Source organism: Erythranthe guttata, chromosome 8, assembly GCF_056151865.1.
Source record: "Erythranthe guttata isolate IM_541 chromosome 8, IM_541, whole genome shotgun sequence".
Lineage (NCBI taxonomy): Eukaryota > Viridiplantae > Streptophyta > Magnoliopsida > Lamiales > Phrymaceae > Erythranthe > Erythranthe guttata.
Window position 1 is genome coordinate 23478830 of NC_142540.1, and position 71838 is coordinate 23550667.

The following is a 71838-nucleotide window of genomic DNA, read 5'->3' on the forward strand; positions in this document are numbered from 1 at the left end:
TGGTATCCGTATTGGTATCAGCATTGGTATCAATAATGACGTATACATCGTATCTCTTTTGTAATATTTATAAGTTGTATTGTTGTTTGAGTAATGTGCATCACTAATTTAACGTCATTTGTAATAAACTTGCAGGTTATTTAATTTGAATATCTATTGTGTTACTTCTCTGCTACCGTGTTTGTTGTTAAGTTAGTTATTTTGTAGAAGATTGACATGGTGTAGTAGATTGCATTCCACGAAATAGATTTATACCATCTGTTTAAAATAATTTCACTTAATCTTCATATCGTGTTTTGCGCGCTCCGCGTTTTCTTCTTTGTAATATTTAATTAAATTTCACATGTTACAACTCAAAATTAAGGGATAAAGTTTATGTTTTTTTTATTTCCTTCCATTTTGTTTTACTTGCATTCGTGTTTTATAAAGAGATAGTTGTTTTCGTATTATTATTATTGTCTCAATTCAAAACTGACATCCGTGCAACGCACGGGTGAAATACTAGTTTATTCACTAATTTTCGGCAGTTTACTGATAATTTGAAATCAATTAACATGAGTTCACTCTTCCTTTCTAGAGTAGAGTGTGACTAACAACAGCCAATAAAAATAATGCTAAAATAAAACTTATATGAAATTATGTATATTTTAGGGTAACTTGCAAAGAGTGCATTGACAAGAGCACTTAATTGAAAAATGGACATTCCATTTACAAATAAGAAAAATTCTTTTATATATATTCAAATTATTCCTAACTTATTGAAACTCTAATTCAGTTCCAATTTTATGATTTATATGTCGATTTAGCCCAATTAACTTATTTTTGACCCATATTCCAATTTTGACCGCTGGTCTTCGGTGTGTTGATTTTTTTTATTTTTTATTTTCTTTTAAATTTTAAAAAAGAAAATAATAAATTATTTTCATTGGCCGGCAATATTACCGTCTCAAACAGTAATATTGTTGTAATAGACAACAATATTACTCTCTGAGACAGTTCGATACAATAATTTTACTGCATTAATTAATTTTATTGTCGTGGCCTGTAATTTTGTTGTCTCCGACCGTAATATAACTTATTGTCTCTGGCAGTAATATTACTGTTTGGGACAATAATATTAGTTATATTATTGTTTTGCATTCAATATTACTGTCTCACAATAATTTTGCTGTTAACACAATAGTTTAGACAGAAAAAAATGTTTCAAAAGAAAAAAAAGTCAACAATAGAGACCAGAGGTCAATAGCGGTTAACCGGTTGAAAAAAAATTCAGAAAAAAAAAACGCCAAAGACGTGCGCGATCATTGCCAGAAGATATTTATTCAAAAAACTATGAAAACAGAGGTTAATATGATATATTTGGTCAACTCCATGGTTAATATGCAATATTAATGAAGTTATATTGTAGAGCATTTTATGAATATTAGAAAAAATACATATTAAGTTTATCTATAATCATATATGAATATATCAACGCCTAATAAAATTATAATCAATTATATTTCATATGATAATCAATCTTAAAAAAAATCGTTAAAGTTGATAATCAGTTTTAACAGTTCTACCGATCAATATTTTCATTCAATCTCATAACAATATCATCAATTAATTGGTAAATTAAAGTGATATGCTTAATTGGGTCAACTCAATGAGCCTACAGTTTTTTAATCTATTGGACCACAAATTCACTTTTGAATACCACTATAATGGAGGCAATCATCTTTAAATAAAGTTTGGGCTCAATTTCAGCCCGAACTGAGCGTCGGAGCAGTTTCCGCCGGATCAACTCCCGACTTAGTTTACATATTCTCTGATCGACAGATATGTCGCGACAATCAAGCTCGTGAGCCAGTGATCCACTTTACTCTTTCAGCTCATCCTACCTCAACTATATCAGATGATCTATCTCTAGTATCATCACAAGGGAAGAACGACGTCTTACAATCAGAGTTTGATTCCCCTTTACAACCATTTTTAGATGGGATTCCTCATATAAAGTTTGTCATTTGCAGTTTACACCTCTTATACAGTTTGAATTATTGCACAAGTATAAAGTTTACCCAACGATCTAAGTTAATGCAATGAGTGACCTAGTTGATGGAACAAGAGTGTGCAAATTATTTGACATGAGTTCGAATCATCCTATCAACACTTGGTAGGTCAAGCTCGTGAACATTGTAAACCAAATATGGATTTACATATTTCATATAAGTTACAAGCTAATATACTAGTTGTAGTTTATTCAGTGCACTTAATTAGAGCGACAACTAATTATATTGTCAATAAAAAAGAAGACTAAATAGCACATAATCCCCCTGTGGTTACAAGCTTTTGCAGATGATCCGCCATGTGCTCGCAATATCAGCACATAACCCCCTCTGTGGTTTATGTGGGTAGCTTCCGTTAGTTTTCTCGTCAAACTTAACAGCATGTGTCAAACTTCAAGGGATTCATCTGCAAAAATAAAAGCACAAGGGGGTCATCTACAAAACTAACGGAAGCTAACCTCCATCAACCACGATGGGTTTATGTGCTGATATTACGAGCACATGGATATCATCTGCAAAAAACTTGTAACGAAAGGTGGTTTAAGTGCTAATTACCCTACAAAAGAACGTTTACAATTATTTGGTTAAATCATAAATATAAACTCCTTATTTAACAACACATGATAATGTAGGTTGAATTAAATAATAATAATAATAATAAAAGAAAGAGAGCAAAATTGGCACGTGATAGGCCACACCAACAAATGTTACTCGTAAAAAAAGTGTGTTAAGATAACTGTAGTAGAAGCTAAGTAGCTTATTGGTGTTTATTAGATTCAACCATTCCAAATTATGACGAACCTGAAAAAACCGCGTTCTTCCCTTTTTAACACCCCCACCCCATTCTTCTTCTTCTTCATTCTCTCTCTCTCTCTCATCACTCTCTCTCTCTAAAACTTCCATTCTTCAAGAAAATGGCGTCCTGCAGCTGCAATTCCATCTTTCTTCTTCTTTTCATGCTATTCATCAACTCTTCTTCTTCAGTTGAAGGAAAAACATTTTCTCTCTCCTTCCCTCTAACCTCGGCGGTTCTGTCCGAAGCATCCAGGGCGAATATTCTTTCTTCTCTAGCCGTATCGCCGCCTTCTAACCAGACGGCGGCGCCGCCGCCGTTTGGTTACAACTACAGGTCACCTTTCAGGTACTCGATGGCCCTGATAGTCTCTCTCCCCATCGGAACCCCGCCGCAGTCTCAGCAGATGGTTCTCGACACCGGCAGCCAGCTGTCGTGGATTCAGTGCCACCGGAAATCACCCCGACCGCCGCCGCCGCCGCCGGCGTCGTCGTTCGACCCCTCCCTCTCCTCCTCCTTCTCCACACTCCCTTGCAGCCACCCCATCTGCAAGCCGCGAATTCCCGATTTTACCCTCCCGACAACCTGCGACCAGAACCGCCTCTGCCACTACTCCTACTTCTACGCCGACGGGACCCTCGCCGAGGGCAATCTCGTCAGAGAAAAAATCACTTTCCCGAATTCCCGAACTACCCCTCCCCTGATCCTCGGCTGCGCCGCCGAGCCGGGCGAGGCCGAGGGTATTTTGGGAATGAACCTCGGCCGGCTGTCGTTCATTTCACAGGCCAAGGTGCCGAGATTCTCCTACTGCGTACCGACCAGACAACGCCGGGGCAATAAGGTAATTAACCCCACCGGCACGTTTTACTTGGGTCAAAACCCACATTCTCGTACCTTCCGGTACATCAACCTGTTGACTTTCCCAAAAAGTCAACGCAGCCCCAATTTCGACCCCCTCGCCTACACCGTGGGGTTGACTGGCGTCAAAATCGGAGGGGCGAGGCTGAACATATCTCAGGCGGTTTTCCGGCCGGACGCCGGCGGCTCTGGCCAGACGATGATAGATTCCGGCACGCAGTACACGTTTCTGGTGGACGCCGCCTACGCTAAGGTGAGGGAAGAAGTCGTGAGGAAAGTAGGTAAAAGAATGAAGAAGGGGTACGCCTACGGCGGCGCGTTGGATATGTGCTTCGACGGCGGCGCCGCCGCGATCGAGATCGGACGGTCGATCGGCGATATGGCGTTTGAGTTCGAAAAGCGCGTGGAGATATTGATCAGCAAGGAGAGGGTTTTGGACCACGTGGGAGGTGGGATCCACTGCGTCGCGATCGGACGGTCGGAAGCGCTCGGTGTATCGAGTAATATAATTGGGAACTTTCATCAGAAAAATCATTGGGTGGAATTTGATTTGACCAATCGGAGAGTGGGATTCGGAGTGGCGGATTGTAGTAGATCTATGTAATAATCTTTTTTTTTTTTTTTTTTTTTTTTTTAAACTAGTTTTTAAGTTAGTTTATAGAATATAATTAAGAGATTTTGGTGTATAATATATTGAGATAAATATTATTCTTTTCAAATAAATTGGAACTAAATTTTCGATTTAGTACGAAAATTCCAATTTCCATTATTTCCGAGCTTTCTGGATCTAAATTGGAGTATTTGTATGAAATTATGAGTTTCGATTAAATTTTAATTTCCAAAAATAATTTTGAAAATTCTATTTTTTTTTTTCAAAAACTACACTTTATAATATGAACGTTATTATTTATTTTATATTGTAGATGAGCAAAGAAATGAAATTCCTCGTTTTTGTTTATTTTAGTTAGGAAATAATCAATCTTGGAACAAGTATTTTTTTTATTTTCGATTTTTTTCCATTTTTTTGGATCGAAAATAGAATTAGTATTTTACTTTTGATTTTTCTTCTTTCACAAATGTGTCAAATTTCAATTTATTCGGTCTGAAATTTTCACCCAGATGTTATGTTATATTCGATGAAATACATAGAATTAATACTTTTAATTATATATTTTGCACATGTTTGTTATGCATTTTACATTGCATAAATCTAGATACATGTGTAAGAATATGTTTATAAATACTAATCATTGTAATTTGCATGATCTAAAATTTTAATATATATTTATATGTTAATACCAATATCATTTAAATAATTTAAAAAAATATCATTTATATTCACTAATTAAACTTATGTGCCTAAGTGCATAAAAAGAAATTATATACATATTTTCAAAGAAAAAAAACAATATTTTTTCATTGTAATTTAGCAAACTCAAAATTGAATCTTATCTCTTTGTGTACTTATACCAACAATTCAATGGCCTTAATATTGAGTCCCCAACTTTTTGTAGTTGATATGAGACCATACCTAACAATTTTAAATGACTTCTTATGCATGAACAATTATTAAATATAGGGAGACCTTTTCAATAAATTAATGTACGTTTTTGTGTGTGTGAGTGGTCAATAAATATTTATGACATGACCAATTTAACTTGGTATGAAATAAAGTACAATTCACCATGGTTGAAATTGTATACTTATATATTATCCTACAATATTTTTTTTTAATTTTCTTTTCTATTATATATCATACAGTATTCGAATTCTAAGGATCTTTATAAAGTTTATTTTAGATTACATCCGATGAACTTTACCAATTGTTATCTTAATCACCATTCGCGTGTATTGTTAACCGTCCACTTTTATAAACACTTACAACGTACGTATGTGTGTAATGTTATTTTGAGAAATTTAAGTGATTGCCTCCTTTTTCGTGTTAGGTTAACGTCGTAATCTTGCCTTGCTTATGCTATATCACGCCCTTTGATAAATTAAAGTGCAATTTATTTATTTATATTTTCTGTTCCGCGGCTAATTAAGATTGCATAGATTAAGCCTATGTAAAACCATGTAAAATTAAAACGAATCTGAAAATGAGCACGAGTGTAACAAAGAGGAGAGAGAGAGAAGCGGGGGAGGAAAAGTCATTGAGAAGATCCGCAAATTTTACTCACGATTTTCTCTTTTTTGTTTTTTCCCGAGAAAACTCATTTTCTTCGTTTTAGTGTTATTTGTTTTCCTATTTTTCCTCTAAATTGTTTTACCTAATATTTTACTTTTCTACCAAACATGAAAATCTATTTACCTTGTATTTTCACTTTTTTCATGAACCAAACAAAGCCTAAGCATATTGACAACTATATGGATCACTCTTGCATCCTATTATAGTAGGTTCATTCTCCTTTCATGAATCTTTTCGTACGATTACTTTAAAAGAAACAAATTATTCTAATTTACTTTACTGTTAGAGATGCTATGCCTGGTGTATTTTCTCAATTTTGAACCGTAAATTTATATAATATTTACTTACTACGCACACAAACACATAAGTGTGTATATTATTATGTGTCAATCAAAGTTTAAGATCATTCAGTGTATTTCATTCGGTGTATCATCTACAAAACCGAACCAATTCTAATAAATAAAGGCCAATTTGAGAGACTCCACTGGACCAAAGTTTTTTTTCAAACCCATTATTTTCATTTAAACTAAACCAACCCGTTTTAACCATGGTCAACATTCTTGTTCCAAACTGGTCAAGGTCAACCTCATTTCCGAAAAGTCTTCTTTAATGTGGGCCCTACAGTTGGCCCTTGCTTGCAATCAGGAGGACAAAGTTGTCCGTGCACATATATGTTTAAATACTTAGCTTCTGTGACCTACATTTTCATATGCACCTCATGTTTTTAATAAATTAATAATTTTGCTTAAATAATATTTTTTTCCCGATCTCAACTCGAGAATAGGATGCTAAATTAATAATTCGCTAAATTTATAAAATAATACACATTCGAAAATTTTAATAAGCCCCATATAATATATAAATTAATGACGCAAAAAAATAATTCTGAAATTACATAGTATAATACATATTTTATAGATTTAGGAATGCTTAATAAAATATAATTTATTGTCGCTTGTTTATTGTTGAAGTTCCCATCACCATCAAGTTTGTCTCTCACTTTTCTTATCATGGTTAGAGAACTTTTGGTATAACTTTCTCATAACTCAAAAGAAAAATATTCAATATCATTGTTACTTTAAGAACTTCTGTTTGAGAAATGGGATATATAGTACATTGAACTAATGGTACAATGAATAATAAAATATACGTAGAAAATTAAACATAAAATGTACTTGTTGAAAATAACAATAAAAATAATTTCATAAATTAATAAGTTATTAATTAATGTATAAATTAATAATTATTAATTTATCAATAAGTTAATAGTTTACTAAATTAATATAATTTTAATGGTCTTAAGTGTATTAATTTATAAAGATTTAACAGTATTTTGTATCTTTGATATACCACTCAAACTTGCACAATATTTTCTCTCCTTTTTCATAAAGAAGTATACATCAATTCACTTACATGTAATTGCATAAACGAAAACGAAAACGAAAATATAGATTTGACTGAGGCATTACATCATGGCATGCTTTAATAAGACTACATTTTTGGATTTCTATGATGGAAGTCGGATACATGCTGTTGGTGTAAATTTTACACTCAAATTTACATTTAATATGTTTACTTTATGTAGATTTTTTGTTTAGATTTAATTATATTTATGCTTTAATTGATTGATTTTGTGTTATATAGGTCAAAAACGAGAATTGGGTGTCCATGAAGGAAAAAAAGATCAAAAAGAAAGTAAAAAATTGCAAATAAGGAAATAAATCAAATTGGAAGAAAGAATCTCGCCACACATTTGGCAGTGTTCATTTCTTGCATATCTCTCTCATACGAGCTGCAAATCAGCTGATTTCGGCGACATTGGAAAGCTATTTCAAGGGCTATAACTCTTATTCACGCAACATTCCAAAATTTGGACTCCAACACGGCAAAAATCGAAGAACAAATCCTGATGGGGGAAAGTGGCGGAAATTGATTCCTATTAAGTTTCCACTACTTTCTTATCAAGGAAAGGCTATAAAAGCAACAAGTCTCAACACCATAAGCACGAAATTTAACACCACAAAACGCGAAGAACGAAGATCGAAAACTCAAACATAGTTTTTCTTGTTTCTTTTATTAATTCTATTTTGTTTATCATAAGAACTACGAGTAGCTAGCTAAGTCTTTATTTCTATGATTTTATTTTGAACCCTATGTGGGATTTAATTCTATGATTTTATGCAAGTTTTAATTTCAGATTATTTCTTCTACTAGTTTTATTAAGTTCATGAAACTGGTCACTTTATATGCTTTTATGTTATTGTTAGTCGCATGAATCGAAAGATCGGGTTAATGATTAGAACTCTGATAGAAGAGCCTTTGTGATATTAACATAAGAATATAGTTAATCTCTTAGGTAGCCATTATTGAGATTTATGCTTAATGATGTGTTCTAGAATTAATTGCATAGGAATACAATGATTGAATCTAGAGTATTAGAATCGTAATACACGCGGAAGCGGGTTATGATTAATTTAGCATCTCAGAGTAATAATCCGAGTTAATTACTTGCATAACTGAAGCAGTTGGGGGAATAACTCACATAGGGGGGAGAATAAAATCCTAGGCTTGCATCATCTGATTTAATCTTCATTTTAAATTGCTTTTGTGCTCTTGTTCTCTCAATTTGCTTAATTCATTTTAATTTAATTTAGTTAATTTTCTCTAAAGTCGATTGTGTAGGGTGGGCTTGATAACAAATTAACAATTGGTAGGATTTAGCGTCTAGGATTAGATAATTAAATATTCTCTGTGGGATCGATATCCGGACTTAATTGTCCATTATATTACTTGTACGATACGTGCACTTGCGTGTATGTATTACCACCAACAAATTTTTGTTGTAGTATAGTGGTAAGTATTCTCGCCTGTCACACGGGTGACCTGAGTTCGATCCCCGGCAAGGACGCCAAAAACTTGTTGGTTGTAATACCCAAAAACTTGTTGGTGGTAATACTACACGCAAGTCTCTTCGATTCAATTGGCGCAGCCTCACACATTTGTTTATTTTCAAGGAGTTTCTACATTTTTTATTAAAATCCAATCATTTTACCCAAAAAATGTTTCAAAGTTACCTTTGTCCGAGTTAGGCAAATTTCTATATGATATGAAACATGCACCTAAATTAAATTTCACAAAAAAAAAAAAAAAAAATGCAAAATGCCCCCAAATTGAATGAATTATGATTTTTTTCCAAAATATAAAAATAAAATAATAGTACTTCATTGTCTCGAGGATTCTGATATGAATTAATTGAACTCATTTATGTTGATTAATAGTGTAATATTGTAAGATATGAATATGTTAAGACTTGAGAGATATTTTGATAACAATATAAAGAGAGAGAGAGATCATCAACGATTGAGAGAATTTTAGTATAATATGCTTTTATGTATGAAAGTCGGTCATCAAAAGTAGGGCTAGGCATAGGTCGGTTCGAATCGGATAATTATTGACCAATTATCTACTTGATCCGATCAGCTGATTTTGTTGAAAATTAAAAATCATTATCGGTCCGGCCATTGTCGGTCCAATAATGATTGTCAACCGACTTTATTAGATAAACAATGGCTCGGTTGGTTGGTATTATCGGCCATTTGATTATTGATTTTTTTACTTTTCATTTACGATAATAATATGTTATCCTATCAACTTTTTAAAAGTTTTTTCAAAAGATATTTAAAATTTTGATAAAACTTATATTTGAAAATTTCTAACCTTAAAATTAAGAGTTTTATTTACTAAATATCTACAAGAAAAAAAATATATAAAGAAGAATAGAAAATTATAATTATAAAATAAAAATAGTACTTACAGGCTTATAAATTTATATTTTAAGTTTTAGTTTTTCTTTAAATGTTATTTTAAATCTTAAAACTAAGATTTAAAATTAGATATTTAAAATAATAATAATAAAAATCAGTTAGTCAGGTTATTATTGGCCAACCAATTTTTGATTAACTAAAAATCAGCGACGCATTTATACATGCGTCGGTTAAAATTACCAACCCGACTATATAGGTCGGTTAATTACCTATTATTTGCCATTAAAAACGGACTGGAAGTGAATCGATTGGCCGATAAAACCATCCATGCTCAGCCCTACTAAAAAATTAGTGACTTGAGGAAAAGCTGCTTAATGTGCTTATTTGCCAGCTTTTTTTAAAAGTGGGAGCAAATGCAATCACCCAAAATTGGACTCGTAACGAACACACATTATACAAAATTCCCCCAAATTAACTTATAGCTTTTTTTAAGTAAGTTGCGCACAACTTTTTCAGTCATAATCGTTGCCAGCTTGAAAAAATATCTAAGTTTTAAGCCCCCCAAATAAGTGGGGGCCTACCATTTGTGCTTATTCATGCAGTTTTAGTATGAACATTGGTCAACATCTATGAAAGTTCAATTTGCTTTTTTCCTATTCCGTATTTATAGAGTTAAATCTTTATAAATTAATACAGATAGAATTAACAAAATTCTATTATTTTAGTGAAATATTAAATTATTGTTTACTGAGTCGGGATCAGAAGAAACTATTATTTAAGTGAGATTATTAATTTATCGAGGTTCTGATGTATTTATTTATAAACAGTTTCAGAATGCGATTCTTGAATTATTGTAATGAATTGGGCATCCATATTAAAGTTGTGGGGATTATTTTCCAAAATCAACTACTCAAAATCTAAATAATGATTTGTGTAGAAAAAAAGTTTTAAATTCTTGCATAAGTGATTATGGGTTGTTTGGAGGGATGAATTGCATTGCACATGGTATGTTGAGGGAATATCTATGTATAACTCAATAAAGATATAATGAAAGTGAAACGTGGGATTTCGATCACACGTTATATGTTGGCCATGTTTAGTCAATTTATTTGGGATAATTAGATATAAATCATAACTAATTTCAAGCAACCCCAAAACCAGCACTCCAATTTAGAGCGAAGATTTTGATGGAATGGATCGAAAATTATTTTTTTCGATATTTTTTTTTCAGAAGTAAAAAATGGGTTCTAATTTATGTTCTGAAAAAAAATTTGAATGTGAAAATTCATTCCGATTTTGGAATCGGCGGAATTTCGAAAACTACATTAGTTTATAATATGATATTCAAAATTCGGATATAATGGAATGTTCACAATATTTTTCTATATTTCTTTTGAAATTTTGCAGGAAAATGCAAGAAAATCTAAAAGAGAGTTCGACAAAACGCAATAAATAAAAATTTTAAATATGTAGAGGAACAACAAATTGATACATAGATTTTCATATAAGGAAATACGCAACATAAAATTTCTTATACAAATTAATCTTTTCTAAGGTTTTAATTTACTTGAACCTTCGATATTTATATTTCTTATATAAAATATAAGATAAGTTACGTTATGGAATTACAAAATATAACATAAAATTATATTATATATTTTGAAATATCATAGAAATATTAAGAACTAAAATTTGATAGAAAATCCGAATATATCCGGTAATTTAATATACTATTCCGATTATGTTCCAAATAAATTTGAAAATCATAATGAAAAATACGGTTCCCAATGCAGATATTTTGCAACTGAAAATAACAGAATTCGAAAATTCTATTCCAATTTCCCCACTAACCCAAGTGTAAAATGAGTACCAATTTAGACTAAAAAACATACATTATTTTTGTTTTTGATTATTTTTCGAGATTGTAATAATTTTCGGTTAAAAAGTTGGATTTTAATTCCGTAAATTAAGTATTCTTTTGCCATTTATGGCAATGTTTCGTATTTTACTAATTTATTTCAGTTTTAATAGACTTTACGTTTATTTTTATTCTGATAATGTTTAAGTATTTTCTTTTCCTTTTTTTTTTTCTTTTTGCATTTTAACCAAACCATGTTATAGTGTACTTGGAAATTGATCGTTTTAACATTATTTTCTTTTTTACTTAGATCATTTTAACATAATATGAAAGTATATCTATGAAAGTGGCAATGGACGTTTGAAATTTGTCTAATAAACTTATGAAAATTGGCGGTGAGCTACTAAAAATTGGAAGTTAACTTTTGAAAATCAATATATTAACAAAATATGATTATAGACTTACGAATATTGAGTAAGTTGTTATAAAAAGTGAGTAATTTAACATATTATGTCGTAAAGTTATAAATTTGGTGGTAAACTTCTGAAAATTGACACCAACTTTTAAATGACAGTGATCATATGTAAATTGAACATTTTAACAAAATATAGCAGTGACTTCTGAAATCGGGTGAAAGTTGATGGTAAATTTATTTGCAGTGAACGTCAACAATAAACTTATGGCATAGGGGTGCATCCCACACTATTCACATAATGTGCAAGCAATACTCATCGGGCAACGATAAAAATACAGTTTGTTCTATGTTACACCTAATGAACTTTACGGAGTTATTGTTGGAGTTTGAATACGAGGAGTCAACAATAAGTTTGTATGAGGTTTATTTACCGATTAAAATTTCAAATCACAACAAAGTCCTAGATGATTGCAAAATTGAATTTGTATTAGAACTTACAAATAAGTCGGATTTCGACCCTAAATGTCTTCTTCAATTTCAACACGGCAATAAAAAGTGTTTTTAGTACTCCATATGTTCCACAATAACTGTTTCTTTTTAAAAATATTTTTGTTCCATATTATCTGTCACTTTAGATTTTCATTACTGCATTAAATGTATTTCTCCTGCTTTAACCTTATTAATGAAACTCTATTCATTAATTTTCTCTTATAAATCATTAAATATTAAAGGTTGTTTTAGTCATTTTTATATGATTTTTCTAAAATCAAGATACATTTATTGAGTTTCTTAATATTTGTGAAAAGTGACAATTATTTAGGAATGGATGGAGTATATATATACAACTGGCTATTGATAAAAAAAAATTCACTCGGGGCAATTTAGATATTTCATTATATTTGTTACGATTTTTGATATACTGTTAGTTGAAGGGGACAACTGTAATTCGCAACGCAAATATGAAGGGATATCTGTAATTTAAAGATGCAAGAAGGGTTATTTGTCATTATTTAATTAATAAATTGAAATCTGCTTCTTTAAGATAAAAAAGAAAAAAAAAAAAAAAAAAAAAAAAAAAAAAAAAAAAAACCATACCGAGCATAAATTTGTTTTGTTTTATTACATTACATTACACACGTGTGAGCGGCAACCTTGTACTCAACTTTCTCATCTCAAAGCAGTTTTAAGGCTATTTCTGATCCAGATCAATTTTGCCCCTTTACAAGGTATCTCAATTTCATCTCTCTTTGATATTAATCTTGATAATTTCTATTATTTTTTTTTAATGACTGAATTAATATATAGTTATTCTTAACCCAAAACCTTAGAAATTAATCTGAGTTTAATCCTGCTGTTTATTAATTATTAATAATTTGGTAGATGCACAGTTTCAGTTTCAGCTACTTAATTGAGCTTAATTAATGTGTGAGCTATGTTGCACATACACAAGTCAACTGCTGGAAATTTGTTTGGGGCCATTTTGTAATTTCCGGAAAGGTAGAAATGTGCTTCAATTGCAAATCCCAGAATTTTTCTTTAGCTTCCTCAATTTCTTTACATGATTTAGTAATCAATTTCATGTCATTGATAATGATAGTCATATTTTCTTGAACAAATTTATACGAAAATATATTATAGAAATTTAGTATTTTTAACTCGTACCCATTTTCGGAAGCATAGTATGTAAAAGAGAGTTCTATCATTCGGCAAGATAACATTTTTTCTTCAATAGCTTATAGTTAGATAAAGAGTGTTCTTTCTTGAAAACGAGCCGTACATGTTTTTCATTACTAGTTGTTGATTTCACAATATTTGGTAGAGCTATGTGAAACGATTAGTAATCCCAAATCGATGTTCGATAACGAACTCAAAATAGGAGAAAAATTAGTTTTTGCAGCTATTCCTTTTTAATGGCATTTCTCTAAAATTACCGAAAAATTGCAATAATCGTATTCTTGTAAACCATTTTAGTACATAGTTTTTGTAGCTTACTATAATATTATACTTTGCATGTTTCTATTCATTTGCTCTAAAAGATGTTCGATTATACTTTAATGCGGAATTGCTAAATCGTGTTATAGTCGATTAATATAATCGTGCGCAGATATTATAAGGTTTGTCAAATTATGGGGTCTGAGGCAATCATGCACAATGGTGGATGTCACTGCAAAAGGGTGAGATGGAAAGTACGAGCACCGCCAAGTGTGGTGACGTGGCAATGTAACTGCTCGGATTGTTCAATGAGGGGGAACATTCACTTTGTGGTCCCGTCTTCCGATTTCGAGCTCGATGAAGATTCCCGAAAGTTCTTGACCACTTATACGTTCGGCACTCACACGGCCAAGCACATTTTCTGCAATGTTTGTGGCATAACTTCGTTCTATATTCCAAGGTCGAACCCCGATGGTGTAGCGGTTACTTTTAGGTGCGTCGATCGTGGGACGTTGAAACATGTTGAGATTAGGCAATTCGACGGTCAGGATTGGGAGAGTGAGTTTGATCGGACTGGCATCTCTGCGTTTTCGAAGGTTGATCCGAAAAAGTCGGGATGAGATACAATCATTGTGTATTTTTTTTAAATTCGACATTGTCGTCTATTAATAAACACGAAAATCATTTTAAATTACAACTGACCCCATTTATTTTAAGGCAAATTACAGCCACCCCCAAGATATGACCAAATTCCAAAAAGCCCCTCCTTTTAAATATTTTTACATTAATTACAGCCATCCCCCTCCTTTTAAATATTTTTACATAAATTTATGTAATTCGATTATTTACTATTGTATATTCAGTTCGGTAAAAAGTATGAAATGTTAGCGTATCGAAATTTCGGTTCGGTTTTATCGAATTAACATCCCTAAATTTACATCTTGAGGGGTCTTTCCGTAAAATAATACATAGCTGAGGGGGGTCATTGTAATTACCCAAACAAGAGAGGGGTTTTCATAATTTGATGATAACTCAGGGGTGGTCGTAATTTGCCCTTTATTTTATTTGACAAACTGCACAAAATGAAATGCAAAGTTCAAAAAGTTCAATATAAACAAAATAGCAGTGAAGCTGTTGAACTCACAACAGCAGAAAAGTGTGTTAAATTACAATAAAAAAAAGGTACAAATTACTCCAGCCATTTATGAGCACAATACTATCTGTGCACTGCAATTACAAAAAGGTACATTCATTTAAATCCCCTTTTCATTTCAGCCCCCCAATACATCAAATCCAAGAAACTGCACCCCCTAAATAGAAAGAGAGAGAAAAAAAATGGCAATGGCATCCCTTTTTTATTCAAAGTTATCCCGAAAAATAAAAAGAAAATAAAAATCAACTTCGCTCACTTCTTCAACAACAAAGCACTGCACTGTGCCATGATCTTGGACGCCCTAGTAATCGCGTCAGTCATATAGAAATTCTCGACAGCAACTCCGAACGGCGTCTCTTCATCCATCTTCTCCTTAACCTCCGGCCTCAACAAAGAACTCGAAAAAGTGGAACCCACTCTCTCGTCCGCCTGCAAAAGATTTGGCGCCACAGTCCCGATTCTTGATCTGACACCACTAAGGTTATCGTACGGCAATCCAACCCCTGCCACCTCAGCCAGCGCTCGAATTATCTTCCAGTCATCTCGAGAATCACCAACTGTAGGAACTGCAGGGACAGTAGTCTGAGCACACCCTTCCGTATTCTCGTAAGTCCCTTCCTTCTCACTAAATGCCGAAGCAGGCAATATCACGTTCGCACGGTAGACCCCACGGTCGCCATGGTGGCCTTGGTAGACGACAAAGGAATCTTCCGGAAGCTTCTCCAAGTCCACGTCATCGGCCCCCATCAGGTACACGAACTTGGCGGATTCGATGCTCTTGCCGGAAGATTCTGGAACCAGGCCTAGGTCTAGGGCGGCTGCTTGGGCGGCGTTGACCAGGAGGGTGTTGACCGAAGCATTCGATTTTTTGGCGATTTTGTCGATTGTTGAGAAGATTGCGTCCTTGTCGTTTCTATTGAAGATGTTGGAACCGAGGATAATGACTGGGTTTTTGGCGGTTGATAGGGCTGCAGAGAAAGGGTGGGTCCCGTTTTCTAGTTGGGTGAGTGTTGCGGGGCCAGTGCCGAGGTGCTCGTGGTCGTAGTTGAAGTCGGCGGTGGGGCCCACGTAGCCGACCTTGGCGTTGTTGGCTCGGACTGTTTTGCAGATTCTGGCGTTCACCATTGCAGCTTCTACTCTTGGCTGAAAATTTCATAGTAAAGTAATTGGTCCATTAGAAAGAAAACATAAAAGCAGTTGAACGTACGTAGCTGTTTGCCGTTTTTAACATAGAGAGAAGGGAAGGAAGCAAAAAATTTACCTGTGTACCAACTAAAAGGAAGAGATCTGCTTTCTCCAATCCACTGATGCCAGTGTTCATAATATATCCGGAACGTAGATCGGCATTTGGATTAGGGCCGTTTCCTTCACACCAAATGTTATTCGAACCCATCCTGTTTAAGAAATCCTTTAGTGCAATCATGGATTCTGCATCAGACAGCTTGCCAGCGACACCAACAATTTCCTCCGGATTAACTTTGTGGATGACCTCAGCAACCACAGCAAGTGCATCACGCCAGCTCACAACCTTAAAGCGCCCATCTGCACCTCGAATCATGGGATCGTTTAGCCTTTGCCTCTTCAGACCGTCGTAGCAAAAACGTGTCTTGTCTGATATCCATTCTTCATTGATGTCCTGCACGAGCCCCAACCAAGCACAATCATGTTTTAGAAAGATGAACAAAAGGGCAAACAGAGCTCTATATAGTCGAGCCATAAAGTAAATGTTTCATCAGAATAATTAAAAACAAATTTCACCAGCAACATGAATCGATATACATGTACTTCTTAAAAAACGAGCAAATATTGCAAATTGAACATCTCAAAGTTATGATAACATTTGATTACTACGTCGAACACAGATTCAATTTCTATATGTGGAGCACGTATCCAACAAACTTTCTGACGAGTCAGTCATTACCTTTATTAACAAAAAATACGAGGAACAAAATCTAGAGAAGCTGAAACGAAAACAATGCTATATCTTCTAATATGCAAGCAAAAGACAACAATGATGTTCTGAGGATAGGGTAAAAATTAAAATAATATTATTCATCACACACGAGAGCAAAGAATACCTCATTCAATCGTGGCAGAATGCGCATGACTTCAGGACCTCTACTATCAATGCGGATATTCGAACCAACTGCATCTGTGACATCAATGCTCTCAGTACCCTTGAGCTCCCAATTACGGGCTTTAAAGGCAAAAGGTTTTGAGGTTAGAGCTCCTACAGGACAAATATCAATGACATTCCCCGACAATTCACTTGTCATAAGTCTCTCAACATAAGTTCCAATTTCTTCTCCGCTGCCACGACCCAAAACCCCAAGATCTTGAACACCGGCAATTTCTGACGCAAACCGTACACACCTATTTGATGGCCAATTCCATATCAAAATATGGTCCAATCTAAAGATACTAATTCTAAGTCCATACATATTATTTGTTCGAAGTTACTCCAAAATCACGACGCACCAGCTAATAGAGCAGGAAGAAGCCAAAGATGATAATACATAAAACAGCAAGGACACTACTTTCACTACACTTGGTAATCTGAGAACTATTTGATTATAAATATAGTCCTTTTATTTTCTCGACCGGAGACATTGCCAGTCAACCAATTAATGTATAAGAGATATTTCCCACATATGAGATATCAAGTATAAATAGAAGAATTATTCTTTAAAATTAGAGCTGTGAGAACAATATTTTGAACAACTATTTCCCGGACCCTCATGACAAGATCTTCAATTCAAAATTACTTATGGGCAGTTATGCCTTTATTTAAACAGATGTACAAAGTAGCTACAGACACAAAGATATCAGGAATCACAACCCTAATAGCCAACAGTTCCATCGCAAAATTTGACCAGAAAAAACACGGATCAGCTATGTGTCTTGCAGGATCCTACATTTTACTAATAAATATGATAAGAGGAAAAGCACTCAAGAACTTGCACCTATATGGAAACTTGAAAGTAATAGTCGTCACAAAGATAACAGCTATAGTAAGGTAACATGACACACTGATAGCCAAGATTTTAATTGAGAAACTTAACCAGAACATGCAAAATTGACGAAAGGAACATCAACTAAGCACTTGCATGTACATCTTTAGCCTGGTTAGAATGAGGTGTTACTCTTGCCAATATTTAGGTATAATTTTTTTAGGTGATGATAAAATATACAATTCTCACACCATACTTATAAACTGCACGCCGACATTTTGCAACCAGTTCATATAGAAATCTGCATCTTAAATTTTTAATCTAAAATAAATTGCAAGCACAAAATAATAGATTTGTACCTTGTGCACTGAATACATCGAGTCATTACCGTCTTGACCAAAGGTCCAAGGTTCTTATCAACCACTGATCGCTTCATCTCAGTAAAACGACCTCGATCAGAACCAAAAGCCATAGATTGATCCTGGAGATCACACTCTCCCCCCTGATCACAAATTGGGCAGTCGAGTGGATGATTCATCAAAAGAAATTCCATAACCCCTTCTCTTGCCTTCTTTGCAATAGGTGTATCAGTTTTAATTTTCATTCCTACAGTCGGGTTAAGGAGAAATTCAGCAAGAGTCAAAAGAAAGAATAACCTTGGAAAAATGTGCATACAGCAATTAGGTAAACTTTGTTAATGGTTATATCCAAATTTATGAGGAGAACCAACAAAATAAAACAGAAATTCCAAACAGAAAACATATCACTTTTCTTGCGACACCATGGGAGATAAAAAAATAAATCACACGAAAAACTGAATTCCATGAAAAACAGAGGCTCAGAGCACATAAAGCACACACTAAATTGAGCACTTGAAACTAATGTCATATATCAGGAAAATGCTGCAGTCTATAGTTTCACACATTAGCTAATGGATAGAGCTCTTAGCTTACAGAATGCTTCTATGGAATACATGATATAGATACGATAAATCTAGCCCGAAAAAATAAAACTTACAAAAGAAACAGCAGAACCCTGAAATTTAAATGATTTGCGATTAGTGCTACAAAGAACTTGAACTGCCAAGCACCCTTATTTTCAGTTAACTTGCATGCATACCACCACAATTGGGAGATACAACAAGCAATAAGTACCTTAAGGTCAAGTCTAGAACTAAAGGTATAGTCAACGAACAAATCATAGTTACCACGGAACAGAACTGACGCAATTCACAATCCAGCTCCATGAAATTTCTTCAGTGCAACCTAAATATATTTTTGCACAACCCCAAAAGAAACATATTCCCACCAACAAGGGGGTGTACGTAATTCTTGGATACCTACAATGCCAGGGCATATAGTGATAACAAGAAACCACACAGAAAAGTCACTTTTCATCGGTGATTTCAAAATGGATTAAGATCCTAACTCTTGGAAGTTCCTACTCCAGTAATCTGTGAAAAAAACTTGATTGATAGAAGAACACAAATCCTAAGCCGTATATATTTCTCTACAAAAGTTCAACACGCATTTGATCATTGCTATGGATAACAACCAAATTTACTTAAATTCAGAAACTGGAGATATCAAAATAAGGAAGAATGCTGGAACTGTAACATATAATATATCTACCTTTTCCCTCCTCGTCGAAACAAATTATCACCTATCCTAACTACAAAAAAGTAATAAAATAACCTTACTCCAAATATATCTCAGTTAAAAATGGCTTACCAAGACCAATCACTTCATAAAAAAACAGTCTTTCCTCGTAAAAGTAACAGAAAGCACTAAACCTAAGCACTCAGTATCCACATAAATCTACAAAAATTAAAACCTGATCAATCACAAAAACATCGACATTAGCTAGCTTATGATTCCTTCACATAATAAAAAACTAATCAAAGCTTAATCTTATTGCGTCATATTCACGCCACAAAGCTTTAAAGTTTAAACCCTTAATTTGATCACAAGCAGTTCCAATTATATAGAACAAACAAAAAAAATCCCCAAATCCAATACCACCAATCAAGCAAATGTAAAAAAAATCCTACAATCCCAAACTAAACCTAAGAATAAGAAGCCTACCAGGTAGTGCAGGCATGGCGCAGGAGGCCACCGGCTTGGGCGATTTCTCGACCTCCACGAGGCACATGCGGCAGTTTCCGGCGATGGAAAGGCGGTCATGATAACAGAATCTCGGGATATCGACGCCGGCGATCTCGCAAGCCTGCAGCACCGTCATTCCCTTGGGGATTTTGACCGGATACCCATCGACAAACACCTCGATGGCGTCGTCCGGGTTGGGGAAGTGGACCCGGGCACCGGCGACGGGGTTCCTCTTTGGAAGATCTACTTCCGGTTGTGCCGCCGCGGCAGCGGCTTCGGCGTTGTGGAGCTCCGGCGTGGAAACGATGGTCCGGCGGAGGAGGTGGGAGGGTTTGGCGGTGGCGAGCCGGGCGGATCGGATGAGGGCTCGTGAAGCGAGTTGACCCAGTCCCATTTTACTGTGTTCACCGTCTTTGCTTTCGGAGTTGTGTGGATTTATCCGAGTTTCTCTTTAATGGAGGAAAAAGGAAAGGTCGGTCGATTTGCAAGTGGATACGGGTTGTCGGGTTAACCCGATACCGACTTAGACCCTTTTTTCAAATTAAGTGAACATAACCCGTTAAGCCATAAATTTAATTAAATTTTATGTTTTCCGAAATTACAATAAATGAGTTTCATTTTTTTGAGTGGTGCTATTTCCACATCAAATTATCTCAATTCACCACCAAAGATTATAAAATATCATAAATACCCCTCAAATTTATAATTCACCACCCTTGCTTATATTCACATAATCCTCATGTGTTCTACGTTATTTCTATTTTATTTATGTTTTATTAATTTTTTAATTACTTTTTTCAATGAAATATTTATTACAAGATATTTAAACTTCCATATCAGATGACCAACATATTATGTAATTTTTTTTAAGGAAACGAAATTATATTAATCCAAATTGGACAATTCTGGAAGAAGTTCAGCACCTTCCATACAAGCAATCTTAATTTATTTCTCAAAAAACGTGAATTCCCACTCTTTTTGACCTTCGGAAATGTTTTTCTCTCACAAAAGTATTATTCACTTAAGCTGGATAGGGCAAGATTTCCAGTGAAAAATGTGGGATTTTTTTTATAAATATTTTAATTAGTTTAGTGGTAGATGCATGGTTTATAAATTTGTAAAGAATATAGGTGAAAGAAGAAGAAAAGGGTAAAATTGAAAATATATTTAATTTGGTGGTGAAATAAGATATTTTGAGGGTGAAAATAGCACTTCTCATTTTTTTTAAGGCAGTTTTGTATTTTATTCAAAATTACTAAAACTATAATTGTATATGCATATTTGAATATGAAATAAGTTATAACCAATGTTGTTAGAACCGGACCGAACCGGCCGGCCGGACCGGTTCGACCATGACCCGGTCTGACATCTGAAACCGGAAAAATTGAAAACCGGGTCAAATGACCAAAATCCGGTTCGACCGGTAAAATCCGAGAACCGACGAGTCAGTCAAGGAACCCCATTTTCGGCCAAAACGTCTCGAATCACCGTTGGGTTGGTTATTTGTGGCTAGATTGAGCGAACATTCATGGACTTAGTAGTGGGTGGCCGGATCTAGTCATGATTCGTCGAAGAATTGTCGGATATGATCATGGGAAATCGAATAGGGGTGGCCGATTGCCGGATTTGAAGAATAACAAATGGAAAAATATAGAGTATAAGCAATAAAATATAGTAAAAAGTGAGGTGAAGTAGATAAAGTGAAAATAATAAGTGGGAGATTAAAAATATAAAGAAAATAATATTTTTAAAATATTAAAATTAATAAAATAATGGCATATTACAAAAAATCAAAAACCCAGTTGAACCAGTTCGACCCTATAAACCCATGACTCAAATAATCGTCCGGTTCTATAGTCGGTCCGGTTCTGACAACATTGGTTATAACACTTGAATAAACAGTGAGTAGAGCCGGTCTAGAGTTCGAGAAACCCGAAACGAGAAAGAAAAATGAGATTTTTTTATACTATATATATAATACTTGATAAGTTAATTAATTAAACATCAAATAAAGTATTATAATCTGAATTATTTTAAATTGGTATAAATTAATTGGTTGTTTTAACGATTTTTGGATAAATACAATCAAACAAATAAACATATGAGTGTGTTAAAACGTGTACAGGAGTTTCATAATGGTCGAAAACTACAAGGTGTATTTTTTTTTCAGATATATAATTTGTGGGTGGATTTCGCAAATTCTAAAATTTTAGGTTGCAGATCGTCAATATATGCTTTTCACTCAGTGTTCTTGTGTGTGTGTGTGTGTGTGTGTGGAGGTTGGAGGTGCAAAATTCAATTAGCCCAAAATTTAATTAAATCAATTATGAGAAACATATCTCCACATAAAAATAATATAATATTTATTATCTTTAATTTGGAGTTATATTGATACTTTTTAAGTAATACAAATAAAATTCTATCATTATTTTTTCAAACACAAATGATTTTAGAAATTTCCAAAAATATTAGTTCCTGAATGAGAATTTATGCGACATAAATTGAAATTAGAAACGGTAGTTTTCGCGACATTTTTTGTTTGTTACTCAAAAAATTCATAATAAAAAGAAATGGTGATGGGAAAATTTGTCCTATATGTGCAAAACTGCAAATTAAAATCGAGTGGATCTTTACTCGGAGTAGAGTAAAAACCTAAAGAGATGAAAAAGATAACACATAAACAATAAAATACCATATGTTTTTTTTTTTTCTTTCTATTGTAAGGAAGAAAAAAATAAGTGAAAAGTTTTCTTAATTGAAATATCAAAGAAATAATTATTTTCCTTGAAAGTTAGAAATATCTTGCTGTGAAAAAATCCGGCAAAACACCAAGAGAAAATTAACAAGACCCACCTAAAAAACTGGTTTTGTAGTTGTTACATCTAGTGAATTACCCGGTGATTTCGAAAAATTGATCTACACATAATAATGCATACCCTCATGTATATGTGTACCTAGTTGGTAGTTAGTTATATAGATATATGTAGGGGGCATGAATCGGTTTTATCGGCTAACCGATCCACTTTCGATCCGCTTTTTTCGGCTGATAATTTTAACCGATCCATATATAAATGGGTCAATCGGTGGTTTTCAGTTTACTCAAAAGTCGGTTGGTCCGGTAATATTGGTCAACCAACTTTTTAAATAATTTTTCTATTATAAATATTAAATTGTAATTCTTATTTTTTTAATGTTAAAATAATATATAAAAGAGGTAAAAACTCAAAAACACAAATTTATAAATTTCCCCGTACTATTTCTAATTTATAATTCTTATTTCAAACTTTTTATTATATTTTTTGCTTATCGTAGAAATTTAATAATAATAATAATAAACAAAAAAAAAAAAAAAAACTCTTAATTTTAAAGTTAAGATTTTTAGTAACATGAGTTTTTCCAAAATATTTAATATCTTTTGAAAAAAACCTTTAAAAATATCTTATTATTCTAAAAAAAACAATAAATAGATGGTCGATAATAATAACCAACCACCTATTGTTTATCCAACAAAGTCGGTTGCAACCATTACCCAACCCATAATGGTCGGATCGGAAATGATTTTAAATTTTCAGCAAAATCGAGTGGTCGGGTCGGGCAGGTAATTGATCGATAATTACTCGACCCGACCCATACCCAACCCTTGAGATATAATTCAAAATCACCCATGTGTACACCATGTGTAGCCTCTCATAGACCAGCAAAACTGCATAACAAAATATAGAAACAGATCCAACAGATCCATAATCCGACCACTTGTGACTAATATGAACTAAATACAACATAAATATTATTCTCAACCATATATATAGTAGGCTTATAAGTCACAAGTTAACTTTACTTCTTGACCTCATAATAAAAAAACAAAGAAAGGAAAAGAACTCTAAAACTTGTCAAGCTCCCTTAACATGTTGAGGTTGCTTGAAATGCTTTTGAGCGGCAACGTTACTAGCAACTGCAGTGTCGTTTTTCTCCTTGTCGCCCAACGCACTTTCGTCTCCACCCGAAAATATATGTGCTAGAGTCTCCCAAATGCAACCTAATAACGGAATTGAAGAAACACTAAATCGAGATTGTTTTTCAATATTCATGGCTCTAAAATTGTGCTTATACTAGTAACACATATGAATGGAGAAGAGAGGATGAACTTGCATATATAGTGATCCAAACACTTGTAAAATTTGTATACTTGCTCACCAAGATTTTGAAAAAGAAAAATATGGTCTACTTTTCATTTTGTCTTATGAGTGTCCATTGGGCTACCAAAATTTGACTTTAGGAGGGAAAAAAAGGGTCGAAATAAAGACCACATTGTTAGTGGAGCTTAGAGATGAGAATTTTCTTGGTCACCACTTATAAAGTATATAGCACTAATAATTGTATTATTATTTTGGGGGGGTTTGATGTTTCAATCTTGCATTCGAGGAAGGAAGGGGGAGGCAAGATAATCCTATCGGATTATTACCTTTTTAATTTATGCATTTTTTTTCGGTGTTGTTTGTGTTTTTATGAGTGTTTTAATTTCTTTGTTTGTGTGACGAGGTTGTACTAATTTTTGATTATATAAAGAGCCAATAGCATAGACCCATGTGTGTTATTTTTAATAGCTGAAAAATTCCTTGTGTAAAAAGAATTAGCAAGAAGTTGCGCCCTCTGTGTGTTGTGCTTTAAAAGCACACTGGTCCTTATTTCGAAATTTATTGTTGACTAATGTTAAATGACCAGATTACCCTTAGAATATAAATATTAATATAAGAACAACAAAGGAAAAAAGATTCAGGGGGCATTCTTCACTTTTCAAGTCAAAACACGCACTTTTACCTTCATAATTCGCGAGTACATTACGCAATAAGTTAGGTTTTTTTTTTTGGCTTTGACTATTCATAGGGGCGATCTTGCTAATTTTTCTAAAACAATAATATTTTTAGCAATTAGAGATTACATATGGGTAGTTTTTGCAAAACACACTTATATAAATGATGCAGTACAAAAACGTGAAAGCAAAGTGAAATACCAACACCCCCAGTGTTAACAAAGTCAAGGCATCGAGAACGCTCGAGGCAAATTATGTCACTCACTCGCGGGTTGTGCGATTTTTTATGGTATTTTATGGTGAAATGTCATAAATACCCCTTTATGAATTAAAAAAAAAATCTGACTGATTAAATTATGAATAACCTACATTTTAAGGACCAAATTGTAATTTCAAGTTGTAATTTCTAAATTTGCAGAAAAATTATAAACAGAGAAGGAGAAAAGAAGAGTTATCACGTCCTCTTCCTCGTTCTAGTTCGCTGGCCATCGTCGACGTCTCGCACCACCGCCACCCACTCCTTCAAATTTCTCTCCCACGACACCGCCGTCGCCAGGGCCGGTCCGGCGTATTCGGGGGCCCGAGGTGAGAATATAATTGTTCGATAGTTCGGGGGCGACGTCCGAATTTTTTTCCACATCTTAAGCTTAATAAAATAATATAATTAAATCATTTATTAATACAAACCTCGTAAATAGAAGTTTGAAATTATTAATGTCTAGATAAAACACTTCTATGTAAAGCAAATGATAGAATAAAAAAAACATTAAATTTCAAATTTATTTTTAAAATAAATTTATAAAAAAATAAAAAATAAATAAAAAGGAATAAAAGTGTAGAATTCTTTTTATTAAAAAAACTAGAAAAATAATTTTTTTAAACTATAAAATGATTTTTGCACATAAAAATAAATAATATATATATTAAAAAATTGAAAATTTGGGCCCTAATGAAATTGGGCCCTGCTCGCCCCATCCCAGGGCCGGCCATGCCCGTCGTTAGGAACCACCAATTTTTAGTGACATAGAGAGTTGTGTATGGGTGAAGATGGTTAAAAAACTTTTATCCTGCTTTGCATTGTCGTTGTCGCCGCCACCTTCCTTCTTTATGTAATTTAAATGTAAAAAAAATAAAATTAAAAATATATAAAAACTTTTAATATCACAAATTAAATAAAAAATAATGCTTATAAAATTAAAATTAAAATTAAAATTAAAATTAAAATTAATTATGTTATAAAATTTTGCGTAATTAAATTAATTACAAAGTTTAAAAAAATTAAAAATAGGAATACATACAATATTTGTAAATCAAATATACTTTACTAATTGGTGAAAAAAATCCTAAGGTATCTTTGTCATTTCACTTGCAGTCAACCCCTAAAAGCACGGTGGGTGCAGTGAGCTTCGAATTTGTTAACACCGGGGGGGGGGGGGGGGGGGGGTGGTGTTGGTGATTTTTTTGACGGGGTATTTAACAATTAGAGATAACACAGGAGTGGTATCTGCAATTAACCCAAATCATGACTATACGAAGCTATCTATACTGCTGAAAGTGAAAACTGAAAAGTAATATTGTCCTATTTAACATGAAAAAATCTAATTAAACCATGATTATACGATTTTTTCTTGACAATTAGTCAACGTTTATTTGATATTTAATATTTTATTTAATATGACTAAATGTATTTGCTCTAACATAGGTATCAAATGGTTCTTAATTAAAAATAATTAAATTAGTTTACATATCTAATTGCCACATGTTAGTTTTTAAATGGACAATGAGATAGTTAAATTCGTAACTCACATTTGACAATTTTTTTATGCATGATATAATTTTACATCCTGAAAATATCAAAATACAACCCGTTATTATTAATAACTCTGTTGGAGTTAAACTTGCTATTTTTTTTAATATGTAAGTGGTAGTTAAAGGTTTTGATACTACGTCTAATAACTCCATTGGAGTTACTCTTATCGATCCTTAATTTCACAAATTGGTGCGTTGTGTATTGCACTTCCCCATCTATTTATACAATTGTTGGACCTAATAAAATTGGGAATATCTTGCTTACTTTTAGTTCTAGCCACAATGTCTTGCTCCGATTTATATTCCGATCCTATGTGAAAGGCTTGGGTTGTATTTGGATTGGACAATATTTGACTACTGGTTTGGTCGTATGGAAGTTCGTCGTCTATGAATCGATTCAAATAGAAAGGGGGAAAGAGATAAAATGTAAAATAGCTCAAGCAAACAGCTGCATGTATCATAATACGGCTCAGTTCCCTTTTCCAGTATTCAATCTAGAAGATCCAAGTTTTGGTGGCAACTCCAAAACGGAAACAAACACCAAGCTACAACCACCCAAAACCCTAGATCTACCCAGAACTCTCACTGAGTTGACTCACTAACACATGCACAGTCAACTCTGTCACAACTCACCCTCTCCACTCAGCACAAACCCCAGTTTTCCTCACCCAGAGATCTTCAATCACTCACAGAAGAGTATTGAAAGTGAAAACACTCGGTCGGAATAAAAGCTAAAGTCACATATCTCTCTCTCTCTCTCTCTCTCTCTCTCTCTCTCTCTCTCTCTCTCTCTCTCTCTCTCTCTCTCTCTCTCTCTCTCTCTCTCTCTCTCTCTCTCTCTCTCTCTCTCTCTCTCTCTCTCTCTCTCTCTCTCTCTCTCTCTCACTGTAATATTTATACACGAATTTTCAACGTCTGCAACATTAAATGTGCAGCGACCGACAAGGACACCCAATGGCCGGCAAGACCTGCGACGGTGTCGCCGGAAAACGACAATGGGTGACGAAATATTATAGAGAGAGAAGGGGACAATAGGAGAGAGAAATGGCGCAACTGAAATGAGTTACTAGGGTTTGAGAGAGAATAAAAACAGAAGAAATGAACGTCCATGATCACTCACACAAAATGGACGGTCAAGATAGGGTTTAACCTCGATAGTTGGCTTAAGTTGCTTTGTGCTCGATTCCTTGAATTGGGCTGCCAATTTATAAAGACTGGTCCAAACCACTAAAGATCATTTTATTGAGCTCGTAGCTTAACGGTAATCCGAACACATCTTGATTTCCGATTCAATTTTCATTTTCGAATACCTCCTCGTAAATGCCAATTCTTTTTCTAAAACTACATTAATAGTATGAATATTATTATTTATTTTATGTTATAGATGATTAAAAAAATAGTTTTTTCTAAGTTCAGATAGTTTTGACCTAGAAAAAAGTCGTACGATTTTTGAACAGATTTTTTCGTTAAAATTTTTTATTTCTGATTCTTTCCTACTTTTGTTGAAATGGAATCGGAAATTTTTTTTCGCTTTCGAAATACTTTTAGATTTTCTTAGAAATTATTAATTACGATCCAATATGTCTGATGAAGTTATTTTATATGTGATTATATGTCTTGGTCTTTCTTGTTAGCACTTTTTTTTTCTTTTTTGAACAGAAAAACATAACATATAGATTACATAGTCAAAATGATAGTACGGTTATAGGGTTTTGTAGTACAACGGAAAAACACAGAGGATAAGTCTTTATACAAAATATCCTGAATAAATTCAGGGCAAGTTTCAAAATGCAACAATTCATTCGGTTGCATGGTATTTCCTCGTTTGGCCAAAAGATCCGCCACACTATTCAATTCCCTGTAGGAAAACACCATACGAGCATGGTCGAACCTAGTCAACGTCCCCCATGAGTCCTCGAGAAGGGTTTGGGGGGAGTTGGGAGGAGCTTCCTTCCTGTTAATACAAGACATAAGAAAACACGAGTTAGTTTCGATAATAAGGTTTCTTATATCAATATCCACAGCAATCCTTAAACCCATGCAAAGAGCCCATGCTTCGGCTTTGTTATTAGATGCAATTCCAATATTTTTCGAAAAAGCTCAAATAAAATTACCCAAATGGTCACGAATAACTCCACCAATTCCTGCAATACCCGGATTCGATAAGGCTGATCCGTCAATGTTTAGTTTAAACCATCCTTTTGGTGGGGTAGTCCATTTAAGGGTTAGGGTTTGGGTGTCCTTGGCATTCTTTTTATTATTGTGTATATATTGATTGACGTTTTTCCATATTGTATGTTGATTTATATTAGTATTTTTAAATATGAAGTTATTCCTAGCCGTCCACATTAATCAAAAAATCGTTGCTAGGAAGTTTGATGTTAAGGAATTTTTATTAGCTTGGTTGAGTAAAATACAAAAAATTATATCCTCATTAACGGTTCCGATCGGAAGCCGATTAATGATGAATCGAAAGGCCGAGCATTTTAGGAAAAGGTGGGAGTTGGTTTCCGGGCTTTCTTTACAAAGAGGGCATGCATTCGAAGCAATAACTTTTCGTTGGAATAGGAAATTCGCATTAGGTAAGCAATTATGCGCGAGTTGCCAGGTGAATAATTTAACTCGATGGGGAGTATTGAGATTCCAAATGCATTTCCAAGGGAGAGATGGCTCGGTTAAGACACCATTTATATCATGGGCCCATCTAAACGAGTCCCTTTTCGGATAAAGTGGGATCGGAATGGCATATATCTTGTTAAGGATAAATGAGGGTAGATTATTCGCAATTGGTTGGAGGTTCCATGTATTGGTGTGAGGGTTGGTTAGCTCGGATATATACTTTCATATGGTATAGTTCCCTGGGAATATCTGTGATATATTCTGCAATAGTAAAATTGTCAATCCATTTGTCGAACCACACATTTACATTTTTTCCGTTGTTTGTGATCCAAAAGCAACATTTTTTAAGAAAAGGGATTGTTTTATAGATATTTTTCCATAAAATGCTATGGAGAATATATGTATTCGGGTAATATTTTCCTTTCATAAGTTTTGCCCATATAGAAGATGATTCAGTCATTAATCTCCAGCTTAATTTAAGGTTATAAGCCACCTTTATTTTTTGGTTGACAGATTGTCTGCGCCATTTGATGGGGCTTTTTTTGTTTGAGTTAGGACCGGCATTCCACAAAAATCTTTTGTTTATGGAGTTTATTTTGTTAATGGTTATAGTAGGAATTTTGAAGGTTTGCATATGGTAAGTGGGCAGCGTGTTGAGCACATGATTAATAAGGGTCCTTCGGCCGGCATAAGAGAGAAAGTTTAAGCACAGAATAAAAATGTATGGGGAGATCGGGTCTCCTTGTCGAATACCTCTTTGGGGTTTCCATATAGTAGAATTATGGCCGTTAATATTAATGGAAAAAGATACAGATTCAATACATAGCATAATCCATTTAATCATTAGAGGGGGCGGGGGGGAAATTATCGTTTGCAAGAGCCATACGAATAAAGTTCCATTCCAGTTTGTCGTAAGCTTTTTCTAAATCAATTTTTAAAGCCATAAGCCCATGTTTTGATTTATTTCTTTTCATATTGTGGAGAATCTCGTGAGCCATCACAATGTTATCACTAATCATTCTCTTGGGGATGAAGGCATTTTGGAAAGGAGTGATGAGATTATTAAGGAGGGGCCTAATACGATTTGCAAGGATATTAGAGATGATTTTATAAACAACATTGCATAAGCTTATGGGCCGAAAGTGGTTAATTAAGATTTTTTGGGATGAGAATAATTCTTGTCTCATTGATGAAGTTAGGGAGACAATGTTCCAATAATTCTGGAAAAAATGGGCATTGAGCGCATCGGGTTCAGGGGCTTTATCGGGGCCAATTCATTTGAGAGCGTGCCAAATTTCGGAGGGAGTGATCCCCTCAGTTAAGGTTTGATTTTCGTTTGTTGAATTTTTGACACAATCCATGTTAGCAAAATGGGTTATATTGGTATTATTTGATTTATAAAAATTAACCAAGTAATAAAATTCCCCGTGCAATGAATGGTATCGCATTTTAAAATTAAAAAAATAAACTAATTTAATACATGGCTACAACAAATAATAATGAAATATATTACATATTGTAATAAAATTTATTAGTGATATTTACATTAACAACATCATATAAATCTGATAATGCAAACTCAATCGACAACAAGATGTATAAACTTAATTGTCATAATATGAAATTAATCGTTAAGTAAATAAAAAAAATTAATAAGTAAAGATTATATTTTTTTTTTATAAAGATGCCATTAACAAATAAAATGGATTTATAAAGAAAGTGAAAAACCATTGAGATAAGCAATAATTAAAAATAATTAGAATATTAGTAGGGAAAAAAAAGAAACACAATTAGTATAGAAAAAAACTAAAATTAAAATAATTACAAAAATAATATTAGGGTTATTCTAGATGCGAAAATTTTATTCATTTTATATATAAGATTTTCAGAACTATTTAGTTTCTTATTATTCAAAATGATCCAAAACAAAATATATTGAAATAATAATTATCAAAAACCATTTACAATAGACCTTTGATAAATTAATAACCTCGTTTAAATAATAATTAATTCTGATCCCGATTCCCGACTCACTAAAAACACATTAGTTTATTAATTCGATAATTTACTATCTTTGTCAAAGTAATAAAATTTTGTTAGCCACGACTGTATTAATTTAAACATGTTTAACTGTAATTTGGGTATAAAAAATTATATTGTCGATCACAGACGGCCCAGATTTCATCTTCCAAATTAGGGTAAATTACAACCACCCCCTAAGGTATGGTCAAATTACGAACCTCTTGTTTGGATAATTACAACCACCCCCTCAACTCATCAAATTTAGTGGAATCTTCGAGATTATATAGAATATTATCACTTTAATTTGTACCCGTTTTATCTTATTGGAACTCTACGTTTTGAAGCAAGATGATCATAATATGTGTTTTTTGGCTTGTATATATCAGATTGTGGTGCATCAGAAACTGTAGTTTTACACAAAACGAGTACAACTAAAGCACATTTTACATCATCTAGATGATTATGTTGAATTTGGCACCATAAGGGTGGAGGTGTAAGAAAAAATGAGTTAATTGCAAATACCACCCCTGTGTAATCTATAATTGCCAAATACCCCCTGTAAAAAAAACTCTCTTATACCCCCTTGTGTTAACATTTTCGAAGCACACTGCACCTTTTTTAATTTTAGACTTTGACTAAATGTAAAAAGACTGAAATGTCCTAGGATTTTTTCAGCAATTAGTCCATGATAATTGATTCTAATTACACCAAATTTTATATTATATAATTATCTAATTTTATATAAAATAAAATTATTTTGTAATTACAAAAAGTAAAAATTATATAAACAAGAATTAAAATATATTGTAATATTAAAAGTTTTTATATGTGTTGCAATGTTGTATTTTACATTTTATATTAAAATAATTATATGAACAAAATTAATCAAAAGAAAAAAAAAAAATCACGGCTCCTTCCTGCACCACCACAACCTTCTTCTTCAATCTCCGGTGAGGTAGAGTCGCTGCTCGGAGTAGCCTATGATGATTGGCCGATGATGGAAGGGGGAGTGTGCTGCCATGGAGGTGACATCCATGGCAGACGCAACAAAGTTGCAGGGGGTTGGGGTAAGGTGTGGCGGAGGAACTAGGCGGTGTCGAGGAAGAGGAATTTGAAGGAGGGGTGGGCGGCGGTGATGCAAGACGGTGGCGGTGTTGAAGGAGTGGGTGGGTGTCGGTGGGGCCAGACGGCGGCGGTGAACTTTGGGGAAGAAGGTGTGAACTTTGAAAATTACAATTTAGTCCTATAAATTTAGGTTATTTATAATTACACCAATCTGTTTTTTTCTTTCTTTATGAAGGGGTATTTATGCCATTTCCTTCCAAAAAATAGCGTGAATAATCGCACAACCGGCGAGTGAGGCACACGATTTGCCTCCAGGGGTCTTAATGCATTGACTTTGTTAACACAGGGGCATGAGTGAATTGTTTTTTGACAGGGGTATTTGGCAATTAGAGATTACACAGGGTGGTATTTGCAATTAACCCAAGAAAAAATAGTTGAGGGAGTGAATGTAATTATCCAAACAAGAGGGGAGTTTTTGTAATTTAACCATACCTCAGGGGTGTTTGTAATTTACCCTCCAAATTATAAAGATGAAAATCAATGAGGAATGGCAATTTCGTCAAAAGCCAAACAGCCCCCACCATGGAAATCAAGCGCGCGATGCAGTTAAATCCAACTGATATTTGAAATTGCGAGAAGGTTTTATTTTTGCACCCAAATTCCAACTTAATAACTGTAAAACCCTAAAAAAACCATAAATCCATCTTCTAATCTCAGATGATTAAATCTTGAATCGAAATAAACAGATACGAAAATGGCGAATTCAATTCCAGAATCTCACTCGAAGAGGAACGGAACTAGGTTTTACGGATTCCACACGTTCGCCGAGCCCGGATTCCCCGTCACATTCGCCGGCGCGTTTCGGGACAACGTGCGGCAGTTTATTCAGCAGTGCGCCGAGCCCGAGGGTTACGATCTGGTGGGCATGCCGATTTGGTGCACTTTTCTGGTGTACGAGGATAGAGGAACCGTGCTCCCGCTGTACACCATTGAAGAAAACGTCAAGCATTCCGCCACCCCCTTCTGCGATTACTGCCGCTGCGCTGGTGAGTTTTTTTGTAATGAAAATTACGATCACCCGTTTCTTTTGGTTTGTTTTGTTGAGAATTGAACTGGGTTTTGGGGGAATTTCGATTTGGAATTTTTTTTTTTGAGATTTTTGTCAATTTTTTTTGTGTGGTCTTTTTTTTCGATTTTGGGTGATTAGGGTTTTTTTACTTGTGGATATTTGAAATTTGAACCGGGTTTGGGGGGGATTTTGAATTGGAATTTTTTTGAGATTTTTGTTAATTTTTTTTTTGTGGGTGTTTTTTCGATTTTGGGTGATTAGGGTTTTTTTTACTTCTGGATATTTGAAATTTGAACAGGGTTTTGGGGGGATTTCGATTTGGAATTTTTGAGATTTTGTGGTGTTTTCGGTTTTGGGTAATTAGGGTTTTTACTTATGGATATTTGAAATTTGAACCGGGTTTTGGGGGAATTTCAATTCGGAATTTTTGAGATTTTTGTCAATTTTTTTGTGGTGTTTTCGATTTTGGGTAATTAGGGTTTTCTACTTATGGATATTTGAAATTTGTACCGGGTTTTAGGGGAATTTCGATCTGGGATTCCGATTTTTTTGTGAATATTCTTATTTTTTTTGTTTTCTCGATTTTGGGTAGTTGAGGGTTTTTCTTCTTATGGGAACATTTGTTTTCTGATATGGGTACAGGGTGGAGCCACCGTTTTGTGTCGAAAAGGAAGTATCATTTCATAATACCGGCAAACGAGGAATGGAATATTCCTCTCGAAGAAGGTGCTTTGGATATGCAAACGCATCTCTTGCACGGTTTGATTCACTGCAATGGATTAGGGCATCTGATCTGCATTAACGGGATTCAAGGCGGTTCTAATTTCATCCGTGGTCGAGAGATCATGGATCTGTGGGACCGTATCTGCACGGCTCTTCATGCCAGGTATGTGAAAAATAAATGACACGATACAATGCCCTTTTTATTTCGATTTTGCGATAAACTGCACGTTGATATCGAATCTGTTGTAATGAATATGTTTTGAGGAGTCTTTGAATTTATTTTACGGTCAATTTGTATCCTTATTAAACTTTAGTAACTTCGTCTGACTTGCTGTATTATCCAATAATAAAAACATAAAAAAAATTAGGGGTGAGTTTCGAAGTGATGTACGGATATTTTGAGCATCGATTTCGCAGAATTCGTGTCATTCTTCTCTAGTTATATAATGCTGAATTCAATGTCGAACGGGCTGTGAAATCATACTAAATTGTCTGGAATCTTGAAATCTAATTTCTGCATTATTATTCGGATTGATTTGTGTATTACAAGATATATGTTGAGTGTGATCAATATATTGTGATGATTAGTAATATTTAATTGATTGTCAAAATGTTTCGGTTTTGACTAATTATTGGGTCTTGTAGGCAAATTACAGTGGAAGATTTGTCGAGAAAGAATGCAACGGACCTCCGTTTGCTTTACGGAGTTGCTTATGGACACTCGTGGTTCGGTAAATGGGGATATCGATTCTGCCGGGGTAGCTTTGGAGTGAAAGAGCATAATTACGAAAGGGCAGTGGATATTCTCAGCTCCCTTGTTCTCGATCAAGTAGTTGAAGATTTCCACGTCGCAAATACCGGAAGCAAATACATCAAACAGCTGATCCACCATTACAGAGGTTTGAGCGACACAAATCTCGTTACGATTCGAGACTTACTCAGATTTATGCTCACCTTAAAACCCAAAGCCCCGACTGCAAAGACGGCTTCTTGCACTAACGGTTCTGCCGCATATTTTCCTTCGTGGCCAAGAAAAGAATCGGTAGCCTTTAGTAATAATACCCCTATCAAAAGATGCTCGTCGAAATTCCCGACGAGGCTCGGATTGAGAAAGTGCCCGCTTTCCTCAAAGGAGAAATCTTCGGCAAAGTGCAGAAAGTTCTCGAACCTGGTTGCTAATTTGGACAGTAGGTGGCCTGTAAGAAGACTCGAGCAAGTTGCTGAGGTCATCGTCGATGCCTTGCTGGAGAAGAAAGCTGGGATGACGAGGCAGGAGGCTCGTGACGCGGCTCGGGTTCACATTGGAGATACTGGGCTGATAGATCATGTCTTGAAAGTGATGGACAATGTGGTTGTCGGTAATTTCGTTGTTCGTCGGTCGGTGAATCGGTCCACCAAGATTCTGGAATATACCATTCAAGATTCGGAGGGTGGAAGAGACGTTTACGAGCCCCGCTCGAGTTTCTTTAAAGAAAAGCTGTTTAATCAGGTGATTGCTACTGCGCCTGTTCCTGGGAGATGCGTTTTCGTCGATGTGAACATTTTGTACAAGAACGTGCTTTTGGGATATCCGATTCAAGATTCCGATTTTTCTTCGGTGAATCTGGCTGTTCAAACGGTTCTTCACAGCAAGCATTTTGTGAAGGAGTGGCCTTTTCGAGATGAGGATGACGACTCGTTTAGGTTCATTTGTAGACTGACGATGAGTTCGTTCGATGAAAACGATAGCGATCTTTGTTGTGATTTGCTGCATAGAGAGTATGTGGTGGTGCCGCTGTACGCGACACTGGGCGACCTGCGATTGGCTGTGGAGAATGCAATGAGGGATACTTATTGTGTGATGGAGGATTTGAAGGTGACCGAGATTTTGGAGATGGAAGGGGTTCAAGAAGATGAGGTTCTTTTCGGGGTGATTGAATCGGGGGGTGAGATTAGGGTGAGGGGGGGTGGATTGGATTTGGAGACGGAGTTGAGGTACGAAGGTGGGAATGAGAATTGGACGGTGAGGTGTAGGTGTGGGGCCCACGATGATGACGGGGAGAGAATGGTGGCGTGTGATATTTGTGAGATTTGGCAGCACACTAGGTGCGGTGGGATTGAGGATTCCGATGCGGTGCCGAGGTTGTTTGTTTGTGATGCTTGCTGCACTGCCCTTGCTCCGGCGCAAACGAGGTGTGGGGATGGTTTTAGTGAGGCGGCGGATGGTGGTGGTGGTGGTGGTGGTTCTGTTAGGCTGCCGGATTTTGTGGCGGAGGTTGATATGGGGATGATGTATTAATTGTGAGTAGTGGTGGTGGTTTTTTTGGAGGCAGTAATTGTAGAGTTTCTTTCTTTCTTTTTTACCATATACAAGAAAAAAATAGCATGTGCAGAGTTGTAAATTTTCACCTTTACCACAAAAGTATTAGTGTGTGATAAAATTTGTTCTTGTAATCAATAAATAGTTTTGTTTGGCTGAGGATGTAAAAAATGGAAATTATAGGATGTTTTACCAAATCATTGTTAATATTTCATTTTAATAAATGTCATTTAAGTAATTCAAGATATGTAACTTCAAGACTTGTCACCTATGTAGCACAAAAACTTCAACTTCTTAATGTTTCAACATCCGACACCCGAGGACAGTGGCGGATCCAGGATTTTTGCCAAGGGGGTTCGAAATTATAGAATAAAAAATTTCAATATTACTTTATAAAGATAGTGGACCAAAAATTTACAATTTACAAATTTTAGGTGAATTGTGGAAATATTTAAAGAGAAAAAAGTTGAAAAATGTTAATATTTAAAAAAAAATCAAATTTTGAGAAGGTTGGGTATCGAACCCGCGACCTATTATTCAACAAAACCATCTTTACCACCTCAACCAATTACCTTTGATGTAAACTTATGTATAATAGTACTACTTGTCTAAAATCAAGGGTGTGCAACTGCACACCCTAGACCATAGCTACATCCGCCACTGCCCGAGGACACCTGTTGAATACCTTATGCGTTATTTTGCAAATTCTGAAAAGTAAGAAATAGCAAATTTTTAAATATTTTTGTTATGTTCCTAGTTATTTACATGATTTAGTGATCAATTGCAAATTAATAGTTGATAATAATATTTATTTTGAATATATTTGCATGGAAATATATAAAATGAATTTATATATAAATAAGAACTTAAACATATTATATAAAATATTTATATACTTTTAATATTAACATATTTCTCCCAAATTCATGTATCCCCATTTTTGTGACATACTGTTTCTCCGTGTCTGATTTACCATATTGCCATTTTTGTGTCTGTGCTATATAGCTCGTCTCTATTTATTCAAATATTAAAAGATGAGCTCTCAGAACAATTTTTTGGACTTGTAAATTTTGCTTTTTGATTGGGAGTCCAGTTTATTAGCTCATATATTTTGACAAACACATCATATTCACATGTGGTCCTAACTTATAATGATGCATACAAAACTTCCTCAAAGTCAAAAGTGACAGCCTTGTCACATAATTTCAACAAAAAAACATAAACTATTACAACATTTTTAATCTAAACAAAATATATTATTTTCACAATCAATATAAAGAATACCACAAAATTCTTATAATTCAATAAATATATTGATTGCTCTCTGTATTTTCTATATTTCTGTACTGCACCCACAAAAATAAAAAAAATGAAATTAATTCCTCTCCTAAATTGATACAAAATCAAATTGACCTTTTAACATACTTGAATCCCATGGATGAATCAAAGCAATCTAACTTATCTCTATACAAATTCATTAATTTCAATAAATCAGTCACTTTCTCCTTAGTTCTTTCACCACCACCAATTTGTAGAACAACCAATAGCTTTTGGAAAGCCCCAAGTTGAACCGCCTCCACAAGTGCATTCTCATTTTCTCCCAAACATAGCTTCCAAAGGCTCGTGATCGCGAAATCCGTCGCACTATCCGACACTCGCAAGATCTTTTTCACTAGTAGAGGGATCGTGAGCGCGTTTTCGTACGCGCTTTCTCTCCCTTCTTTCGTACTGCAGATATTGTCGATCACGCCTAAAGCCTTCTCGCACGCGCTTTTATCGCCGTCGACTAGAATTTCGAGAACCAGAGGAAGTAGGCCCATTTGGACAAATTTTGATGAGGTTGTGGTACTATTGTAATTTGTAGATGACGACGTCATCAAATGGTGAATCACCACTAGGGTTGCCTTGGTGGCTCTAGGGCAAATAGGGTTTTTCACAATTTGGAGCAAGGTTTCTTCTATGCCCTCGATTCTCGTTAGTGCATCGACACAATCTTGATCCGATAAGACCAGCTCTTTCAACACGCAAATCGCGTTTTGCCTCGACGAGAGATCGTTGTCGCTCTTCAGGAACCAAACCATGCAACGTAGAGAAACCTCGGATTTCAACTTGGAAAACCCTAATTCTTGTCCGTGATGTTGGAATAACGTCCACGTCAACGCAGACAAGATTTCTTTCAGAACATCATTCGCATTGTCGTCGCCCGAAAAACGAGCAAACCACTCGAAAGAATCGGCCAATGCAGAGCCAATCCCATTTCCCACAATGCACCGCTTATTACGCTCGCTCTCCTTAGCCAAATTCCTGATCTTTATTAGAATTTCTTGGATCTTTCTAGAATCCCCGCACCGTGTGGCGGCCTCGATCCTAGTACAAATCGAAGAAACCTCATAAGGTGCGATCGGAATACGAGGAGTTGGAATCCTCTCGACCCCACAAGACTTGTTCTCCACGCACCAATCTTGGATCATCTTCCTTATGGAGTGATTTGGGATTTGATCCAAATTCCTCAAGACTTGGTTCGTGACGGGGCACGTTTTAATTACCCTTCCACCCTCGATCCACTTCTCGATGCTCTCGCGGTCGTAGGTTATTCCGGTCGATAAAGTCACCGGATCTTTCATCAAATCGAGAGATATCGGGCACTTGAAATGAACCGGAATCGTTAGCTCCATATTATCTTGATTGATCCCTTTAGAAGCCTCGTCTTTTCCGGCTCCACCACGGCCGCCTATTCTCCGCCTCCACGAGAAAGTCATGATCAGAAAGTATCTAGTAATTAAGTATGTCTTGGAGAGAGATTATTTTTTTATGGGGTTTTCTTTTTTACTAGGTAGAAGTTGTATTGTAGTATGATATTAAAAATCTTGGACTATATATATATATATATATATATATATATAGATATATGCATGGAATAATATATATATAAATGTGTGTTGTGTGTGTATGTGTGGAATTAGGGGGAAAAGAGAGTTATGGAATGAAGAAGCGTTCAAAATGGTAGGAATGGGGGTTTGAAGTTTGAATTGAATATTTGACCGTTGAAAATTTGATAAAAATGGAAGTCCATTTGTTTTGTTGGCTGAGGTTTGACCCGCTGACCGGGTAACGAACGGGTCAGCGTGGGGTAGTCGGTGGCCGACTCCACCGTTGGATCTGACCTGGTTGTTAGGAACGGTTCAGATCACACGTTTTCCCGACGCGTTGGGTTGGGTTTTAATATCTGTTATATATTATATATTTACGATTCATGACCACGCGCTTTTTATAACTTGGTTTACACGTTTTATATTTATATCAAACGGGAAAAAAAGTTTCTGGAACAATATTAAATTATTTACAAGTAGTTCCATAAAATAGAATTTTAAGACATAATTCATTATATAAATTATTTAAAAAGTTGTTTGTTGCAATGTGATAATTAACTGGAGTCATTTAAAAATAGGAAAAATTAGAGAACACCATATGTAGGAAATATAGTTAAGGAAACACTCCTCCAAAAAATAATTAGAAAAAACCCCATAGCTAATATTTTACTCATGTGATATTTTCATAGTTTCAAAACTATTCTTAATTGTCTATTATACTTTTTCAAAACTCTAATCTTATCTTTATTTTTCATTCCGCCGTTTTCACGTTTCCAGCTTTTCTCTCTTCTTTGTTTTCTCTCATCTTTTTTCTTCTTCTTTTCTCTGTTTTCTACGGCAAATCTTCTCCATGTTGTTGCCGCCGCCGTGGCCGGAAGATGAAGAAAGAAAGAAGATGAAGCACTCGTCGTCGGCGTGTGGAGGACAAACACTCTTCTTTCTCAACAGCCCGTTCCACCCCGACGTCGTGTAGAGGAAGAAGAAGAGGAACAGGCTGTTGAGAAAGAAGAGGAAACACTCGTCGTTGGAGGAGAATCAACGGAAATTGTTAATGAAGGTATTTTTTTTCGTGGACATTGAAATGCTAATTTGTGTTTTTTTGTATGAATTATTTATTTTATTCTTGTTAAGGATTGGTTGAATTGTGAGGTGCGACGGTGTGGTGACGATGGGGAGGCAGATTTACGGTTTTTTGATGGATCGGGCGGAGGACGGCGCGTGTAGAGAAATTTCCGCAGACTGGAATCTTAATCGACTATGTCCATGTTCAATAGTCGATTAAGCTAATCGACTATGCTCTGGTAGTCGATTAAGGTTGATCGACTCCAATTTTTTATTTTTTTTGGATTTTTTGTTTATTGATTCCAATTGTATAAATCAATTATAATATTTATATATTTTTTCTTTTTGTAATATATAGTTGATTTTGCATTTTTTTCGCAGTTGTGATTTGTTATTTTTAGTAGCAGATTCTTAATCGACTATGTTTCACATCATAATCGATTAATATGCTTCATTAGCTCCAATTTTTTAATTTTTTTTGGATTTTTTGTTTATTGATTCTGTATAAATCAATTATAATATTTGTATAATATTGTTTGTTTTCGTAAAATATATTTGAGTTTGCATTTTTTTAGTTGTGATTTGTTATTTTTAGTAGTCGGTTCCTTAATCGACTATAGTTCATCATTGTCGATTTAATATGATTCATAGTCGATTAATATACCTGCTAGAGAAAAAAAGTTAAAAAAACGATTTTTTTTGAATTAAAATAATAATAATAATAATAATAATAATAATAATAATAATAATAATAATAATAATAATAATAATAATAATAATAATAATAATAATAATAATAATAATAATAATAATAATAATAATAATAATAATAATAATAATAATAATAATAATAATAATAATAATAATAATAATAATAATTATTATTACAAAAATAAAAAGACACGGCTGGGTCATGGGCGGATAGTGCTGATTAAGTGGAAAAAAATGACATAATTGAAAAAATGAGTGATTGAAATTAGGAGTGAGTTTTTCTCAAGTGATGCAAAATAGTTTGGGTCTCTCCCTATTAAAAGAAGTATTGAGGGGGTTATATCAAAGAGCTCCTGAAAAATATTATTGAAGAGGAAATCTAATAAGCCATGAAATCGCTTCGAACTCGATTAGTAGAAAGGGGGAATTTGCTAGACACCCCTTATTCTGAACTTATATAGGTGGTGACCCTAGTCACGGTTATTAAAATCATACGATTTACAATTCAAATCGTACGGTTCGATTCGATTTGAATCTTTCTCGATTTAAATCGTTGCATAAATCGTAAATTTTAAAAAATCGTACGATCTGCATTCGATTTGTACGATTTACGATTCGATTCGTACGATTTGTACGATTTTAAGAAAATATATATATATTTTCAAATTAAAAATTAAAAATTGTGCTAAAATATTTGGTTTTAAGTACAAACACAAGTTAATCAAAAATTCTTTCTTAATCCCACCACAAGTTAAAGTTTAACCTAATAATAACAAGTAAAAACAACAATAAAAATTTGATTTTCAGAATAAATTATAAATATATTTTAACAATACAAGAAATAATTTATCTCCAAATAATTGATAATTTACTAGATCAAAAATTCCATTAATCCACCACTAATAAAAATCTAACAAAATAATATTAATAATTAAAATTGTATTTAACTATAATAATAATTGAAAGAGTGAAAAATTTACCTCAACAAGTATTCTGATGGAATTAATGAAAATTACCTACAACAATTAAAATATAAATTAGCAAAATACAAATTAAAACAATAATAATTACCAAAAAAAAGAAGACGAGAAAACTTACGGTTGGGAAGAAGGGAGCAAGTGTGAAATGTGAAATGTGTTAAGAGATAAATATATTTATTTTCGGCCCAAATTACAGCCGTTGGATTGAGAAGGGTCGAACGGTCTTTAAAAGGCGCGACTTGAATTGTCGCGTCTGACAGGTCAAAGCGCGCCATTCAAAACGACGCCTTTTAAGGGCCGTTCGATCTTTTGATCTGTTCCGGACCGTCCGATTGAGATTGAGAATACAACATTGGAGAGATGGGCCGTTGATCCAAACCCAATCTAACGGTGCTTATAAAACGTCATTTGAAATGACACTTTATTGTAGTTCTGAAATCAATCTAAAAAACACCCCAATTTTCAAAAAAATTGACCGAAGTATAGTAGAAAAAAAAATGCCCCCAATTCCTGTTCTTTTTGACATTTGGGTATTTTTCTCTGACGATAACGAAGGTATCGTTCACTTAAAGTGGAAAGGGTGGGACTATGTGGTAAAGATTATTGTGGAAAATGGTAGGGTTTTTTTTTCTTTTTTTAATATTCTAATTAGTTTGGTGGTGGACAATTTATAAATTTATACAGAATATATATGAATAAAAGAAAAAAAAATGGATAAGTTAGGAAGATATTTAATTTGGTGGTAAATTAAGATAATTTGAAGGTAGAAAGAAATAGCATTTTTTTTAGGGGTTATTTTACATACCCCCTAGCCACCAAATAAAATAGGAATAAACTCAAGCCCAAATCATCCTTTGACATACCCCCTAGAGAATCGAAAGTACTATACTACCCTTACATGCAATTTTCGGCCAAACTGCATTCAGCATTTATGGTCCTGCATTTATCATTTTCGCTGATTTTTTTTATAAACCTGTTTGTTAAATATATATATATATATATATATATATTTAATTTTTTAATTTTTTTAGTTTTTTAATTTTTTTTAAAAAGTAAAAAAAAAAAAGTTTCTTTAATTTTTTTTTAATTCTTCTTTTTTAATTTTCAAAACAATATGTTAACAGTACTGAAAATAACTACATGTAACTATAGTACCTATAGTAATTCATAGTTATGTTCGTTTTTTCCCCATACTTTTAGTCGATCAATTGTATACACACACGAATATTGGCTTATACAAAATAAACTCATAAAACCCCAACAAAAATTTAAAATTTTCAATATTGTTATTATAAATCACATCAGAACCAATAAAATACAAATCGAAAATACACAAATATACGCATATGTAACTACATGTTACTATAGTAATGTATAGTAATGTACAGTAATGTATACAGTCTGTTGAACAAATCAGATGTAACTTCAAAAAAAATTGACACCTTCAAGGAAAGGATCAATGGTCTTCATTAAGCTGCAATTGCAAAATCAAAACAAAAAGAAATTACTTTAGTGCAAATCAACAAAATTTGAAGAAAACATCAAAACACTCAAAAATCAACAAACACTAGGAGATCGAGAGATAGAGAGAGGTTATTGCTGGGAAATGCTACAGATTTTAAATCAAACAGACAGTGACTCCTCACCCCCCTCGCCTCCTACCAAAACCCTAGACGCCGCTAATAACCACTCACGGTTCCGCGCTCCCACAAATGAAAAAAAATATAGAAATAAATCTGAAAACATAAAAATAAACGAAATTATTATCAAAATATAGATCCCGGCGAGAGGAATCCAACGGTGGGTGCCCGTTAAATTTCGACGGGTGGAACACAAAAAAAAGCTCCGGCAAGACCACCGTACTCGAACGAAAAAAAATTGCAGAAACAGATCAGCGCTCGAAACTGAATGAAATCACCACCAAAAGAAAGAGCTCGACGAGAGGAATCCAACGGTAGTTAAACCATCGAATTCCGACCACCGGAGAGAGAGTTATGGCTCCGAGAAGCAATTTCGCTGGTAGGAGGTTTGTGGAGGCGGGATTTTGAATCTGGGAGAAGAAGAGAGAGACCGTGAATGGCTAGGGTTTAAAACTGAGTTTAGAAGGGTATTATAGGCACTTCAGGTTGGCCCAGGGGGGTATGTCAAAATATTTTCGAAATAAGGGGGTTTCCCCTAGAGTGTAATCCACTTGGTAGCTAGTTCTATATAATTTGAAAATTAGGGGGGTCTACAAAATAATTCCCTTTTTTTAATCTAAGTTGACCTACCGACACAATAATATTCACCAATCATAAATCATACGTGGTTTCAAAATTTAAGATTTATTCCACGACTCAAATCGACAAGGGTTTGAATCAAAACGATTCGCACGATTTGAATCGTAAAACTTACGATTTTAACAACCATGAATTGCCAACATTTTCAAATGAACCTTTCCATGTAACTAATGATAATTTTATAATGAGTTTGGGAGTTCCTAAACTCAAATCTCAAACTTATTGACTTTAAAGTTGGGAATATAATTCTCTTTCCCCAATCACAACAAAGGGCAACAATATATCTTAGCACTTACTCTAATGTTTGAAGAGTATTGAAAACGCAATATTATATATATATATATATATATATATATATATATATATATATATATATATATATATATATATATATATATATATATATATATATATATATATATATATATATATAATTAAACTTCTATAATACACTCGGGATGACAAAATTCTATTAATTTAGCGAAATGTTAAATTATTGAGCTAATAATTTAGTGTGTTTTTATTGAGTCTAGACGGTAAGAAATTATTATTTAAACAAGATTATTAATTTAGTATATGCACACATACACACACTACAAACAAACAAACTAGAACGGCAGAGAAACCTTGGTAAATTTCTGAATCTTCAATACTAAAAAAAATAAAAAATAGGCTCCACATCCAACAAAAAATAAAAAATAAATCCCCAAAAAAAAGGACTAAGGCAAAAATCAAAGACCAACCAATTGAACTAAGTTACATTGAAGGGAAGAGATATAAGTGCACAAGAATATGAACATGTAACAAAAATTAAATTAGTCCAAAAAAAATCAAAAAAAAAATAAAACACCACGTATAAAAAACATCTTAACACCTTCTTCACCTCCCATCGGCCGAACTGAACGACTCAGCGAAACCGAACGGCCTAGTGGGTATACTCGTCTGAGTATTATCCAAACTCGGCAGATAAGACGAAGAAGAAGAATCCATGTGGGACCTACCTTCAAACGCCTGCCACTTCTTAAGCGCCTGCGGCAAAGACATCTCAAGGTCAATCCCGTAAATATCGTCCGAGCTCTGGTCAACCGGTTTCCACTGCTCCACGAGTGAGGAGAGCACGTTGACCGCATGGCCCATGTCGGGCCTCTGGTAGGGCTCCCTAGCGGAGCAGTGGCCCGCCAGCTCAGCGACTGTGGTTATGCTTGCTAGGGTTTCTTCGGTTAGGTCTAGGGTTGGGTCTATTGCCTTCCGGAAGGTTTCTTTGTTGAGGTGCATTCTTCGGAACCATGTGACGAGGTGCATGCTCTCTTCGGGTTGGCTTTCGTCGAGTGCTTTTCTTCCGGTTATTAATTCCATTAGGATTACTCCGAAGCTGAATACGTCGACTTTTGTCGTCACTCGCCCCGTCACTGTTTCAAGCGTAAAAGAAAATCAGAGGCTCGTACGAAAATGTACGTATGTGTAACTCAAAAGAATTTCATTTTTTAAGAGTTACACTAGAATCTCGATAAATTAATAACCTCAATGAAATAATAGTTTCTCTCGGTCCCAACTCGTTGAAAACGTGTTAAATTATTAACTCGATAATTTAATAATTCGCTAAATTAATAGAATTTTCCTAGTCCCCGACTGTATTAATTTATAAAGGTTTACCTGTAATTGCATTTTAGCACCCCTATGTTATATCAAATTGCTAAAACACCCCCGTGAAATAAATATTAGCAAAAACCCCCCTACGATGCATTTTTTATAGCAAACAACCCCCTAAACAATGCCTTTTCGGGCAAAACGACGAAATAATTAATCAAAATTACCTGCGTATTCGGGCGCAAGGTACCCAAAAGTGCCAGCTATTCTCGTCTCGATCGAGCCCTTCCCTTCGGGCGCGAGCCTCACAAGACCGAAATCGGCAACCTTAGCTCTCATATCATCGCCTAATAAAATATTCGACGGCTTGAGATCTCTATGTATAAAGCTCTGGTGCGCCAACCCGTGCAAATACTCGACACCCCTCGCAACATCCAACGCCAAAGTCAACCTCGTCTTCCACTCCAAAGGCTTCAACCCTTCTTCCGCCCAATTAAATATATGCTGACTCAGCGTCCCCTGCGGCATATACTCGTACACGAGCAGCTTCTCGTTCCCATCAAGACAGTACCCTAAAAGAGCAACGAGATGCCTGTGTCGAACTTTCGTCAAGACGGCGATCTCGGATTGGAACTCTGCAGTTCCTTTCCCTGCAATTACGCCGCATTCCATTCTCTTCACGGCGATTTTCGTCCCGTCGTGCAGCTCGCCTTTGTACACCGTGCCGAACCCTCCCCGCCCGAGAATATTCTCCTCGCTGAAATTGTTGGTCACGCTTTTCAAGACTTGGATCGATATGACCATGTTTCCAGCTTCGACCATTTGGATGTCGTTCGCTTCATTGTTGGCTGTGACGGTGTGGGTTTCGCTGACGCCGCCTACAGTGACGCTGGGCCCCGCGACTGTGACCTTCACCCCCTCGTTATCCGATCCTGAATGACGTGGATGGATCACCATGGCGTTGGGGCTTTGAACTCTGCTGAATCGATTCTGTTTCTTTTTGTAAACACAAAAGGCAGCCACACCGATTAATGACAGCACAAACACACCGCCCACTACACAAAACATGATTATCCCGATCCAATTTCGATTCTTTTTACGGTTATTATCCCTTTGCGTGTCCGAAGCGGGACCCACTGCTGACGTGCCTGTCGAGTTCGAATCGGGTTTCTCCTTTCCGATATCCGGATTTCCGTTTGTTTTAACGATTGTATTACTTCTGAAAGAAGGTATTTTTCCGTGGAGTTTGTTGTTGGATACATCGAGCTCCATAAGCCCGAGTAACGAAGTGAGCTCGTTCGGAATAGTGCCGGTGAGATTGTTGTTAGCAAGAACCAATCTTTGAAGGGATTTAAGCGAAGCGAAGTCGGGCGAAATGGGGCCCACGAGACCCATGTTTTCGAAGTTGACAATTGTTATATTCCCATTGTTGCAAGTGATACCGAACCAATCCGCACAAGGGTCGTTCCCCTTCCAATTCTCCGCGAATTTTCTCGGATAATCCATCGATTTTATAATCGAGAGCAATGTATTAACTCTCGGATCACAATCGCCCGGTTGTGGTAAGCAGAAACTATTCGTGTCCTTTGTCATGTCGACTGAAACGGATTCGTTGAACTTCGGCATTGGCCCTTGGAATAAGTTGTTAGTCAAGTTAACAACTTTCAAAGACTCCAAATTTGTCAAAGAAACCGGAACGGGCCCCGTGAACGAATTGTCCCTTAAACTCAAACTCTCCAAATTCTTCAACCCGGAGAAATCGGGCAACGGGCCCGAAAACCCGTTCGAGTGCAACCAAACCTCCTTCAAGAATGTCATATTCTGCAGAACATCGATTCCCCCGCTAAGCTTCTGCCCGTTAACCCACAAAGACTCGATTTGTGACCCGGAAAACGACAACGGAAGCCCGCCCTCTAAATTGTTCAAAGCTAAATGCAAACTAGTGAGGCCCGGAAATTCATCCGGGCCGAAGAAATTCGGGAATGCCCCGGTGACATTCGCCGAATTCGCCGAGAAATTCTGCAGGGTGGAGGCGTTTCGAAGGGATTCGGGTACCGCCCACGCGGAAAACGGGTTGTTATCGAATTCGACGGATTGTAGAGAAGACATGCCGATGAAGAAATCATCGGGAATAAATGTGAAGCGATTGTTACTGAGAATTAGGTACTGTAATGAAGTGAAACCCTTGAGATTCGGTAGTGGGCCCGAGATATTGTTCCATTGGAGCTCTAAGCGCTCGAGCTGGGTGAGTAAAGAGAGCTCGTTGGGGAGTGTACCTTGGAGATTCTGGTGCCCGATTTGGATCTGGGTGACCCGGTTCTCCGAGCAGTGGACCCGGGCCCACTTGCACGGATCCGGGTCGGACCATGAGAGGGCGTCTGGTGGCGGGTTGAGGCTTTTCTTGAGCGCGAACATGGCGGCGGCGTCGGGTGTGGTGGTGGCCTGCGAGCTTGCCGGCGGAAATGGCGGCACTAGTAGTAATAAAAGCAAAACATGAAACGCTGATGGTAAAGATCCGGTTTTTAGCCCTGAACCGGGCTTCATTTTTTTTTTGTTTTGTTGAAGCTTAGTGAAACTGAAAATGGTTAAAAGATGAGAAGAAAGGCAGAGTCTTTTTTGCTGGGATTCTTTTATGAGTTGTAAACAGAAACAAAAGCAAGAAAACGGAAAAAAAGAAGAAGTGATAATTAGAGAGGATAGAGAAAGGAGCTGGCGCACATGCAATGGTGGGACCCACAGTACACAGGAGCAGATAGTTGTTTTGTGAAGAAACGAAATTTAAATTAAGGGTAAATTTCACTTTGACCCCTTGTACTTTGGCTCGGCATCACTTTACACCCTTCTACTCTCGATTGTATTGATTTGCTCCCCTATACTTGAAAAATTGTGTCAATGTGGCTCTCGACTGTTAGTTGTCAGACATTTGACCTTAACACCGTTTGATTTAGGCTCTGAAATTACAAAACCGCCACCTCTCCCTGTTTATATAATTATTAAAACAACAAAAAATAAATTAAAAAAAAACAAAAAGAAAAATAATTTAAAATTCAAGACAGCGAAAGAACATAGTCTACGACGTCAGCCACTTTTTTTTTTTAATAATTATTTACACTGGGAGGGGTGGTTTTTTTTTTTGTAATTTTGAGATTAGATCAGACGGTGTGAAGGTCAATGGTTCGAAAACTAACAGCGATGACCACATTGAGAATATTTTCGAGTACAATAGGACAAATCGATGCAATCAAGAGTAGAAGGGGTAAAGTGATACAGAGCCAAAAGTACAAGGTGGAAAATGCAATTTACTCTTTAAATTAAAAAGAGTTTGTTTTTGCTCGAAAGATGACAGTGTTAGAAAAGCTGGATAATGAGTGTGTGTGGGGTGGGGGGCGCCCCAAACACAGCTTTCTTGTGTTTCTGCTTATATTTGAATATTTTTGGAATACAATTAGATTAAATTGGAACCATTTTTCGAACCCCATCAATTTGCAATCATAATATTTTTTATTATGGAACAAATATAATTTTGAATTTATAAAATTATGCAAATTCCATTTTATATTGAATCTTTCTGAAATAAAATTAGAATACATATTAGATTCCATTTTTTCAATTCGATTTTAATTTTCAAAAATTAGGAAAATCCCACTTTTCCCCAAAAATTAGCTATAATTGTATAACTATACTCAAACTTGCAAATTATACCAAATATGTGAATTGCACTAAACTAATTATGTGTTATGAAAAATAGTATCTTTGCCTTGTATAGTAAGTGGTGATGTGTGAGCTGAGGGAAAGGGAAAAAGAAGGTTACAATGATTAAAAATAAAATAATTTTGGGATAATATAAAAAGAGTGAGCTGTAGTACAACTGTGTATGTATATTACATGTGCATATATGTATATATATTTGCATTTGGCATGTGACTACAAGAAATTAAATTAGCTATTTCGGTAAAGATACGTAACCGAAAGTATTGAAGCAACAACATTAACTGGCGTAATGATGAAATTGCCAATTATATGTAGAAGAAAAATATCATGAGCACTAATTATATAAATATAGTAAAAAAGGTAAAAGTTTATGGGGGTTCGGAGACAGCGCCCCCGAATTTTTTGTTTAATATACACATTAAATAATAAAAATATGTAATATTTTCAAATTTAAAGGGATTATTTTACAAATTTTGGACTAATTTAGGAAATATTTAAACATAAAATTGGTGAAAATATTTAAGGAGTGGAAAGCATATTAAAGTTGTAAGTGACAAAATGTGTATTTGTAGCAGATTTTGAATTTTTAAAATATAAAAAAAAATACCCGCATAGTTGTAAATTTAGAAAATAATTGTAATAATGCACATATTATATATATATATATATATATATATATATATATATATATATATATATATATATATATATATATATATATATATATATATATATATATATATATATATATATATATATATATATATATATATATATATATATATATATATATATATATATATATATATATATATATATATATACCTAAATGGGCCGGCCCAATGGGCCCTAAAATTTATCTAATAATTAGGCTCAATACACGAAAGCCCAATCACATACAAGTGGGTCCGTTACACGAAAGCCCAAGCTCCTTTAAAGTAAGGCTTGGGCCCAACAAAGTAAGCCCAACCCATTCAACGATATATAAATAGATGTTTTACTCATTTGTTAAGGGACGTTCTAATTATTGGCAATCCATCTCGAGTTTTATTCTCTCTCCTCTCTCTACGATCCGTACGTCTGACTTGAGCGTCGGAGGGGTTTCTGCCGGATCAACCCCCGGCTTAGTTCACGTGTGTTCTTTTCGCAGGGACCTCAGGATCATCAAGTTGCCAAGCTACTGATCCGCTTTGCTCTACCAGTTCACTTTCTACACCACCCTAGGTAACTATATTTTAGCATCATCAATATATAATATTAAAATTTAGATTATATAAAATATTAAAGGAATGGTAAATAAATTAAAGTTGCAAATAGCAAAATATATGTTTTATTAGGAGATTTTGATTTTTTGAAATATTAAAAAATACCCACATATTCAAAATTTTCGAAAACAATTGAAATATCATATGTATTTGAAATAAAAAAAACAAGCATATATATATATATATATATATATATATATATATATATATATATATATATATATATATATATATATATATATATATATATATAATTAAGAATTTTGGAATAATTTAGATTAAATAAAATATTAAAGGAATGGGAATTAAAGTTGCAAATAGCAAAATATATGTTTTATTAGGAAATTTTGATTTTTTGAAATATTATATGTATTAGAAATTAAATAAACTTTGAAAATACAAAATATGGGGGCTCATCAAAGTCCCGAACTCTGCACCGCTTAGAAATTGTTGGTAGAACTCTACCAGTTCAGCTACAATATCTCGACAGCAAGTTATACATTTACAGTTACATAATATAGAAATATATAGGGAATATTTTTTTTTCAAAATCAAGGGTGTGCAGTTGCACAGCCTAGGACCACACTGGATACGCCACTGGATGCAGCGTCCCCGATTTTCCTTTTAGGAATTACTTTGGGAAGTAAAAATAATTCTAAATTTGTGTTATTGTAATACAAGTATTTGTCATCATTGAAGCTAGAACTAAATTAAAAATTATGCATTATTAGTGGTTATCTTTATGGGCAAGTTGCGAGCAAAGAAACCCATGACAAGTACTAGTACTGCTACTAAGGGCATCTTCAATGTAGTAAGCAAAACGAGTCTCTAAATTTCATTTTAGAGACTCAATTAGAGAATCGAGATCTTTAAGAAAAAAGTCTTCCGCAGTGAAGAGTTCTAAAATTAATTTCATTTATTAATTTATAAATTTATAAATTATTTCATACTATAACTGCATTTCTAATTTAGTTTTGTACATTAACTTTTCTATAGTTATTTTTAATTTGCATTATCTTAATTTTTTAATATATGTCTCACTTAGAGAATTTTTTTTCTTTCTATTTCTTATTTTCAACAACAAATTTGATATTCATAATTGTTTTGATTACTTTATCGTGGGGTAACTTTAGGTTAGAGTCTCTATATATAATCCCAAAATACAAGAAAATATTTAGAAACTTTAAGTACAGTCTCTATTTTAGAAACTCTCTAGGATCTCTAATGGTGTTTATCTTTCAAAATCTCTAAAATATGAAAACTTATTGAGTTTAGAAACACTATTCAAGATGCCCTAATTTTTTATTTATTTTATGAAATGGATATATAAATATTTACAAGAAAAAAAGAAGTAAATATCCATTTTTTAATTAAATGCATATGTCATGTGTTTTTTTGCAATTTTTTATAAATAGAACGGGACTTACTTTTTGGAGTTTGAAAATTGCTATTTGCAGTTCAAAATTAATTTTTTTTCTCTCTAAAAAAATCTCTCTCGTTAACAATAGAAACCAATTTAGCATAAAATCATCTTTGTTGAAGTGATATATGGACACAGATGAGCTCATCGGATGAAGATCGGGATACACATCACAACGAGGTAAAAATTTCGTCATTTAGTTCGAAAAATCTGGACAAAAAGGGCAAAAGCCCAACCCGGGCGCCCGAAACTGTTTTACATGCCCAAGTTGGGCGTGTAAACCATCGATCCACGCCCATTTCGGGCGTGCAAAACCCCGGTCCACGCCCAAATCGGGCGTGTGTAACAGCTTCCCATGCCCAAACCGGGCGTGTTATGATATTTTTTTATTAAATTTTTTTACGCTTTTTTCAGGGAAACCAACACAATGCGATGTAGACTTCAAGCGTGAGATATTCTAAATAGTGTTTGATTTAGTTTAGTTTTATCGGATTTAATGTATTATAGTATTTTATTATGTCGAACTTAGTACTTTATTATGTCGAACTTAGTACTTTATTATGTCGAACTTAGTACTTTTATTGGATTGACAAATCTGAATAAAAAAAAAAAAAAAAAGACTAACAATCCTGAATCAACAAAACGGAATAAAAAAGATCAACAATCCAACATCAACAAGTGCTCGTGGTTGTTTAAAAATCATTGTCCGTTCGCCACGCCGTGTAGAACTAGTAACCTTTCGATTATGTCTCGGACAAATCATAGGTCCCTTTCCTTTTCCCATCTTCAGTTTTTTAATCCAATTATACATCCTACAAATATAAGAGGTATTCAAATAAGTAAAAATGAAATTTAAAAAAAAAAATATACTGCTGAACGCCCAGACCGGGAGCCCAAACCGGTTGGACGTTCACAGAGCGCAATTTTGAACAAAAAACAGCCTTAGAATTCGATTTTTAGGACTGTTTAACATGCAATTAAAACCGAAATTTCATACCCAATGCAATTAAAACGTTTAGGAGTTGAAAATATCTCAAAATTTCGATGAATTTAGCTTCAATTCGAATTTTTTGATTTTTTTAGAGAGAGAAAGCTTTTTGGGTATGAACTGCAAATAGCAATTTTCAAACTCAAAAGGCATTTCACGAATAGAATACATCGGCCAATGAGAGATAGACACGGCCATGGGCCGGTTTTGGGCCCGGAACCGGCCCGAACCGGCCTGTTGACGACCCGGCCCAACCCGTTGACCGGTGAACCGGCCCGTCGTCCCCGGAACGGGTCCGGTTCTATGAAATGGTGAACCGTGAACCGTGAACCGTCGGACCGGCCCGGCGGTTCACCCGGATTTAAAAAAAAAAAAAAAATCAAAAAAATCCAAAAAAAAAAGCAAATAACGGCTAGTGAACCGGCCCGGGTGAACAGGCCCGGTGAACCGGCCGTTATTTGCTTTTTTTTTTTAATCCCCCCCCCCCCCCCCCCCCCCCCCCCCCCCCCCCACACACACAATTTTTCCTATAAATACCCTCACACCCCAAGCCAATTTCTCACCAATTCACTCACTATTCTCTCTACTTCTTCAATATCAAAGTTTAGTAAAGTTCAATTCTCTCTTTAGTTTTTGCATTCTCGAATTTCTCTTTGATTCTTAGTCAAAAAAAATTAAGTTCAAGTCTTTTCATTTTTCTATTTAAAAGTACTACTTTTAAGTTACTTATTCATCAAATATTTCAAAAAAAAAAAAAATTCAAATTTCCGGCCCAACCCAGAACCTTCCCGGGTAGGCCCGGAACCGGCCCAAACCGACGGGCCGACCCGGCCCGCCAAACCGTGCATATTACGGGCCGGTTCCGGAAAAATTAAACCGTGAACCGGTATGAACCGGCCCAAACCGGCCCGTGAACGTCTCTAATGAGAGAGACGCAGAAGAAGGAATAAAAATTAAAAACTTGGGCAAAGTTACTACAAATTAAAGCCTTATTTGGTAGCCACATTTGAATATGAGACGTGGACCATGTAATAATCACGCATAATTTTACAAATTCTATACAAAATAATTGATCTACATCACTACTCCAAACTACCAACAACAAGAAAAAGACTTAAGAAAAATGGCCGAAAACGAAAATCCAATTCGTTTCGGAATCATGGGGTGCGCCGAGATCGCTAGAAAAGTCTCTCGAGCGATCCACATATCCCCCTACGCCGCCGTAGTCGCCGTCGCCAGCCGCTCCGCCGACAAGGCCAAACAATTCGCCGTGCAGAACAAATTGTCGCTGAACGTGAATCTTTACGGAAGCTACGAGGAATTGCTGGACGACCCATTCGTCGATGCGGTGTACATGCCATTGCCGACCAGTCTGCACGTGAAATGGGCGGTGATGGCAGCTCAAAAGGGCAAGCATTTGCTGCTGGAGAAACCCACCGCCGTTGACGTCAAGGTGTTCGATGAAATGCTTGACTCGTGCGAGGCTAATGGGGTGCAGTTCATGGATGCCAGCATGTGGTACCATCACCCCAGGACTGCAAAGATGAAGGAATTGTTGTCGGATCCCGAGCTTTTCGGACGCGTTCGAGCCGTAAGTTTGCTTCTTGGGATCACTTGATTATATATAAGCTGAAGTTCACTTGATCTTGTTTGTTGTTGTAATTTCTTCGTGTAATCGTGAAATTCTTACCGGTTGTTGATTAGTGTCGATTCGATTCATGTAATGATGTTTCGGATACTACTCGAATCAGGGTGTCGAACGTAAAGATTCTAGTTGTTGATTCGAGCCGTCATTTCACGTGCTAAAGAAGTGATTGTTAGAAACTGTGATGGAATTTACGATCGTATCGGTGAAAAAACGAAATCAATATTGTACTCAACGCTTGTCTATGATATAGCTAAAAGTCTTATAGAATAATCGACTGCATTGACCGTACCGCAGGCCTAAGCGTTAGAAACCGATATGTAGAGAAGAAGATCGAGATATGTATTTATACGAGTCACTGATCTTTCCTTCGTTTTTTTATTTTTTTTCGATGTCTAATGGGCAATATTTTCGATGTCTTTCAGATCCACAGTTCTTCATCGTACACCGGAGGACCACAATTTCTCGAGAACAATATTCGAGTAAAACCAGAGCTCGATTCTTTAGGAGCACTAGGCGACGCAGGGTGGTACTGCATAGGCGCAATAATGTGGACTATGAACCAAAAACTCCCGACAACCGTAACTGCTATTCCCACTACCGTACTCAACTCGTCGGGGGTCATACTAACATGCACCGCTTCTCTACACTGGACGGCCGACGAAGAAGAAGAACAAACCGTCGCGACGTTCTACTGTTCGTTCATCGCTCACGAGACCATGGGTTTATCGGTTTGCGGTTCGAAAGGGACTCTCTTTGTCGAAGATTTCGTAATCCCGTTTGAAGAGAGTCGTGCCGGTTTTTGTTTTAGTTCGGGTGCTAAGTTTGTCGATATGCACGTCGGTTGGAATTCGAAGCCTCGAGAAATCGAAGTGGCGAATGAGTTTCCGCAAGAGGCTATGATGATTGGGGAGTTTTCGAGGCTTGTGAAAGGGGTTAGAGATCAAGGGCTTCGACCGGATTCTACGTGGGCCCGGACTAGTAGGGTTACTCAGGTGGTGATGGATGCTGTGAAGAGTTCGATCGATGGTGGTTATAAAGCTGTTTATCTGTAAGTACTTATTTGCTTAAAACTTTTGTTTTCGACTTTTCGTTAGCAAAGTGATTAAAGACGGTGGTTAATCATAACGAGGCCTGAAATTGTACGATTTCGAATCGGATCCGACTAAAAGTGTGTGCATTTATGTAGCTATACGTACAGTAGTCAATTCTTGTATTGCTGATGAGTAAACAAACGAGGCCTATTGATAAAACAGAGATTAACCGAAAAATAAATAAAAAAGAAAAAAAAACGAAGCGAATATTTACATCACAAAGTCGATTGTGCAAAATCCCACAAACGCTAAAACTAATAAACACGTTCGAAATCGTACCAAGTTCTTTCGTCAAAGTCTAAGCGTGAGATCCGGAGTAGAATCTCTCTCCAATACCGGAATATTCTCCGCAAACATCGGACGGGATGCCACGTCAGCACGATGAAAACTACCCGGCCACAACGGTTGATCACTACTATTATCTTCATGCTCCACATACACGGGCCGACACATATAACCGTTCATAAATCTTGCACTAATTTCTGGCGACATAATCGGAGGCGCGAATCCTCGGTGCACAGAAGAGTGTGACCTAATTCCCAAGCACTTGAGCCCCGATCCATGCGGAGGCAGAGAAGCCGCCGCACCGGTGGTGTATACACCCATTCTCAAAGCCCGTTTCGCAAGTGTTCTTTCCCGTTTGTGCGCGTTTTGGTGGCCACCGAGCGCCTGCGAGCTGAAGAATTTTCGGTGACAGAAATTGCACGAGAATGATCTTGGCGTGGCTGTGACTGTAACTGTAGCAGCCGGGTGCACGGGTTCGTTGGTGCTCTCGCTGGAACTGGATATCGAAAACCCTAGGGATGATGACTCTTCGCGGTGGTCCGGTTCGTAGCTTAGAGATAAGTTGAGGGGGATTAATGAGTGTGGGTTATTCTTCTTGGGACAGTAATCCACTATTTGGGTACTGAAATCGGAATCGTTTTCCGAGGTGGGCCCCAGTTCGAGATCGAAGAGTTTCGAGGTTTTCATGTTGTGAAGTTGTGGGTCATTTATTATTGAGGTCCTGCATCATAGTTGCTTTCTGGGATCAATTTTCTTTCTTGAAGGCTCAAATTATATATTTTCTTGATATTTCACCAATTAAACAAAAAAAAAGAAAAAAAGAAAAAAAGAAAAAAAAAACATTGACATGTGAATCATGGCTGTAATAAAGAACACCAATGCAGAAAGTTTACTCACCACAGAATTTGTAGAAATCCAATAATCTTTCTCTGTCTGAACAAAACTATGATGTTTTTTTTTTCTTGTTTGTGAAACACAATGAAAACACAAGAGAAAATGATGAGAGAGAGGGAGTTCTAGAGAGAGAAAGAGAGAGAGTTGATGTTTAATAATGGGAAAAGAAAAGAGATGTAAGAGGAGAGAATGGTGGTGGGGGAGCCAGATTAGTCAGGGAAAATAATAAAAGAAGAAAGGTGGTGTTGGCTCTCTGTTTGTATCAGAGTTTAGATGCTACACCGATCTGTGATTATGTATACATTTACGATCCAAATCCAGCAAGTGTAAATAACCAGGTGTAGCATCTAGTTTTCTTCATTTGATAGCATTTTCATATATATATATATATATATATATATATATATATATATATATATATATATATATATATATATATATATATATATATATATATCCAAATTGAAAATTTGAAAGATAAGGAAAAGTGAGAATGAAGTGATGTGAGTGTGAAGAGTCGTTTGTCAATGTTTGCAATAAGAAACTATTAATGCTGCTTCAGATGCAAACATATATACCCACTATTTATCCTCTTCATATTATTATTATTAGGGTAAATTACAAACACCCTCCTGAGGTATGGTCAAATTACGAAAATACCCCTCTTGTTTGGATAATTACAACCACCCCCTCAGCTCCTTAAATTTAGTGGAATCTTCGAGATTATATGAAATATTATCACTTTTGTACCCGTTTTATACCATTCAAACTCTACATTATGAAGCAAGATGATCATAATATGTGATTTTTAGCTTGTGTATATCAGTTTGTGGTGCATCGGAAACTGTATTTTTTACACAAAACGAGTACAAACTAAAGCACATTCCACGGAATCTAGATGATTATGTTGAATTTGGCACAATAAGGGTGGAGGTGTAAGAAAAAATCATAGTTGAGGGGGGTAGATGTAATTATCCAAACAAGAGGGGTTTTTTTGTAATTTGACCATACCTTAGGGGGTGTTTGTAATTTACTCTTATTAGTATTATTATTATTATTATTATTATTATTATTATTATTATTATTATTATTATTATTATTATTATTATTATTATTATTATTATTATTATTATTATTATTATTATTATTATTATTATTACAATTATCTTATTCTATTTTATTATTATTTTTTAATTTTTTTTGGTTATAGGGAGCTAATAATTGTGGCTGTTGACTGCCTGACGAAAATGGCGCTTCATATAAATATATTCCCACTAGAATTAAAATATAACAATCTTTCAAAAAAAAAAAAAGGAATTAAAAAATAACAAACTCTTGTAGTACATTAAGGGTTCGTTTGGTTACGCAATAAAATGCTATTGACTAAATAGTGGGTCATTAATATGTTTAGTTGGCAATTTTCACACTTTTTTCTAACCCACTGCTAAAATCAAAGTATGTTATTAAGTGTTACTACTTTATTAAGTTAGTAGCTAAGGTCAATTTAACTGTGGGTGACTAAACAAGTAAAATACTATTTTATCCTTCAAACTACATGTTAGTTTTGTTAAATTAAAGATTTTATAGACAAATCACATGTAATACCAGAATTTAGCAGATTTAATACAAGATCTAATCTTATATACCGAACATCATACTAGCTAAATAATTAATTAGTCAGTAGGAAACTAATTCAATCTCATCTAATTACTTTTCGGATATTGGTAACCATACAAGCCTTAAGGCCTCGTTTGTTTGCTATTATTTGATTATATTTACAAAATAGTAAGAGTTGGTAAAATATTTTGTTTGGTCAGAATTCAATATTGTTCAAATCAGCTACTAAATGCTACTATTTTATAAAATTGGTAACGATCTTCCCCATGTTTAATATTGTAAAGGGTGATTAAAAATGAAAATTACCATTTTATCCTTCAAATAATAACTTAATGTTAATTACATAATAGACTTTATAACAGTTCACATATAATACCAAAATCTACCAAATTTAATACAAGCCGTAGTTTAAAGAATCAAACATATTATTAACTAAATAATTATTTAATCAGTTGAGATTTAATCCAATATAATCTAATATGATATATTAGCTTTTAACCACTAAACTAAAATATAACCTTTAAAATATGTATATTTATCTATTTATTATTAAAATATTCCTATTTGAAACAAGGTAACAATTGAGGGGGACAGAAAGTGACGTGGACGAGACTAAGAAGTTCCTAAATGAAAACGAAAAGCCACTTAACTCATTCTTGTCACTGTCACATTTGCCGACATCTTGCCTCCTTCCACGTCATCATTTACCAGCTCAAGTTTCAAAGTTGGTCAATGTTACATCCCGTGAAAACTACACTGGATGTTTCTTTACCGTTGATCTACATACACAAATACGGTGGCGTATTTTTGTGTGTATATAAATGGTAAACATCTACCCGATACATTTCACCAAATGTAACATAAGACTCTGTTTGATAGCCTGTGAATTATCTCTGAATCGGTAATTTATCTTATTCGGTCAACATTACCCTATTTAGCGTGTTTGGTATTCAGCTCTGAATTGAACCTCTCACCTCCTATTGATTCAATCAAAATTATCGGTCTTATTCGTTCAGACATATCACTGAACATATTCTAGACAAATTTATCTTCAATAAAATTTCATAAATCCAAAAATTCTTCCAAGGCTTTGTATTCAATTGATGTATGGCCTCAAGTGTGAACTCATTTATTTTCTTCTTTTATTCACCCAATATATTGACACGTAGAGATACAATGGCAAAATAAAAAAAAAGTAAATGAAAAGGTAAAATCTTTTTTATTATTTTATGATTTTAATTGAATCAATTTATATATTGTAATTTCGTAGGATTTTGATTGAATTATTATTTATACAAGAAATATACGATTATAACATACAACTATAAGTGCATCTATTATTTTTAATTGATTAAATTCCATGATTTATTATATGATGTTTTATTCTAAGAAGAAATATTTAATGGTACTAATAATTCATCTAGTAAATTATAAATTTATATAAGGTTAATATAGTAAAATTACATTATTCAGATGCTAAGTTATCAAACAAACTTGATAGTTTAGTATTCAGCGCTCGGACAAACACTTAACTATTCAGAGTTGTTTTCATCATTCAACATTCAGTGCTTGATTCTATCAAACGTAGTCTTAGTCTTATTTTAAAAATGGTTAGTGGTAAATAAGTCCATGACAAAAACACTAAATTAGAAAGAAGACATTCCATTTTTTCGTCTTGCAAATATATCCACCTCGTTTAAACTTATTTGCTAATAAGTAAAACTCTTTCATATATACCAAAATGCCCCCAACTCCTTGAAACCCTAACGAACTCCAATTTCATGATTTGCACCCCAATTTAGCCCAATTTCACCCCTTAACCAATTTTGACCCCAATTTGACCACCGGCGTTGACTTTATTTTTTTATTATTATTATTTCTTTTTACTAAAACTACTTTATTATTAATATTACTATTTTGGCCTAATACTGGCTGTGACAATAATATTGCAGTAAAAAACAATAATATTATTGTCCTAACTGTAATATTACTGCCTAAGATAGTACTATTGTTGTTAACACAGTAATACTAATGTATTAATTAATTTTATCGTCTTGGCCTGCAATGTTGTTGTCTCCGACCATAATATTATTGTCTTTGACGGTAATATTACTGTTTATTTTGGCCTTTTTTTGGACCTTTTATTTTATTTGATTTGTTGATCAATGAACGTAATAATATTACTGTCTACTATTGTAAACACAATAATGTTACTGTAATATAGTTAATACAATTGTGTTTAATATAGTTAATATGACTGTCAACCACAACAATATTACTGTTTAAGCGGGCCAAAAGATGTTGAAGAAAAAAAAAAATTAAGCAAAAAAAAATCAACGCCGACGACATACGAAATTGTAGTCAAACTTGGGTTAGGGGTCAAAATTGAATAATTGGTGAAATGTGGGGTCAGAGGTTAAATTGAATTAAAAGATGAAATTGGAGCATATTAAAATATGAGGGGGTATTTTAGTCTTTTACACACATCTGGACATTATCTGGATTTTTTTGTAAAATAATTTTTTTGTCTCAACTCCTTTATGAATAAGTAGTCCGTGATTGGCTTATTTGTAATAGACCTTTAAATAAATAGGAGTAATATAACTTCAACATCTAATGCAGTGCTCAAGTGCATAATAAGTGTCGTATGATTCTAGTCAATTGTATATCCTAAGATACATGCTTATGAAGTTAATTATTTACATTTTCAAGATCTTGCAGTAAATATTGCTACTTTAATCATCTTTTTGTTGTTGTGGAACTTCAATTTTGATGAAGCATCTTCTTTCATTTTGTATAATTCTCTTAAAGTTATCTTATAATCTAATATAAATGGTAAATAGATATCCGTGGATATCCAGATATTAGTAGTAATGATTCTAGTATTTCGATTAAATTTTTTTAAATGGGTTTGATATGATTCATGTTTCAGATATATTAAATGATAATGGTTATGATATTTCACTTTTTCGAAGATACCGGCTCCGTCGCCATCCCTACTTTCTCATGCCTGAAACATAGTATATATATATATATATATATATATATATATATATATATATATATATATATATATATATATATATATATATATATATATATATATATATATATATATATATATATATATTTATTAGTTGCTCCATTTCTTCTTAAACACTTTTTAAGGTAGATACACATTATTTAAGTAAGATATAACTAATTTTGATTTTGAAGAAAAAAAAACGTTATTTAACAAAATTAACCATTGAGCTTTTATCTTCATATTAGGTTAATTTTTTTCTTTTAGGGTAATATTAGGTTAAAGTTGAACAAAATAAATTTATTCTACATTAAAATTGCAGAAACGACAAATAATAAAATATTCCTCCTTTTTTTCCCCCTTAATAGCCACTTAATAATAAACAGATGGAGTAATAATATTGCTTAATTTCACTTTGCAACCTTAAGATCTACCATTTATTAAAAATAATTTATGTCACTTTGCACTCTTGAAATATGTATAATCGTTCAAATTGCATCCTAGTTTATTTTTCGGCCATAATTTCCTTCGTTGACCTAATTTCTGATAGTTAATAAAAAAGTCATTTTTGCTCGAAAATCCATTAGTAATATGCACATTGGAGAAAAAATCAATTGAATAGACAAAAATGATCGTGTTGACGATCAGAAAATAAGTAAACGACAGAAAATTATGTCCATAAAATAAACTAGGGTGCACTTTGAATAATTAAACATGTTTTGATAGTGCAAAGTGCCAAAATGGTATATTACGAGGGTGCAAAGTGAAATTAAAACTAATCATATTAAAATATCACGTGCAACGCTAGTTATAATAAAGGTAAATTACAACCATCTTCCTAAGGTAAAGTGTATCAAAAAAAAAAAAACTCTTCTATTTAGGAAATTTTATCCAACGCACTGCATTTTGTAAATTTCTTACATCCACCCTCTACAAAATGGTGTTAATGTAAGAAATCTACAAATTACAGGGGTGGATGTAATTATGGAAAAATGAAGTTTTTTTTTTTCAAATAAACGTTACCTGAAGGGGGCGGTTGTAATTTACCTTGACAATGAATCATATCAACTGAAATAACTATATCAAGAATATATCAATACAAATAAACAACAAATATTCACCACAATGGGGACCTAGTGATTGTAGCAATAGACTTTGTGTCGATTGATCAAAGTTTGAATTCATTTACCAATTGTCTCTAGGTCAAGCTCATTACACATGGTCAGACAAATGTGGTTTACATATTTCGTACGGTTTGCGACAAGGTATTGCACGAGAGTTGAGATTCAGTCAGTACACATATATGGTTGACTGTTGTCCATAACTAAAAAACTAAATAACAATTATTTACACAACTAATTTATTAGCATAAAAAGTTCACCTAAGACTCACGAGACTTAAGGTTTAATCAGTGCAATGGCGGATCCATGATGAAATGCAGGGTATGGCGGTTGTGGCGAGTCCAGAAATTTACTATAAAGTGGGCTTAAATTTTCAGGGGTTAGGGGGCAGCGCCCCTGAAAAAAATTTGAACTTTTTTTTGTTGGATAAATTAGGAGACGAAAATTTTTAGGACTTTTTTGTATATTTTAAATTTGGGTGGGCTAAATAATAATATAGATATAATACAACGTGTCTTTGGGGAGAAGGGCTAAAAAAAAAGAAAAAAATAGGACTTTTTGTATATTTTGAATTTCGAGTAGACTAAATAATAATATAGGTAATATAATGTGTTTTTGGGAACAGGGGCTAAAAACAATTAAGGAAAAAATAATAAACCATTTTTTTTTTCACACCATACTAGAATTGAACTCATGAGTTCACCCAACTATTTGAGCATCTTTACGACTAAAACAAACTTTATTTAGTTATTTAGAGTGGTCTATGTCATACATGACCAACCCTGAATCCGCCCCTGAATCAGTGCACATATATAATTGATTGCGGTCCTTCGTTAATAAACAAATACTCCCTCCATTCCTAAATAAGCGTCACTTTTCACTTTTCACAAAAAATAAAAAAATTAATAAATGTAGCTTGATTTTAGGAAAAATCACATAAAAATGACTTAAACAACCTCTATCATTCAATTTACTGATTTATAAGAGAGAATTAATGTTTAGAGATACAGTAATAAGGTTAAAATAGTAAAAATACATTTAATGCAGTATTGGAAATATAAAGTGACAAATAACATGGAATAAAAATATTTTAAAAAAGTGACAGTTATTCTAGGATCGACAGAATAATTATTAATAACATGATTAATTTATTAGTATAAAAGTCTGCCTAAGACTCACACTAGTACCTAAGACAATGCTCGAGGCGCCGCTGTTGCCCCTTTGTCACCCCACCATTAAGCCTAAGTACATATAATCCCTCAATTTAGTATAATTTTTGCTGTTAAAAAGATAATTTAGCTTAATGACGTGATTAACTAAGTGTCTTAATACTATAATTCTTCCACCATCTTAGTGCTCTATGCCTTTAATTGTTCACATGCTTGTTTGCTTTAACTTTTAGTTAATGAATTAATAACGACGATTAAGAATTAATGATAATTATGAGGATTGAGGCCTATCTAGGGATGGGTTTATTTATCCTAGTTTTATAGTAATTAATTAATGGCATATATGCTTTGAACTTTGAGTAGCTCTATTTATTCTTTGGCAATTGGCATTAGATTCTCCAACTTGTGGAGACAATATATATATATATACACTAGGTTGTGTTTTCTTACAAGTCTATAACCCCTACCCGCTAAGCCCATTTCATCCCGGATCTCGGGTTTATTGATTCTGTATCTAGTGAAATATATCGAATAATTTTACGATATAAATATGTGTACATTATACACATATAACATGTAGTGATAAACATGTATAATTAGATTTTTTTGGATGAAGTTACTGGGTCTAGCATTAAATAAATCTTATATACTTTTTGGTGTTCCACATTTCTTTTTTTACAAAAATAGACTGGAAAAATTTGAATATGAATCATCCATGAAAGCTAACCCGATTAGAAATAGATCTTGTATACTACAGGGGTGGAAATCAAATTAGATATGAATTTAAAATTGAATTTTTTTAATTTCAAAAAAAGTATGTCTTAAAAAAAATTCCTGATGAAATTCATTCGATTTGCACCCATGCTCAATTGCATTTTAGAGAGAATAATTTCGCATTTGAATTTTTTAAAAAAAAAAAGAAGAAGAAAAAAGTAGGAAAAGAGGGCATAAAATGCAATTTTGTTAATAATCATGACTCATGAGGCATGTGCTTAATTAACAATAATGACGTCATTTTAAATTGTGGATGATAGTAATTTAGGCCCAAAACAATTTATTGTTATGCATTAGAAGTACAAGAAGGCTTATCAAATCAAGAAGAGGCCGAACAAGAAATCCAACTCTCAAGCCAATTTTAATTATGGGCCCTAACCCATAATTAGTCTTAAATCACGCATTAATACAAGATAATTAATATGTAATACACTCTCGAAGCATAAGTAATATGGTTTTTTGCCAAGTCCAAGCGTCAGTGCCCTAACCTAATTGTGACGCATGTAGCAACTCGTATAAAGGGGTGGTAAACGAGCTGAGCCGGCTCGTGTGTTTGGCAAAAGCTCGAACTTGAGCCCGATTATAGTTGTTCAACAGCTCGTGAGCCGGCTCGCGGGCTTGTTATTAAAGTTATTTTTATTTCATATTGATGATGCTAAAATATAGCTCACCGGAGTAGTATAGAAAACGAGCTGGGAGAGCAAAGCTGATCAGTATCTAGTCAACTCGATGATCCTGAGGTCCCTACAAAATGAGCACACGTGAACTAAGCCGGGGGTTGATCCGGCGGAAACCCCTCCGACGCTCAAGTCAGATGTACGGATCGTAGATATAGTAGAGAGAATAAAACTCGAGGTTGATTGTGAATAATTAGAACGTACCTTTACAAATGAGTAAAACACCTATTTATATATCGGTGATTGGGTTGGGCTTAATTTGTTGGGCCCAAGCCTTACTTTGAAGGTATTTGGGCTTTCGTGTAGTGGGCCTAATTAGTAGATACATTTGAGGGCCCATTGGGCCGGCCCATTTAGGTATATCATTAAGCCCCCCAACTCTCGATTCGAGACGGAGACTTGTGTAGAGGGGTCCGGGTCGTGTCGAGAGTTAATTGCGTCGTGGATTGAATAGTTTCCTTTGGCGGTGAAATAATTCCTTAATTTAAATAAGGTATATTTGTATTTATTTGGCAGCGAGGTATATATTTAAGGGTTTTAAATATTATACCAGGGCCAGATAAATAGACTACTTTTGGAGTGGAAAGAATTAAACTTCAACTCTTGCAATAAATATGGGTATGTTCTTTGAACTCTAGGTCTTCTTCTGTGCTATTCTTGTCTTGAAATATTTTTTCTTTTTTTTTGGTAGAGTAGAAATTTTATTTTTCTTGATTGTTTCTTGGGAGAAAATTATTACTCATGTCGAATCCGGGTAAGTCAAAATCCTTGCGAATTAAACTTCGAGATCCGGTTGAAGGGGGCGAGAAAACTTTTGGTTCCATGGGCATGGAACGCGAGAAGTTTGTAACACCGGGTGCAAAAATCGGATCTACAGTAGTAGGTTCACGGACTATGGGGAAGGGGTGCAAAGTAGGTGGCTCGGAGACCGGAGTCGGCTCGAGCCGTGTAGCCGGGCAGCAAAACAAGTGTAGGGGCGCGCGCTTCAATCCAGAGACGGAGCCGAGTGAAGCCGCGGAGCCGACGGCTTGCACCCGGACCGAGGAGAGGAGGGAGAGAGAGAGCAGGCCACGTGGGCCTGCTGCTGTCAGTGGTGCGTCGGGTTTGGGGGAACGCGCGCGCGGGATTGGGCCGTGTCCCGACGCGCGCGTGCCGGTAGGTAGATGGGGCAGTGCTGACGCGCGCGCGCTGCCCAATGGAGGGGCGCGTGCGCGTGCGTCGAAGGAGAGCGGTGATGTTGGTGACGCGCGCGGGCTGCCCCTGAGGGCGCGCGTCCGCGCGCGTCGCTGGGGAGTGTTGGGGCGCGTGAGCGCGCGTCGGAAGGGGGGGTTAACGCGCGTGAGAGCGCGTCATCCGAGGGGACGCGCGCTCGTGAGGGCGCGTCTGATAAGTGTTCGTTTTGCACAACTTTTACTTATCTAATCTTCGTGTTTTGGTCTTCATTCGTCCGAGTTTTCGGCTTTATTTGTATATATTATGTTGTTTTTGTTTTATTTATATTTTAGGTAAAGAGAAGCTATTTTTGCCGATTCGAAACGATTTTGGAAGCGAAGCCGAGAACCAAACCAAACACGTGCAAAAGTGCATTCTCGCGGATTGTGGCAGTGTTTGGTATTTCAAGCATAACGTTTGCATACGACCTCCGATTGGGCTGATTCTAGTGGATTTAGAAAGCTAACTTCAAGGGCTACAACTTTTGTGAAATGCACAATTGTCGAATTCGGGCTGAAAAAGGGTGAAAAAAGTGTTTGAAGTTGATGGAGAGGCCAGATCGCGATCCAGAATCACCGGATCGCGATCTGGTGGCAAATTCCAGTAGCAGCGAAAAGTTGGGGCAGATCGCGATCCGCACTTCCTGGATCGCGATCTGGGAAGGCGGTGGGCAGTTTTCGAGGTTGCCAGATCGCGATCCAAGAAGCCCAGATCGCGATCTGGGCACATAAATCGAGACTAGATATTTTTCTTTGATTTTTCACTATAAATAGAAGGTCTCTTTTTCATTTTTCAATATCTCGATTATCTCTCGACTCGTCTTCGTATTTTCTTCGGTTTTCTCTTCGGTTCTCGCCAGTTCTTCGCGGGAATCTTCGACGAGGGTTTCGACTCGGGTTTTTCATAAGCTTTTTCTTTACGTTTAGTTTATGATTTCTCGTGTTCTTCATTTGAATGCTATGTTTGTAATGAACTAAGCATTTTCTTTTAGGGAAATGAAACCTTGTATATATTGATTTTGATTTCCAGATATGTGATCTATTTGTCGTTCTTTGATTCTGTTTATGTTTTCCTGTATTAAATGTTTTCGATTGTTTGGCCAACAGTTGAATTGATTCTAAATGGGAATGAACTCGAGAGAGGATTTCTCGTTTGATTTTAGGAAAGCATAGCTCGGGTTGTGGAAACGGAGACGTGATGCACCTCGGGTAGCCCTTAAGGACTTGACCTAAATGCTATCTTAATATCAGGTTCTGAACGGAGACGTCGGACCTGTGGGTAGACTCTAACTACACTGGAGACGGGGGTTAGGGTACTTTAGTGTCTGGGTTAGCGAACATAGAATTGACATTAGATTCGGATCTGTAGATCTTTATCGATAGTACACTGGTGGATTTTACCCTAGAAGCCATCACAGGTCGGAATTCCTCGATTATACTGGCGGACCGTTGTTTTTATTTTTGTTTCTTTCTTTTTGCTTCATTTCATCCCCCATTATTTCCTTCGTCTAGATAGAGTTTAGGATAGTATAATTACGGTACTTGGTAGATTTAGGAACTTAATTCCCTGTGGATCGATATCTGGAATTCACTATTCTACAAAACGCGAACACTTGCGGTTATTCATACGTAGGTTTTACGCGTATCAGCGTCCGGAGCTATTTTTCGGCGCATGTTTTGCTTTAATTATAATTTTATGACACGCAGAGAATAAGATTCGATGAAGTGCCTTTGTGAAGTTGGATTCATGCTACAGTAGTCTAGACTTTATGTCACTATATATAAGTATAGATAATTGTAAATAACTATAGTCACTTGTAGTAACATACAATTATATGTATGCTATAGGTTTTTAATGTACAGTAATACTTGTTCATGTTTGAAGAATATATGCATGTGATTGTATTTTTAATTTTTTGTTTGTTAGTTAATTTATAATATCAAGATAAATTGTGAATTTATTTTGTTGGTGTATATGAATTTTGGGGTAAAAGTACATTACATGGCTACATATAATTATACATGACTACTGAACTTGTAGTCATGTGTAGCTTTCAGATCAATAATTTTACCAAAATTTCAATTAATAAAAAAAATTAAAAATTAAAAAAAATAATAAAATAATAATAAAAATTAAAAAAAATTAAAAAAATAATTAAAAAATAATAAAAATCGAAATATTAAAAAAATATTTTATAAAAAAATGCAATAAGTGCAGTTGGTGAAAATAAGTATGATATATATATACAGGAATAAAAAAAAATAAGTGCAAAAAAATATGATATATGTAGTACAAAAATATTAAATTAAAAATTATGATATATGTAGTACAAAAATACTAAAATGCAGGTCAAAAATGATAAGTGCAGTTGGTGAAAATGCTGAATGTAATTGGACGAAAATTGCAAATAAGGGTACAATAGTACTTTTGCCTCTCCAGGGGTATCTCAAAGGAAGATTTTTAGGAGTGAACATATCCATATATTTTCCATATGAGGGGTGTATATCAAATGGACCCTATTTTTTATTTATAGATTTGAAGTTAAATTTTCTTTCTTGGTCTTTTGTTGAAATAAATCTTTAAATTATAAGTATATTCCACTCTTGCTATTACAAAAATAATAATTGGGGATTTTGGGAAATTTCACGGGGCGGGTTTGGGGATGCGAATTTATAGGATTCAAGAATTTTAACAGGAATAGGATGGGAAATTCTAGAGCGAAGTGGGGATGGGATTGCAAAATCCACCCAATTTCTATCCCTAAAATCAGCTCGTTAATTCTATGTTGGCTCTCATTACACGTTGTTAATTCCAGTCCAAAAAATAAGAAGAAATTTTTTTTACATCGAAAATTAACTTGGATCTTCAAACTCAAGCCCACCACTTACCTTAATCCCCAACTCCACTCTACACTAATTGCTAATGATAAGTTTGTTTTTATTATTTATTTATTTATTTTGTACAATTGCTAATAGATTCACTATTAATTACGTTTCAAAAATTGGTTTTCAAAGTAAAAGAACCCCCCAAAAATGGTAGGCTCATGAATGAACTGCAAAAAAAACGAGCTTATAAGAAGATTATTAACTCGTGAAGAAAAGGAATAAAGAAAAAAACAAATGCCCAACCTAAATTAATCAAGAATATTTAGCAAACAAACATACCAAAAAAAAAATTTAGAAGAACACGAGGTGATCGATGCTCTATTATAAGAAAGACAGTCGAAAATAAAATAGATGTCTAGAACCCAAAAATCCTTCGAACAGTGTCGGAGCCAGAAATTCTTAAGAGGGTAGGCTATATATTGTTGGGGTTCAGCACCCCCAATTTTGTTTTAGGGTATTCAGAAAAAATAAAAAATAAATCTATAAAAATATACATAAATTTTAACTTAAATAATATCACTTATACTATATTATGAACAAAATATGGTCATTGGAGCTCCTTAATTATTAAGATAAATAATTTGGTGAAAACTATTACATGTTTTTATCAAAATAGCAAAAAATTAAAAACATCATATATGTTTTCAAATGAGTTTTTAAGTATTATTTCAGAATTTTGGAAGATCTAAAATGAGATAAATTGGGTGAGCTACACATATGTAATCCCCATTATACCACGTAAAAGAAGCAAATTAGAGTGAGCTGGAGTCCACCCAGCTACGCGCATATGGTGGATCACTGTCGTCTGTCTGTCTCCAAATATTTTAAAGGATAGCCTATAATAACAAATGTACTAGCATTAATCTTCTTAATTATTTTTGTTGTTATTTACATAAATTGATTGAAACAAAATAAAATCGAAGAGACCTTTGTGAAAATGGGAAAAAAAATGTATCTATATTTGTGGTATTGTAAATATGAGGCCTCTTAGGGGTGAATTTGACTTTTCACAGAAAAAATAATGAAGGTATGTCAAGTGGTTGTGACAAATGCATGGCAACGACATTACTATAGCAAAATGGCGCGCTTTAAATGCGGGGTGGACAATACATTCAGCTACTTTCGTTAAGGACAATATGTTTTGTATTTAATTGCAATGCATATATATATATATATATATATATATATATATATATATATATATATATATATATATATATATATATATATATATATATATATATATATATACATGGTTATTAAAATTTTATGATTCAATACAATTTCTACCTACATCGGTTAAATCTTACGATTTACGATTAAATTCTTATGATTATTACAATTTAAGAAAAAATCACTTTACTATATTTTTATAAAATTCTATTAAAAAAATATTAGGCCTTAACTATAGATAGTTAGTTTGATTATTAAAACAAAATCACAGTATGGTATTTTGGTTCTACTCCTTGTCTATGTATTTGAAGTAGGAAAATTAATTGGAATGAAGTTTTCCAAATAAATATTTAATTAGTTCTAAGTTCTCACAAGGCATTTGTACTTTTGACTCGAATTTTTCATGACATAGCACCGATTCTAATAACACAAATGGGTTTGTATTAGACGTGCATTTGTTTATATTTAATTTCAGTCGGTTCCTTATATTTTCAAACTTTAATATATATATATATATATATATATATATATATATATATATATATATATATATATATATATATATATATATATATATTTGTCAATAGTGGAGATCTTTGTACCAAAAGGCGAAATCCCTCGCCCCCAGGGCCTCAATCCCTTGGCTCGACAAGTATTTGATGGAGAAATGTAAATCATGGTGACTCAACGGCCCGTTAAGGTAGTGGACCCGGACTTGGTGCCCACAAGTAACCAACCTTCATTGGAGTTGAAATTCCGACACTACGACTGCCAGGATTCGATCTTTGAACCTTGTACTAACTTACCATCTCCGGAATCAGTTGAGCTATACCCATGCGGGCAATACTGGAGATCTTTGATATTACTAATATTGAATATGAGAATTGATATAGTTGTTAAAACTTTTCAATTTCAT

The 71838-nt window shown here is 34.6% G+C and overlaps 8 protein-coding genes across 9 annotated transcripts; 4 read left to right on the top strand and 4 right to left on the bottom strand.

The window, feature by feature from the left end:
• Positions 1-2787: 2787 nt before the first annotated feature.
• LOC105965128 (aspartic proteinase PCS1) lies at positions 2788-4444 on the top strand. Its single transcript, XM_012989648.2, has one exon. The coding sequence runs from the start codon at positions 2963-2965 to the stop codon at positions 4301-4303; it is 1341 nt and encodes a 446-aa protein (XP_012845102.2). The 5' UTR covers positions 2788-2962; the 3' UTR covers positions 4304-4444.
• An 8603-nt stretch (positions 4445-13047) lies between these two features.
• On the top strand, positions 13048-14594 carry LOC105965020 (carbon-sulfur lyase). The gene is made up of 2 exons (XM_012989530.2): positions 13048-13150; positions 14029-14594. The coding sequence occupies exon 2, from the start codon at positions 14051-14053 to the stop codon at positions 14474-14476; it is 426 nt and encodes a 141-aa protein (XP_012844984.1). The 5' UTR covers positions 13048-13150; positions 14029-14050; the 3' UTR covers positions 14477-14594.
• Positions 14595-14982: 388 nt separating this feature from the next.
• On the bottom strand, positions 14983-20689 carry EMB1467 (NADH-ubiquinone dehydrogenase). The gene is made up of 5 exons (XM_012989620.2): positions 20045-20689; positions 18320-18566; positions 17088-17382; positions 16271-16645; positions 14983-16152 (listed from the first exon to the last, which is right to left on the bottom strand). Exons 1-5 carry the CDS (start codon positions 20457-20459, stop codon positions 15262-15264), a joined length of 2223 nt encoding a protein of 740 aa, XP_012845074.2. The 5' UTR covers positions 20460-20689; the 3' UTR covers positions 14983-15261.
• Positions 20690-32939: 12250 nt separating this feature from the next.
• On the top strand, positions 32940-36716 carry MMD1 (RING/FYVE/PHD zinc finger superfamily protein). 2 transcript variants are annotated; one of them, XM_088822446.1, is made up of 4 exons: positions 32940-33029; positions 33137-33436; positions 34102-34345; positions 34828-36716. In XM_088822446.1, the coding sequence occupies exons 2-4, from the start codon at positions 33145-33147 to the stop codon at positions 36458-36460; spliced, it is 2169 nt and encodes a 722-aa protein (XP_088678572.1). In that variant the 5' UTR covers positions 32940-33029; positions 33137-33144; the 3' UTR covers positions 36461-36716. The 2 variants fall into 2 exon arrangements, with proteins under 2 accessions (XP_088678572.1, XP_012845315.2); XM_012989861.2 differs by having other exon boundaries at positions 32943-33436.
• Positions 36717-37756: 1040 nt separating this feature from the next.
• On the bottom strand, positions 37757-39418 carry LOC105965040 (ARM repeat superfamily protein). Its single transcript, XM_012989551.2, has one exon. The coding sequence runs from the start codon at positions 39238-39240 to the stop codon at positions 37885-37887; it is 1356 nt and encodes a 451-aa protein (XP_012845005.2). The 5' UTR covers positions 39241-39418; the 3' UTR covers positions 37757-37884.
• A 5596-nt stretch (positions 39419-45014) lies between these two features.
• Positions 45015-48633, bottom strand: TMK1 (transmembrane kinase 1). The gene is made up of 2 exons (XM_012989621.2): positions 46198-48633; positions 45015-45792 (listed from the first exon to the last, which is right to left on the bottom strand). Exons 1-2 carry the CDS (start codon positions 48512-48514, stop codon positions 45263-45265), a joined length of 2847 nt encoding a protein of 948 aa, XP_012845075.2. The 5' UTR covers positions 48515-48633; the 3' UTR covers positions 45015-45262.
• Positions 48634-54344: 5711 nt separating this feature from the next.
• On the top strand, positions 54345-56215 carry LOC105965146 (putative oxidoreductase At4g09670). Its single transcript, XM_012989666.2, has 2 exons — positions 54345-54945; positions 55425-56215. Exons 1-2 carry the CDS (start codon positions 54478-54480, stop codon positions 56052-56054), a joined length of 1098 nt encoding a protein of 365 aa, XP_012845120.2. The 5' UTR covers positions 54345-54477; the 3' UTR covers positions 56055-56215.
• LOC105965147 (zinc finger protein 4) lies at positions 55871-57581 on the bottom strand. Its single transcript, XM_012989668.2, has 2 exons — positions 57276-57581; positions 55871-57099 (listed from the first exon to the last, which is right to left on the bottom strand). The coding sequence occupies exon 2, from the start codon at positions 57063-57065 to the stop codon at positions 56385-56387; it is 681 nt and encodes a 226-aa protein (XP_012845122.2). The 5' UTR covers positions 57066-57099; positions 57276-57581; the 3' UTR covers positions 55871-56384.
• Positions 57582-71838: the final 14257 nt, after the last annotated feature.

What these genes read in the sequence shown, in the direction of transcription:
- LOC105965147 (XM_012989668.2), bottom strand. Translation starts at nt 57,065, where the DNA reads ATGAAAACCTCGAAACTCTTCGATCTCGAACTGGGGCCCACCTCGGAA.
- LOC105965128 (XM_012989648.2), top strand. Translation starts at nt 2,963, where the DNA reads ATGGCGTCCTGCAGCTGCAATTCCATCTTTCTTCTTCTTTTCATGCTA.
- EMB1467 (XM_012989620.2), bottom strand. Translation starts at nt 20,459, where the DNA reads ATGGGACTGGGTCAACTCGCTTCACGAGCCCTCATCCGATCCGCCCGG. An exon ending in TTCTGCCACGATTGAATGAG is followed by an intron (nt 16,646 to 17,087) that starts GTATTCTTTGCT and finishes GGGCTCGTGCAG; the next exon opens with GACATCAATGAAGAATGGAT. An exon ending in TCCTTTTAGTTGGTACACAG is followed by an intron (nt 16,153 to 16,270) that starts GTAAATTTTTTG and finishes TGAAATTTTCAG; the next exon opens with CCAAGAGTAGAAGCTGCAAT.
- TMK1 (XM_012989621.2), bottom strand. Translation starts at nt 48,514, where the DNA reads ATGAAGCCCGGTTCAGGGCTAAAAACCGGATCTTTACCATCAGCGTTT. An exon ending in CCTTGCGCCCGAATACGCAG is followed by an intron (nt 45,793 to 46,197) that starts GTAATTTTGATT and finishes CGCTTGAAACAG; the next exon opens with TGACGGGGCGAGTGACGACA.
- LOC105965146 (XM_012989666.2), top strand. Translation starts at nt 54,478, where the DNA reads ATGGCCGAAAACGAAAATCCAATTCGTTTCGGAATCATGGGGTGCGCC. An exon ending in TTTTCGGACGCGTTCGAGCC is followed by an intron (nt 54,946 to 55,424) that starts GTAAGTTTGCTT and finishes GATGTCTTTCAG; the next exon opens with ATCCACAGTTCTTCATCGTA.
- LOC105965040 (XM_012989551.2), bottom strand. Translation starts at nt 39,240, where the DNA reads ATGACTTTCTCGTGGAGGCGGAGAATAGGCGGCCGTGGTGGAGCCGGA.
- LOC105965020 (XM_012989530.2), top strand. Translation starts at nt 14,051, where the DNA reads ATGGGGTCTGAGGCAATCATGCACAATGGTGGATGTCACTGCAAAAGG.
- MMD1 (XM_088822446.1), top strand. Translation starts at nt 33,145, where the DNA reads ATGGCGAATTCAATTCCAGAATCTCACTCGAAGAGGAACGGAACTAGG. An exon ending in CGATTACTGCCGCTGCGCTG is followed by an intron (nt 33,437 to 34,101) that starts GTGAGTTTTTTT and finishes ATATGGGTACAG; the next exon opens with GGTGGAGCCACCGTTTTGTG. An exon ending in TGCACGGCTCTTCATGCCAG is followed by an intron (nt 34,346 to 34,827) that starts GTATGTGAAAAA and finishes TGGGTCTTGTAG; the next exon opens with GCAAATTACAGTGGAAGATT.